General features: G+C 44.5%; 1 long non-coding RNA gene across 1 annotated transcript; it reads right to left on the reverse strand.

Moving 5' to 3' along the window:
* Window positions 1–8,758: 8,758 nt before the first annotated feature.
* On the reverse strand, window positions 8,759–60,490 carry LOC136645599 (uncharacterized). Its single transcript, XR_010794149.1, has 4 exons — window positions 60,288–60,490; window positions 19,277–19,445; window positions 11,029–11,068; window positions 8,759–9,634 (listed from the first exon to the last, which is right to left on the reverse strand). It is a non-coding gene; the product is annotated as an uncharacterized lncRNA (long non-coding RNA).
* Window positions 60,491–68,027: the final 7,537 nt, after the last annotated feature.

Here is a 68,027-nt window from a genome sequence, read left to right on the forward strand (position 1 = left end):
CTTGAGGAGCCGCAAATGTGCACCCTCCCAGGCTAAGGCCCAAGGGACTTAGGCCTCCAGTGATTTAAAAACAGCCTTGCTGACCTTTGTGATGTTAAGACAGAGTCATTAAGAGGACAAAGCAGCTGAGAAGTTGAGCTGAGCTATTCCATCTGCTGAGGGTGGGAGGATGGAGGCCAGAATGTGCGACCAGATCAAGAAAGAAACACCTGAATGTTGTGGTTTCTTGAAAGACAGAAACCTTCTTTCAAATTGTAAAAATCCCTACTGGGATTTAATTTGCCTGCCTATGTAAACCGCCTTGAATAAAGTCTAAGGAGAAATCTGAGGACCAAGAAAGGCGGTATAGAAATACCTGTATTATTATTATTAAATCCAACAATCAGTCTCTCTCCAGGCCCTTAGAAAGGATTATCTTTCTTTCACATATTCAGGGGGAAGGAAGGGGGGTCACTTGGAGAGAGAATGGTTGATGGATTGTCAGCTGGCTACTCTCTCTCTAACTATTGTAAAGGACTGTTTTCCTTTAATTTAAAGGGCCCTTCTTATCATGTTGGGATAAAAAATCTCTACAACAGTAAGAAAAGCATTTTAAAGGGGTGCATTTTTCCCCTTCTCCAGGGATCACCATATTTTGTCTCATTTGCAGTGGCCATTCATGTTGAGTCAAATCCGTGTATAAAAAAATCCACGTATAACAAGGTTGGACCTGTCCTGTACAAGTATTTTCAGACTGTCACATGAACGTATGATGGTTAGATATGCATGATACTCACTCCATTCATTTGTTCATTCAAACATCTAAAATGTGCTCTTATTAATGAGATGTGAATTACTTCTTCCCTTCTTTACTGCATTTTTAAAGGCACTCCATTTCTGACTGTCCTGTAAGCAGGAAGTAGAAGACTGTCATTTCCTCTACATGTTGTACCATTAGCCTTCAGGTTTGCCAATTAGAAGCAGCGGAGTCCTAAGTTCTGAAGTTTTCAGAGACCAATCTTCCACTTTTCTCTTGGCTCACACCAACAATTCCTAAAGCACTTTTCAGAAAAATTTGTCTGTGAATTTCTGCAGCGTTACATTTGTTATTCATCTATGTCTAATACAGATGTCAATCGTAGCCCAGAAATAAATTATTATAGGCGATCACAGTGGAAGAATATGTCTATGATTAAAGAAACTTCCTCTCCAAGCAATATAGCAAGCAATACAAGAGCATTTTCTATATCTTGTCCTTCTCTGCACCCATAACAAATAAATGGTATTACATAATGCTAAACAAAAGACATTTACAAACAAAAATGATTTCCTTTGATTTTTCAGAAAAGAATACACAATATAGCATGGCTGGTCCAGCCATGAAGCACCCTGATGTGGCTTGCGTCAGTTACAGGGGGCGAGTGGGAAGCAGGTTTGGGATGCCCTTGTCCCCGAGTCTGTCATTGTCTCCCTTCAGCCTACCACAGATATGAGATGCCTTGATCTGCTCCTCATTCATCAAAAGTGAGCGAGAATCAGATCATCCACTTCCCTCCCTGTGCTCCATTCTCACCTGAGTTTAAAGCAACATTCTCACATGCCTCTTTAAACCTGAAACTCTGTGCAGGAAGGAGTGTGTTATTATCTCCCTCCCCTTATTCCATACACAAATGGTGTTTTCAGTTTAAAGAGATGCATTCCCTTTAAATTTAAAACCTGGTGTGAGGATGGAACAAGGAGGGATTTAGCAAAGTGATCTTTCCTTGCATGGTGTTTAAAGTTTAAAGGGAATGCATCCCTTTAAACTTTAAGCACCATGCAAGGATGAAATGTGGTGAGGAGGTAGGCAGCTTCTTTTGGGAGAGGGTGCACCCATGCCTGCCTTAGACAAAAGTGGTAGTGGACGGCAAGGGATGGTGTTTTTCCAGTTCTGCTTCCAGAATCTCAGTTACATGGCCTTCTATATTTGATATTGATCGGAGGGCTCTGTAAATTTCACAGAGCTCTATAAAGGGCACAATCCTTACTTTGTCTTCAGCTGTAAAGCACATTCATGACTACTCTGGAGGAGACCGGGCCAATGCTAGGCTGTGCACCAGCTGCCCTGCACCAGATCCAGACTGTGGGCTGGTAAGTAAGTGTTGGCCAAGGCAGTCTGGCGCAGGGGGTGAGAGAGAGTAGTGTGAGGGTGGAACAGGGGCAATTTTGGGTGGGGGAGGGTGGGCCATGGGCATTCTAGGTCCAGGGGGGACCAACGTCAGCAACTTAGGCCAGAACCTAACCCCCCTCTTGGACAATTTCACTGGCGCAGATCCGAGTAGCCCATGGGGTGGCTGGCACACAATAAGGGTTAAGGCGATAAATATCCCCTAACTCTGAGTTGCACCGCAGCCACCTCCTAATCTGCAATAGATATGGAGCAGGCCAGTTGGCCAACCCAACTGGCCAACCCAAGCAGGCCAGTTGCCCAGGCACATGTTTGTTTATTTGAGAGTCAATGGAAATTTACTCTCTTGGGGTTTGTTCTACTATCATTTTCCACTTAAAAATGCATTCAGATGTTCAAAGAATGAAGTTGTTTATCCATGGGAAATCTCAATGGGGTCCCATCCCTATCTGTGTCATTCATTTTGTGTTGGTATTGAGACCTACTTCTGAAGACACATGCATAGCACACTGCCGTGTGAATTCCCTATCAAATATGACTTGAACGAAATAGAAAAGACTGATATCATGATGGGGTCAAGGTAAGGAACTCTGTGTGGAAAAACAAACCATGAATGATAGTATCTTTGAAGAACTGCAATCAGATAGCCATAAAAGCCATGCAAAAACATAAAAACCTCGTGATGGAAGTAATGTTTGTTGGCTTGATCCAACATAGCACGATATGTGTTTCTGTATCCTTGATAAGCACCTTAAATTCACATGCTGAGATGAACTTAGAAAGAGGCTAGGGACAGACCATGGGGTGACATTGCTAGAAAGGAGACGGGATGAAAAAAATGTCTAGTAGCCTTTGGGAAATAAAATCTTGTTCAGAATTTTGCTGCATGGAAAGAAGTCAATGGAAAAAGAAGTATGAAAAAATACAGGAAAATTGAATTCAAGATGGATTGCCCTACTGGTCTGTGGTGGGAAAAATAACAAAGGTTTGTAGTGACAAGTTTATCATGGAGCAAGCTTTGGGAGAGTAGCAATGCCTACTTTGGATGATGAAATTGATTTTGTGGGTATTTGTCAGACGCTTTGACGGAAGCTCTTTTTCCACTCCATTTGGCTTTTAATGACTATCCCACTGCTTGCCTACGTGGGAGTTTCAGAGCTAAAGACCCACTCATCTGGAATCATAAGGGCATCCTGAGGTGATGGAGAGTGTACTTGACCTTTCAGAGAGGGCTCATACTGCTGACTTCTCTTTTTCCACCAGACTAATAGAATCTCCAGTGCAGTTATGACAATCTACACAGCATGTGGCAGGATGAGTAGTAAGTGCAGGGGGGGGGGGGAAACCACCATATTTATTATGTTTATTGGCCTTGACTTTTAAATGATTCCTCTTTCAGAGAAGCCGCAAAGAGTTTCATAAGGCAACTTCCTCAACGTGGAAACCACATCAATGGACACATGGGTTGAATTAATAAGGAGGGGTGCAAGAGATCTCTGACCCACCCCAGTGTGCGTATTAAAGTACTTTCACACAGCTGAACTTACAGCTTCAACAACCCAATATGTTGCATTTAGATTCCACCTTTCTTCCATCATGGAGCCCAAGCTTGTGCACATGGGATTGCCAAGTGGTCACCAATCCAGGACTGATCAGGCCCAGGTCTTTTTAGCTTCAGCAAGGTGGCTGTATCACATACCTATAGACTATAGTCCTGGCCCAGAGCAATTGTGAGGTTACAGGCTGGTTGACAAAGAGGAGAAGCAGGTCTGAATACAACATATCCCAGTGGCCGAGCCCCATTGGCTCCCATTGATCTGCATTATTGCTTGCTCAATTGAAAGAACACAGAGAAAATTATCCTATATGTGCAGCTCATTCCTTTCATCACCTCCAGCATGTAGGTGCCACCTTGGATGCTTCAGGATGCATTAGACACAAAGTCAGGATACCATGGAACACCCAGAGTTGAGACATTCACTGGAAAATGATTTGAATAATATTGCAAGGAACTTATGCACATTCTGGAGAAACAGCGAGTGTAGAAACAACCATCTTATTTCCTTCCCATCCCAAGAGGGTTTGTATACCACTGTTTGGTGGGCTTACCACCATTTGGAACCAGTAGTTCAATCCTTGATTTCCCCCCCCCCCTTCAATCTATAGGCTTTCCCCCCTATTTTTTTCCTTTGCTACATACAGTATAGGATAAAATGAATCCTGATTAAGCAATTTGCCCCTTTAGGTTTATCTTCCTTAAATGAGGGGAGGGAATTCATACATTGCAGTCCCTGTGCAGAGTTGGCCTGTTTCTGTGTAGTGCTTTTCTACTGGGGGTCATAAAGTTTGTACATTTGAGGTATGTTGTAAGGAGATGCTAGCTGCAAACCTGTTTTCACTCAATATTGATGCTTGCAAACTTGTGTCTGAATTCAGTACATCCAAACTATGCAAGGCCAAAAATACATCACCTCAGACAGTGGTTCCCAAACATTTTAGTACTGGGACTCACTTGTAAAAATAACACTCTATCGAGATTCACCTGGTTTTTGAGACTAAATAATAATAATAGTAATAAAAGTTTCAGTTTATCAGCCACTCAATCCTCTGTTTTTATCCTTTTTACAATGATGGAGGGACTGCATCCAGAGCATTTGTTGAGCCATTCTGGTGGCCTTGTGTTGTCCTTCCCCTGATCTTTGATAAGAGCCAAGGCACAGTCACCTACTTGCAAGTAAATCCACACTTGTGCCCCAGTTTCTCTTTCCATAGGGCTCAATAATTTTCCCTTCAGGTACCAACTTGCCAGTTTTGCAACCCAGCAAAAATCGGGTTGTGACCACTGGTGGTTCCTGACCCGCAGTTTGGGAACCACTGATCTAGTATGTTGAAGAGTTCTAGAAAAGCCCACAAATACTGTGTTGCAAGAAATAACAGATGACATAGTAGGAGTGACACATCACATACCATGGTAGATTTACACAGCGAAGCATGACATCAAAATTACTGCAAAGAACAGTCATCAAACAGGATGGGAATTACATACATAACCCTTGAAAAATCAATGGGAAGAAGCTTCATGGTTCAGAGTTTTCATTTGGAAATGATTGTCTCGTCACCACTGGGGCACCAAACTGCTTCTTCGTTCAGCCTTCATTCAGTAGTTAATTTACCAGGTCCAAGGGATGAAGAAGCTGATTTGACATCAGAGACAACCTGTCAGTGAAGCTACCTGAGGTGGTCCCTTCAAGTGGTGAAATGGCAAGGGGGAGAAAAACACACCTCTATCTGTCCACCCAGGTCCAGCCCACCAATGAAACTAACTGAAAGGTTGATGTCAAGCAAACTTCAGGGGGAAGCAGCAAATTGGTCTGCTGCGCATCCAACCACTTCATTTAGCTGTCTGATCCTCTTCCTGCTCCCTTTCAGCAAGCAGAAAGAAGAATGGGCCAGTGACAGTCTACCTCTTCCTCCAGTACTGCTGGGCAATGGAGGGAAAAAAGGTGCCTCTGCCATCTGCCGCCACCCCCTTGCAGGGCACATGATCCACTCTTTCTGTTTATATTGGATGGGTGCAGAGGAAGAAAGCCACATTGAAGCTCCACGTAAGGAGACCACATCTCTGTAACCTGCACTCCTTGCCTACACCCAGCAAGGAGGAGAAGAGCAAGATGGCAACAACACAAGGAGAAGCTGCATAACTGGATGAAAAGTGGAAGTGGGTTGCAATCATGTTACAGAGCCATTCTGAGGCTCAGAGAGGCCCACAAAGGGTCCACAGACTTCCCGCATCCTCTGGAGAGCTGGCACGACCCTTGGTGAGTTTTAAAAAAATGCCCTTTTTTGAAGCAGTGGCACAATCCTGGAGGTGTTGTTGCCACCTCCGCCCCACTTCCACACCAACTTATGGCAGGCCTAACTCTCTGGGAGAGTTTGGGAACCTCTGACTAAGGTAAAGCAGCATTTGGCATGCTACCTCAGGCACTAAAATGTCTTGTACTGACCCTGTTTGAGGTGGCCTAGAACCTTCTCCTCAACTGTATCTGAGCTACTAAGCAATTGCAATGTTCTTAATTCTCTTTACATGGGGCATACAAAACTATAGGCCTTGCTTGAAAGATTGTGGTAGCAGTAAGCAGGGGCAGGGAGTCAAGAAGGGAGGACATCTGAAAGTGGGGGAAAGAATAGGGATGCTAGTATGGTATGCATAGAAGGAGAAGAAAGGGACAGTCTGTGAAGATACTAGGATGAAACTGGTAGAGGGAAAAAAAAAGATAGAATATGAATGGCAGGAGCTATGGAGAGTAATTTACAGCGCAGTCCTAACCAATGTTCCAATGCTGATGCAGCTGCAATGCAGCCCCAAGGTCAGGCCAACAAATAGCCCAACAAATGGCCTCCATGACTCCCCCCCCTCCCCCCCAGAATCTAGCACATCAGATAGAAAGTTGAAAGCACATAAACTGGAAAATTGGTTAGGATTGGGCTGGTTCCCAGAGACACGGAGAAGGAATGCTGAAAGGATGAAAGATGTTGGCCAGGTCACATAGAGAAGAGAAACAAACCTATAATGTCTTTGTAGCTCATTCAGATGCCTCAGGAAGGCTTTCAATCAATGAAAGACAAAATTCCTTTTTTAACTTCAGAGGTGTATATAGAAACATGGGGTTGGCTGTGCAGAACATTGCTGGTGATGTGCTGGACAGAGGCTTCTTGTCACTGCGGTGATGCAAGGAAGAGGCCGAGGGGCATGGCAATGATAGAATTTAATGCAATGTCCTGGAGACACTAAGATGGCTTACTGTAGTATCAGAGTGATAATACTGTTGCTACAGACACATATGCAGCTATCTAGTCCCATATGACAGATGATGTTTAAAATCTTCCTTAGGGCTATTTTCTCAAGGAACATTTACATCAGTTTTTGACTTTCCCATGGTGATGTCACTTGAAGGGTTGGAAAGTTTGTCAACATTTCTAGACTCTGAGAAATACTACACCTGCCATTTCCTAGTGTGAGAAAGACCATCTTCCAAAACGAGAGCTTATGCTATACAAAGATAGCAATTACCAGGGAATAAGTTGCATCTTTAAGACTGCAGAGGAATAATGAATCCAGCATATCATTCAACTTCAGTGGTCACATTTCTAAGGGCTGCCATTCAAACTAAAAATGTATTTTGACCTATGTTACATTCCACATTAACCAGATGGAAAGGTTGTTAAAATCCTACCTTAGGATTTTACCAAATCCTAATACCTAATACCAAATCAGATCATTGGTCCATTTCTAGGTCCATGTTGTCAACACATTCTGCCATAATGACAATAGTAAAATTAAAGTAGAAATTACTGAAAGAGCTGCAGCACTAAAACAGCCTCAGCATAAAAAGAAGGCAAAAGAGTATGACATAATCTCTGTCGGTTTACTGACCAATCAGTACAGTCTGGAACACAAAGAAGGAAAGCACCATTATTAGAGAGCCTGAGGGACATTATCCTCATGTATACTGTGACAGATATTTTGCCCATTAATAAAATTCCTCTTGTTTGTTAGCATATGATTTTCAGGATACAGGAAAAGCTTCATAAGCATATCATTACTCCACTGATTCCCAACCTGTAGTCTGTGGACCACAGACTGGTCCACAGGTTGCAGGAAAAAAAAGAGATAATCTTCAATCACTTCCACCTGAGTATCAGCTGAGGCTGTGAGCAGTCCATTCTCTGCCCTCTCTGGTAGTCTGTAGGGGAGTGCTCACTAATGAGACACTTTCCCATACTCCACCAGAGAGGGTGAAGAATGGACCACCTACAGCCATAATCAGCAATGAAAGCAGCAACCCACAAATCTTCTCTACAATAACCAATCCAATAAATATCTAATAAATCTTCTCTAATTATTACAAATTTAATTGTAATTTTTGTGCACAAGGGGGTTGGGATGGATGGTTGCATGTGGTTCATGGCGATTCCAAATTTTGCCTCAGTGTTCTGTGGGCTACTAAATATTGGGAACCACTGATTTACACAGTACATTCAGCATGAAACACCAAGATGTGACTCTTCACTAACAGCTTACTTCTGAACAATGTCTGAACTTGCCCTTGCAGTTGGCATTGCTGAGAAAGATGCAGGAAGGGACTGCTTCCTAGCCTGTATATCCATGGAAATGGATTTACTAAGTACAGTATGTATTTGTCCACAGTTCAGTACACAGCCCCAGTGATGACTCAGGGACTGACTCTGAACAATAAGCAGTGAGGATCAACATGTTAGTTGCCGGAAATGCTCTTTTCTTTCCATTTTAGTCAATAGCGCATTCATGGCATTGCCTCTCCAGCACACCTGCTGGGGATTATTCTCCCTTCTTCATCCTAGTCACCTCATTAAAAGTGATTAGAACACTTGCAGCAGGTAAGCATATCCCCCCCCCCTTTGTGAGCCTGAAGCTGTGGAATGAGAATATGTGCCAGAACTTAATGGTACAAGTCAGAAATCTAATACAGCGGCAACCCTAGACAAGTCATGTGCATGGGCGAGGAAGAAAATACAGAGACACCCAAATACTTGTTGCAGGAAACTTTGTAGAATTATGCCAGGAGACTGACATTTGGAACAAATAAACTTTATTTAACACTGTGTAATCTTTCCATCTTTTTCAAAGATCCTCACCCCTAGATGAGAGCTTTGTAGCCAAAAATTTAATTTATTTAGGAATTTTTATACTGCCATTCTCAAGATTTCTCCAGACACAAGGTGGTTTGCATTGGCAGGCTGCTCATAGCCTTTTTCAAATGTGGTTTTTACATTATTGTTCTATATACAATTCATAGAACCCTCAGTTTCTCCAGATGCCTCCCTTTCAACACGTGGTCATTATCCCGGCTATGATCACCATAAAGCGAGCGCCTGTGCTAGCTCAGCACTGGCCGGTGCTGTGCTAGCACCGGGCAGGTGCCCAGCCTCCACCACTTGGTGGTTGCACGGACCACTGAACAGTGGAGAGGAAAGCAGGAGTGGGGGGGGGAGACAGGCAGAAGGCATTCCAGGGAGGGGGGAGGCAGGTGGAGGGCAGGGAGAGGACGGGGAGGAGGCGTGATGGGGAGGTGGGAGGCAGGGAGACAGCGAGACAGCAGGGGAAGGTGTGCTGGGGGGAAGGAGGGGGGAGGGAGGGAGGCGGGACATGTAGAGCTCAGCACCTGACATGAAGGCTCTTACCTCACCGCTGACCTTCTGGTCGGTGTTGAATTGAGTAGCCCCATTGGGGGGCTACTCCCTTTACTGGGGAGAAAGGGACAAAAGTCCCTTTCTTCTGAGGTGCAGTCCGCAGCTGCGGTGGGCTTGCAGGATGCCGTGGCAGCCGTTTTTGGTGCCACTGCAGCCACGTGCCCTGGGAGCTCAGGATTGGACTCCAAATCTAGCTTCCACTGAAGGCAAATGACAAATGTTTGGATAGCAGCATCAAACTCTGCTTCAGTCTCACACCTTTAAAAAAAACAAACAACACAATTATTAATAAACTTTTTACATAGTCAAAAAATTACATTAAGACTGCAATTCTATACCCATTTACCTGGGAGTAAGCCCCACTGAAATAAATGGGACTTACTTCTGAGTAAGCATGCATACGATTGTGCTGTAAAGCATTAGTGGTACAAAAAATACCCCTGCTATGATAAAATTGCAAAAAAATGTTGATTTCTATCTTCCCATGAGAAAATAAGCATGACATACAAAACAAAATAAAGCGGAAGGAATAATCATAGTACAGTATTGTATTTTCTTTCCACTGCTTTCTAGAACCTGTTGGGACCTAAGATATGTGCTTATCAATTCAGAAATTTAAACACTGGCACCGTCACCATGTACTCTTGTGGTGTAGCATCTTTGAGCAGATTTTCTAAACAGGCTAGTCAGGGAAACCATATTTCTAAAAATATGTTGGGTTTTTTGGTGACCCAACATGGGCCTGTGATGTACTGCAAAAAAAGTCCAAAAATATCTTCAACCCAAACTGCAACTACTATTACATGATCCTCAGTACAAAAGGTTAGATATGCTAACCAAGGGTATTTATTTAAGGAACATTATGTACATTCAAAGCTCATACATTCAGGGCCAGTCCAGTCATGAGACTGTCTGACACAAACTGATGAAGTCTGAGGGACAAACTGATGAAGGGTGCCCTACAGCCCCACATCTGCCTGCCATCCCCTCTCCAGCTCATTACCCACCAAGCTGCATTAATGGGCTCTTGCTTGCTTGCTGAGAGAGAGCAGGAAAAGGATTGGGGTAGAGGCAGCCCATCTCTTCCTCCTGCACCAGGGCTGTGAGCAATCACAGTGACAGAACTCCAAGAAGAGGCAGACAGTGATTCTGTTTCGATTGCCTGCTTTCACTAGTATTTGAATGTATCTAAGGCCCAATGCTACCTAGTTTTCCAGAACTGATGCATCCCTGCCAATGGGGAATGCACTGCATCCTATGGTGGTGGTGGGCAGTCACAGATGCCTCCTCAATATAAGGGAAAATTTGCCCCCTTATCTCAGGGCTGCATTGCATTGCATCAGTGCTTGAGGACTGAATAGGATTGAGCCCGTTAAGTGAACCCTCAGTTATGTTTCACTTAGTAGCTGGTTATATTGAATCTGCTTGTCTATGGTGTCTATAATGAGTTCATACCTACTGTGTTGATTACTCAACAGAATGCAAATCTATTAATTCAGCATTGCATGTGCATCTCCTTTGACTTGCTTATAAGATTTCAAGCAAATATCTTAAAATGAATGATAAGATCTCTCTGCTCTGCCGTCTTCTCCATCTTGCCTGCCCAAGAAAAAGAAAGTTGAGCCCCCCCCCACACAGAACCTCCTTCTTACCTTCAGAACTTTGTTCCATCATCACTTGCTCCACCTGTTTCTGTTGAAACAAAAAGAATGATAGGAGCATGTTGAGAGTACACCTAGCATGCTCCATCCATCCATCCTGTCTGTTTCCAGGGCTGATGAAGATAAAGAGACAATGGGCCTGAAAGTAAGAAAGGGGACTCTGTTCTCCCTAACCTTGCCCACCCATCTGCTTCCCTAAGCAGCTAGGCAGGTGAGGAAGAAGAGGCAGCAACTGAATTGGTAGTGGTGGGGCATACATGCACTAATGCATGCATGAGTTGTTTGCTTTCTAAAGGGAGTGGTTCAAATTAGCAGGGATGGTGGTTTTGACTCTGTTCAGGTGGTACAACTACTATGGCTACTCCTGAATATATATTTAAATTTTGATTAACAAATTAAGTACGTATCCCCCATTCTGGCTGATACTGGTTTCAATCAATGTAAGAGAATTTCCTTTTAACCTAATTTTGCCTGGCCCACAGGTGTACACATTTGGTCCCTCTTGCATATATGCAATGTTGTGCAGAAATGGCTTAATGAAATTCCTGGTTTCTGGAAATTTTCGATGCCTCCAGTCTAAGCCACAGGGATAAACTGGGTATATTGTTGAGGATTAACAGATCAAAAGAGGCTACAGAAGAGCCATTGTGTTCTGAAATTAGAATTATGTTCTATGAAGCTTCCGTGTTCTGGAAGAACTGGCGTCTTTAGAACATTCTTAAGGGACTTCTGGCTCCTTAATATTGTCCAAGATTGATCAAGCGTTAGATCTTTGCTTTTTCTTCATCCTGCTTTCTGATTCTGACTGTAAGCCAATGGTCCCACATCCTGTTCCAACTGTCACCCTCAGACAGACCAGCTGACTCACTTCATAATTGCCCTTTGCTTATTCAAATGCATTCTGTCAGATCAGGGATGAGTGATACAGGATGTCACTTCCTCATGGATGCTTTTCCGCCTTGTGTTATGCTAATTATCTTGTGCCATTCAGTGTTCTTCACAAGAGAACAGCAGTGACACATGTCAGTGACACTATCATGTCAGCTGGTCTCCTCCTAAAATACTGAAGCATGTTGATTTAGGGAGCCCAACATGTTTATTCATGGGAAGCTCACTTCATCCATATCTTTGAAGTAATAACCCAAGCAGACACCAGTCAGAGGGCAAACTGTCCCTTCAGCATTCCTTCTGCACTGCTAAGGATATGCCTTCTCTGTTGTTGTGTTTCCCAGAGACCTGTTACTGTCACTTTTGATACCTGTATGGTAAACCATCTCTGAAACAGAAGCAGCGGTCCTTTGAATGACGGTAGATTTTGCAAAAGGTGACTAAGCTGACAGATTTATTGGGTTTCATAGGAAGTGGAAAGAAAAACAAACATTTGGATTGTTTATGCTTGGTAAAAGTTTTCCATGGTGACTTGGGCGCCTGGCTGCTCCTTTCTCCTGTGCCCTTGTTGTTGAGAGTTGCTGTGGCATATGGGAAGATGGAAGTGAGAATGGACTGCTGCACCTGTGTCCCTTCCCTGATCCCACAGTAGGTGAATCCAGCATTCTATGGAATCCTAGAGAATAACTAATATGTTGTGGCATAATCATTTTTATATAAGATTCCTCTTCATCAGATGGACCAGCAGTTTTCAACCACGGTGCCATGGCAAGTTGGTGTGCCGCAAGTGGTCTGCAGGTTTGTCACAGGTGTTTGGAGAGAAGGTAATTTATTAGTAGGGCCATTCAGGGAATCTGAGGGGGGCAGAACCAGTATCATTCCTTAGTCAGCTGTTGTTTGGATTGGGTGTGTTATTCTGTGCAAGCTTTCACTCATGCATTTTGTTTGTTATTTCTATATATTAATTCTCATTTTTAAAACAGTGAAATACATCATTACAAAACTGATGGCATGCCTTGACAATTTTAGCACCTTGTCAGTTTGCTGTGAAAGGAAAAAATTTGAAAATAGCTGAGATGGACAGTAGACTCTCTAGTCCAGGAGTACCCAAATTCTGGCCTGGGGACCATTTGCTGCACTTGGGGACCTCCAATACAACTCGCAAGGAGCTTCCAGTCTCCAATGAGTCTCTGGCCTGCCAGACACTCGCTGGAGCCCATGCTAGCCCTATGCGACTACTGTCAACATGAGGGCCAACTGTTGGACCTTTCGCATGAGCTGCGGGTTGAGGTCTCCCTCCACTATTTGTTGTTTCACGTCTGTGACGCAGCAGCAGCAGTGACGGAAAGGCTGGCCTTGCTTTGCACAAGGCCTTTTAAAGGCCTTAAGCTATCACAAGAACTTCATTCATTCATATAACTTCCATCTCTAATATATTTATGTAAATTTATGTAAATTTATTCAAATTTTAAATGTAAATTAATTATTTTTTTCCTGTCCCCAATACAGTGTCAGAGAGATAATGTGGCTTTCCTACCAAAAAGTTTGGACACCCCTGCTCTAGTCTATGAAAGTTTACAGGGTTGGCCAAAAACCTTCCAAATGCCACCACCTCCCCATTGTGCAGTGCCTTCCTGTACCAAATGCCACTCTCCTTTACTTGATGGTATGCCAGTCATAATCTCTGCCACTTCTCCTCCTAATCCCTAGATCTGAAAAGGAAGATGGAAACAGGGCCGAACAGCCTTTGATGTGTTGACACTCTAGCCCAGTGTTTCTCAAACTGTGGGTCAAGAGCCAATTTCAGGTGGGTCCCCATTATTTCAATATTTTATTTTTAGTATACTAGACTTGATGCTGCCATGGTATGTGACTGCATTTGGGGAAATATTACAGACCTGTACTTTTAACAAGCTACTATGTACATTCTTTTAACAATGATAGTAAATGGGACTTACTCCTGGGTAAGTGCAGGTAGAATTGCAGCCTAGAAAGTTAAAAATGTTCCTGCTTGAGGATGTCACTTCTGGTCATGACATCACTTCCGGTGGGTCCTGACAGATTCTCATTCTAAAAAGTGGGTCCCAGTGCTAAATGTGTAAGAACCACTGTTCTAGCCCACACCTGTCCACACATTCTCTTCCACTTTGTCTTCCTCTTTTAAAATCCAGGGTCCAGGAGGAGGAGGAGGAGGAGGAGGAGCAGAAGTGGATGGCAGGTTCCCTTTGCCAATTTGCTGCCTAAAATAGCCACCCTATTTGGTCTAATGGAGCATATATCTAAATTGGCTTATATAGTACTACAATGCATTTGTTACATCTCTAGTGTGCTGCAGGCCTCTTTTGTTGTTTTTGCGACAACTTGTTAAAACCCCTCTAGAATTTGTTGGTGTCAACCCAGTCAACTATTTATAAAGTGAAAAGGATGTAAGCATAAAGCAAAGCCCTCATCCTCTTTTCCAACAACCAGCACACTAAACTACATTGATATACTGTACTTCAAGTCACTGTTTCTGCTGCACTAACTCAGTTTGTTTCTGTGTGTGAGAAGTGGAGGGAAAACTGTGAAGTGTATATCAATGTTAAGTACTCATTTCTGTACTGCAGCTTCCCAGAGTTCCTTGGGGGAAGCTGTTGCACAATCTAGTTTAAGCCTTTAGTGTAGCAATACGCATTTATTTCAGGCAGTAGAATCACGGAGACATCCCAATAGGCTGTGTTAAACTGCAGTGCCTGGTGATCTTTTGATCAGCAGTGCCTGGTGTCAATTGCCCTTTTGGAGAAAGTTCTACACGCCAAAATAGATTCTGCAGCTCTACTCATGTGTGCATTATGACATTTTTCATTTTTAAACTGCAACTCTGTGCTTTTTGTTTTGTTTTTAAGAAATAAGACTTGATTGCATTTATCCTTCACCACTGGGTAGAAGAAAATAATGACAATTAACCAACCGTCCTGATCTTTAGAAGCCTGTCTGCTGGGAACAACATGGGCGCTTCTTATAAAACTAGCATAGAAACATGGAACTTGCTATTATACTCTGTCTCTGTGGCTGCAATCCTAACCACACTTTCCTGAGAGTAAGCCCCATTGAACAAAATAGGACTTACTTCTGAGTAGACCTGGTTAGGATTGTGTCCTAAGTGTGTGTGTGACAGCTATAGGGTATAAGGTTACATCATGTGTGCCTCTGAAGGGGAAGGAGGAACTTCTGCTCCTGCTGTTTTGCTCACTCAGTTGTGACCCCTTTCAGTCTTTTTTACATTCTCCTCTTTTCCAGGCCATCTATTGTTCCTTGTCTAGCAATCAACATTCTCCCACCCCAGGTCAAGAAAGAGGCCTGGCCTGCCCCTCATTTGAAAAACATGGGAATAAAACTTCATCCGTAGTGTCTCTGTGTTCCTGAGCTCTGCTGGTGCAGCTTGTTCACACTTTCCCTGCACAACTCAGCAGACACGGATGCAAGGTTCATTTTTTTTTTTTTTGAGTAGGAGACAAGCAGAAGGGGAGGAGGAGGCGAAAATCAGAGGCAGAACACTTCTTTCTCTGAGTGCACAGAAAGGAGCTGTCGTCCGCTATTTTTAGGTATTTGTTAAAGTTCACGTCATCCAACTTCTTTTAACAGCATCTTGTGGTGCTGATGGAGGCAGGCTTTTTGTTTTGTCAGTCTTTGGCACCATATGGACAGCTCATATTTTTAACTAGAAAATATTATGTGGTTTTATGCTGCAGACGTCTTCCTTTTATGTTATTTATTTAGTTTTGCACTGGTTTTATTTTACCATCAAAGCCACGACCAACATGATTCTGAGCCTAGAAAGATTTTTCATATCTATATAAAATATACATATAGGAAATATTAGGATTAGAACATGATTTTTTTTTTTTTTACAGTGGAACTCCTTTGTCCCATAACCTCTATTCAGATTTTAAGCGTTGGCAAATATTCCCTTGAGGTTCTTCTGGTGTAACATTCCAAATGGTGATCTTTGGGATAATAAATGCAAGGTAGTCAACTTGGGAAAATATTTCACAGCCTTGATATTGTTACTGAAAAATCCTATACCATGTAAACACTCACCATGCTTTGGATGGTTTGCGAATAAAAAGTAGGGCTGTGTACAGCAGATGACCTGAATGCATGGATAGTTTCATGGGTGTGGAGTTCTAATTAGAATTTGGACAGGCCCTTTCAGTGGTGTCGCTGGGGCGGGGGGCGGGCTGCACCAGGTGATATGCTTGGGAAGGTGACACCACTGCTATTCAAAAATTTAAAAAACTTGGTATTTTCAAATAATACCATCATGTTATACATCATTTAATGTGTAATTTCATGAGGAATGCAATGAAACAAACTGCATTGAACTATCTCTATTTTATCAAAAGTTATAACCAAAAAAATCAGCAGGGCGGGGCAATAGTGCATCACCATGCCACCGCCCGGGGCATTGCCCCACCTACTAAATGGGAGGGGGTCCATCATGGGGTGATGTGCTGGGCTCCCACACTGGGTGATGCAAACCCTAGTGATGGCACTGCCTGTAGGGGAAACAGAATCACAGCTGATGGCCATGTCCCTGGTATGAGTGCACAATCATGTGAGGTACCTATGTGTGTACAGTAAGAAGTGCCGTCCAGCTCCCCCTCCCATTCAATAAAGCCTTGAAGGGGCTATGTAGGCTGAAAAGGACTTATGGTTGAGTCCAGCAATAATCAAGTGGGAGGGAAGGTTATCATCACAAAGAACAAACAATCTTGGAGCATGAGGATGTTAAACTACAAGCTGTTAAAGCTACCAGCCAGTCTATCTCCTAAAACTCACTGCCACCAGAATTAGCACATAATCTGTTTGCCTTTATATGCTGGATACCTGTGACCATGCCAGAGGACTCATAGGAAGGACTCACAGCTTAGTGGAAGAGCTTCTGCTTTGTAGGTAGAAAGTCTCAAGTTCAATCCCCAGCATCTCTAGCATAAGGCCACTTCCTATGTTTCTAATTCTGCCAGATGGGGATGCAAGTTATCATTCTTCCATAGCCAGTACCAGAGTCTGCATTTGAACCTGTTTGCATATTATACAATAGTGACTCTGAAAAAATGATTCGTTTTACAATTGAAGCTGCCAGGTATTGTATAACTTAAGGAATTCTTCAACCTTAAGGTAGGCCTTAAGGTAGGCCTAGAGTTATATATTGTTTATCCAGTTCAAACAAATGCTCCAACACTGTGCTTGATGTCTCCTGACAGTGAGCACCTCTTGGAAAGCAGGGTTAACTATCTCATTTGCATATACTGAGATTATTCTACTTCAACCAATATAAAAAGAGCCCAGTACCATCACTTCCCACCCACAGCAGTGCAGCTATGCCAAAAAAGGAGTGGGCTATATCCAGTGGGGGGTGGGCGGATTGGGAGACTTCTGAGTAAGGCTTTGGGAGGTCTCCTTGGACCTGTGTCAATTCTTTAGCTGGTGCAAGTTGCAGGAAACGAAGTGGGCAGTGAGGCTGCCTAAGGAGGGAATAGAAACTGGTGTGCGCCACTGTCTCATCCAAAATATTCTGTCTCCCTTCCAGTGCCTACTTTCTGGCTAATAAACACCTCCCCTTCTCCAGAAACAGCAGCTGCAGTGTGCACAGGAACTACAAAACACCCTTATCAGTTTGAGACCAGTTAACAAAATTTATTTCTACACAAACACTCCCTGGCAATTCCTCTTGTCCAGAGGCTTTTCCTTCCAAGATTCTGCCTGACAGATCTGCGTTGGACCCATCCAAGCGTGGGGGCGCAGTGGGGATGCTGCTGGATTGTCACTGGACTGGGAAGTTTCTATTGGACTGTGCTTTAAAGCTGCTTCGGACTTGTCCTAATCTAAGTGAAGTTTCGGGACGTCCCCTTCCATTCTCCGTGTTCCTCCAGCAGTGTCCTGGCATTTCCCTCCTCTGTGTCCTGTGCTCCTTTTGGGGCTGCTTTTTGTTCTTGCAGGTCCCCTGTTATCCAAATGAGGCTCACATGTGAACCACCTCTTCAATCCATGCAGAGTCCCATCATCATAGTAAGGCACAACTGAGCTACACTTCAGTCCTTGTTCATCAAAGTCTCCATTGGCCTTAACTGGTTACAGCTGTGAACACTAGCCCTGTCCTTCCCAGAGCTGTCAACCAGCTATCAAAACATGGGAAATACTGTCAACACCACATCATCTGGCTTGTGATCTCTTGATCTTCCATTACAGCCATTGCAGCCAGATCCACCACCTCCTGCTGCAGCCTCTGTTTCACCCCCTGCCCTTGCTGCTGCATTACCTGGTCCGGCGGCCACAATGGGAACCACTGACAGATGGGGCGCGCTGCTGCCTCTTGTGGCAATGCTTCCAAAATGGCTGCCAACTGAGTGCTGTGCACTCCTTTGACACTGATTTTATGACAGTGGAACTTGCTTCCATTGTCGCAAAAGGCTCCTATTTTGAACATAAGAACAGCCCCACTGGATCAGGCCATAGGCCCATCTAGTTCAGCTTCCTGTATCTCACAGTGGCCCACCAAATGCCCCAGGGAATACACCTGGTAACTAGAGACCTCATCCTGGTGCCCTCCCTTGCATCTGGAATTCTGACATAGCCCATTTCTAAAATCAGGAGGTTGCGCATACACATCATGGCTTGTAACCCGTAATGGATTTTTCCTCCAGAAACTTGTCCAATCCCCTTTTAAAGGTGTACAGACCAGATGCCATCACCACATCCTGTGGCAAGGAGTTCCACAGACTGACCACACGCTGAGTAAATAAATATTTTCTTTTGTCTGTTCTAACTCTCCCAGCACTCAATTTTAGTGGATGTCCCCTGGTTCTGCTGTCATGTGAGAGTGTAAAGAGCATCTCTCTATCCACTCTGTCCATCCCCTGCATAATTTTGTATGTCTCAATCATGTCCCCCCTCAGGCGCCTCTTTTCCAGGCTGAAGAGGCCCAAATGCCATAGCCTTTTCTCATAAGGAAGGTGCCCCAGCCCCGTAATCATCTTAGTCGCTCTCTTTTGCACCTTTTCCATTTCCACTATGTCTTTTTTGATATGCGGCGACCAGAACTGGACACAATACTCCAGGTGTGGCCTTACCATAGATTTGTACAACAGCATTATAATACTAGCCGTTTTGTTCTCAATACCCTTCCTAATGATCCCAAGCATAGAATTGGCCTTCTTCACTGCCGCCGCACATTGGGTCGACACTTTCATTGACCTGTCCACCACCACCCCAAGATCTCTCTCCTGCTCTGTCACAGACAGCTCAGAACCCATCAGCCTATATGTGAAGTTTTGATTTTTTGCCCCAATGTGCATGACTCTACACTTACTGACATTGAAGCGCATCTGCCATTTTGCTGCCCATTCTGCCAGTCTGGAGAGATCCTTCTGGAGCTCCTCACAAGTTCTTCATCATCTTGGATAGGGTTGAACTGTTAAAATAGCTTCCATCAACCAAGACCATCTTTATCTCCTTTATCACTCTCTAGGGAAGGTGAGCTGTATGAAGGAAAAACGATCTTTTAAGCCAGTTGTTGTGTTGTGCAAAGAAATGATTAAAATAATGACTGACAGTTCTAATTCACCATTTCTGATAAGAGCTACAAAAAATGTTTAACGCTGCTCTTGGTGTATAGAGGGTAGCAGTGAATTCAACAGAAGGTGATTTAGATTGCTTTTTAAAAACATGAATGTATGGACTTAAAAGCCTGTTGTCAATAAGCTCTGGCAATGCAGTAAGTTGGGTGTTACAAAGCAGGTAACTACAGATGACCAGATGCCTGCATGATGGAAGCCCCCAAATGGGTCATTTTAAAGTGATGACAATGCATCATGTGGTCATCTGTTTCCATACTCAGTTTGACACATTGGCTTGAATGACTAAAGGCTCATATCCTAAAGTACTTTTTCAAAGGAATCCAATTTCATGGAGCTCTTTTGAGTGACAAAGGATCAGGTGACATCTTCTACTCCAGGTTCCTCCACTTCCAAATCACAGCATTATTTTTACTGAATAATATTGAAAATATTTAGATTCATCATTGATTCAATTATTGCAGACTTATTAATACACACACACACCGAACCTTGTATATATTTAGAGTGAGGTTCCATCAATGTGCTAATGACATCCAGCTCTATCTCTCCTTTCCTACAGATTCCAGGGTGGCTGTTGAGGTCCTGGAGCGCTGCCTGGAGGCAGTGGGAATCTGTATGAGGGTTAACAAGCTGAAATTAAATTTGGACAAGACAGAGGTTCTCCTGGTTTGAAAATCCAAGATGCAGGTGCAAGAGCATTGTTCTGCACTGAAAGGGGTTGCACTCCCTTTGATAGAGCAGGTCTGCAGCTTGGAGGTCAGTTTGGATTTGCAGCTGCTCCTGGATTCCCAGGTGGTGGCTGTGAGCAGGGGGGGGCCTTTGCTCAGCTTTGGCTGGTGCACCAGCTGCAGCCATACTTGGATTGTGCAGACTTGGCCACAGTGATCCATGGCACAGTGACATTGAGGTTAGATTATTGTAATGCGCTCTATGTGGGGCTGTCCTTGAAGACAGTTCAGAAATTGCAATTAGTGCAGAATGTGGTGGCCCATGTAGTCACAGGAGGTAGGTGGTTTGACTCGGAGGCCACTTCTCCAATGGCTGCACTGGCTGCCAATTCATTTTCAGGCCCAAATCAAGGTACTGGTTTTGACCTTTAAAGCTCTATACAGCTTGGGGCCAGGGTATCTGAGAAACCACCTACTTCCTTATAATCCAGCTCGTTCACTCAAGTCATCGAAGAAGCCCTTTTACAAGTGCCACTGACGGGGGGGTACGAGGGGCAGCAGTAAGTAACAGGGCCTTCTCAGCAGTGGCACCAACTTTATGAAACTCCCTCTCGAGTTATGAACTGCTCCCTCCGTAGAGACTTTCCAGCAAGGCCTGAAGACTTTTCAAACAAGCCTTCTGAGTCTTGGCCTTTTAAACAACATCTGGCTTTTACAGGCTTGTGTTTTAAGATAGCTGCTGTTGCTCTTATGTTCTATTCTATTAATGTTTTATTTTGCTATTTTAAGATTTTTTTAATTGTTATGAGTTTTAATCTAGAATTTGTGTTTTAAGTGTGATTTTATGCTTTTTGTATTATTTGTTTTTTGTAAGCCACCTTGGGTCCGTTTGGGGAGAAAAGCAGAGTAAAATACTGTAGACAGGCAGACAGGCAGCAATACCCTAATCCACTTAATACCAATTCTATCCACTTGATTTTCATTGCTTTGCTCTTTCAGCCACTTTGCTCTTTCTATAACCCCATTTCAAATTTCATCCATGTGCTTTCCTCTTTCATCCAACCTTCCACAAAGTTTGTCAATGTTCTTTTGTTTGTTTTTCTTTTATTTCTGTTAGTTTGGTTTTTCACGCATTCATATATGTTATATAATTAGTAGTTATTTGCATCTTTTGCTGGCCAAAATAAATTTGCAAGCTAAATAAGGCTACGCTTTGACATTCATCCATTTTTGACTTTCATCCATACTCCGGTCCCTAACCAGATGAAAGTGCATGGTACTGCCATATCTTGTTATTTACATCTTTGTTTTCTTCTTGGTATCAGATCACTGAGCAGCCCAGTTTATCATCTGCTAAGACTTTTTCACAGCCTTACAGTCTCTTCCCCCTTTTTTTGTATTTTACTGGTGTATTTGATTATTCATGAATCACTTAACATTTGCTTCCTGACTGCATTTCAGATTGTTGAGCTTAGCCATATAATTGGGCATAGTTTTGAACCGATACCATCAGGGTTGCTTATTTGAACTACAATGGATAATTTTTAAAGGTCTTTTGAATTCTACTTACATAAAAAAAATCCTTTAATAGTGATGATTTAATCATAATATTCTGAGCCAACTCATTCATTTAAAACTTCATTTAAACTGCAGGCTTCCATGGAACTAAGATTTTGTTAAACCATTGAAGCATTGCAATCTTATGGCAACTGTTGATGAGCCAGTACTGTGGCAATGATCCATTACCCATGTGCAGTGAGCTATCTGGGCAAGGAAATACATAACAAGCTGCCTTATACGAAGTCAGATCATCAATCCACCCAATTCAGTATTGTCTACACTCACTGGCAACAGTTCTCCAAGTTTTCATTCAAGAAATCTTCCCAGCCCAACTTGGAGATACCAAGGACTGAACTTGGGGCCTTATGCATGCCAGTTATGAACTCAACCACTGAGCCATAGCCCTTGTCATCATGCCTTCCTCCTTCAGTCCTCTAAGGGTGCTCTGTCCAAGGAGAGGAGGCTTTGCCCAGTTCCTGCACTTGGTGGAAATTTCTACATGACCCCAACAGCCGCCTCCTCCTCTCTTCAGCACTGCGCCTGCTGCCACTGGTCTGTGTCCACCATTTACATTAAAAGAGAGTCGGGGGGGGGGGGCTGCCAGCTGGCATACGCTCATTAGACATTGGAATGACATCATTGTTATTTGTGCCCAATGACTATTTGAAGGGCACATGTCTGATGCCCTACCAACATCCATATTGTGTATTCTTCAGAGGTGGAGGGTGAGGAGGTCCCATTCAGTAAGGGGGTGTGTGTGTATGCAGAGAAGATCCTCCTTTATAATATTGTTGTAGAGAATCTGAAACTGGCCATTGGCTGGGGCAAGAAGTTGAGTTCCATGGCACAGCACAGTTCGTTGTTCATCACAGTGAGTGAGCCTGTCACCAGCCTTGGGCACCACCTCATGACAGTCATATGTGCCTTAAGTAGCTGAATGACGCTGTAGGAAATGTATCTAGAAGGCACTTGATACAGGCCTGGTCTGCAATGTTGAAATGACCAAGGTCTTTGGGGCAGGTAGAGATGCCCGTCCATGCAGTCTTCCAGTAGGATCTTATTCTGGGCCAGGGCCTGGGCACAGTGGTAGGTTCATTGTGGGTCTTTGGGCAGGTGTTTGGAACCAGGGTAGATGAGACTGTGGCCTGCCCTAACCATGTCTTGCAATCTACAGAGCTGCTGGAGGAGCCAACGGGCACCAATATCACTGATGAGAAGATGGGAGTTCACCCCCCCCCCCGGCTCATCACCAGAAGGTTCTTCTCCACAGCCAGTCACCAACCAGGCAGAAAGTCTAGCTTCCAGAAATTCTGTGACCTCTGGAAGTGGGACCTTAGCCACACTGGCGTGACCAGGAGTGAGTGAGCATGTTAAGGTTGTGAATAGTCTCTGGGGGGAGGGGAATTCTTGCCAAGGCTGGCACCTTCATTGTGTGCCTATGCTGTGTTTCCATTCCCCAAAGGTTCCTCACCAGCCATGGATCCAGGAAGGGTGGCGATACTCTGTCAGCAGAGTCTCTTGAGACCTGGTTGGTAGAACTCCCTCACATCCTTGTGCCTGGCTCCCCCGTTGTCCCTGCTAAGCAACCAACTCTGCAGCTGCCTTTGCAACCAGCTGTTCCACTTCTGCAGCCACTGACCAAATAACCAATGCCTGAGGCCCCTGCTGCTGTGCGCCTGAACCTGCTACTCCGTCGTTGTGCCACTGCCCTGGGATCTATATTCCCTCTGAGGGGTTCATGCTCTTTGACTGCATAGCATTGTGACAGTTTCGCAACACTATTTCCATAGCTTGGTGATTATGTCAAGTGTAATAAATGCAAGTGCTACAAACAACACTAGAGCTATAAACATGACAGATTAAGTTTTAGGAAAGTTGGATTTAGATTAAGTTTTAGGAAAGTTGGATTCGGTTACAATCCAAGATTCCATACTTTAAGATGTAGATGATTCTCTGTGATGGTTAATAATAAAGCACTGTCCTTACAGGACAAGATGAGAACCTGGAAGTGTATCTGTTTAGGTATATCCTTGTCAGGAAGTTGTAGAAAAGAGAGGTGGGCAGAAAAACGAGCAAAACCTGTCCAGCAGCAGAACCTATTGTCAGCTCATTTGAAGGGAAGGAACATTTTCTTTTGTCTCATTCTGCAAAGATGACTAGTGAGGACACAGTTATGTCAGGGACATGATTGTTGCTGTGGTGAAATTATATAGATTAACAGGTCACAGCAAGCATTAGTCATCTGATATGACACTGAGCAAATAATCACACAGGGTTGTTTTTAGACTATTGTTGATTGAACAGAAACGACTGGAGTTTGCAGGTGAAACTTAGTGCAGAACTGAGCAGAACATCGATCCATCTTTCAAAGTCATCAAAACCCAGCCCTAAATAACAAAGTTTAAAAATATTTAGTCCACATAACGAGAATGTTGCAAAAGCAAGGATGTTGCAAACGGGGCATGCAGGCAACATAGCTGTACTCCTCACGTAAATTAACCTTCACCCTGCTCAATCATAGCCACAGAAAACTCTCAAGGTCACTTTTGACATATTTATTTACCTGCATTTCAGGAATGAATGTACAGAAGTTGTCAGAAAAATGGGCCCACCTCAAACAAAGCTCCTGTCTCTGGAGTTCTTGCATCATGGGATCAAATCTGACTTCTTCATGTTTCCGAACAAGCACATCTACAGCTCAATTTTATTCCGCAGTGGTGCAGTGAGGCTGCACAGCCCATACCGTATCCAGTGCTGAAAGTGAGCAGGCCAGAAATCTCCTTGGGGTAAGGGAACATTTGTTCCCTTACCCTATGTTGAGCCCCAATCTGCCCAATGGCGCTACTCGGGTCTTCACCATCAAAATTGCTGGCATAAGTCAGAGATGTCCCATGTAGGGCTTTTAGGCCTGGGACAGAGGCTAGGATATAGCAGAGGCCTCCTCTGCCATCCCTGCCACCCTCCTGGGCCTGATGGATACAACATGCAACAACAGGTACAAAGGAGAGAGTCTGTTAGACCTGCCCATCCATAAGGCCAACTGGTCATCTAAAGCAGTAGTTTGGTGGGAGAGGGATCCATCTCTGTCTGCTTACTTGCCTTCACTGCTCCTCCTCCTCTTTCCACTCCTTGGACTGCAAAAGGAAGGAGGGGACAGAGAGGAGGAGAAAATGTGAAGGGGAGGAGAGATAGAACATTAGAAAGTGGAAGGAGCAGAGGCTGGCACGTCATCAGGTGAGGGGATAGCATTTGGCATGCTGCCTTAGATGTTAGGAGGTCTTGGGCTGGCTCTTCACTCTGTAAGTGGTACTGTATATTGTCACTTCCTCATTTTTTTTTTTAAATCTGATTTTAGAACTTATGTTTAGCTTTCTCCAAGGAACATTTCTGAAATGCTAGCTAGTACTGCTGATTATCCTCAAGACTTGACTGATAGTACCTATTTAAATCCATTTGTACATAGATAATGTTCTTGAAAGGAGGGAGATGGCAAAGCAGAAGACTGTGGCACATACACTGCTTATGATTTTTTTAAACTCACATTACCTCAAGGCATAATAGCCTCTTTATATCTAATCTTGTGTAAATTTTTTAAGGCGTCTACAAAAGACTGGCTGATATGAGTCATCTGAAAGACTTGTCATTATCACTAGGAAGGAGCAAGCTGTGAATCTGTCATGGGAGAGGAATGGGGGGGGACACCTTCTCAGCCATAGGTAAATAAGGAAACAGAGACTAATTAGCTAAACATGAGAGTTGCTTAGGAAACCGTCTTTATGACAGCGTTACATCTTTTGCTCTGAATAATTGTCTTTAAGATGCATTTCCACATGGTTTGCTTGTACACTTTGGGTGTACAGCATTCAACGGTGCTTCTTCTATTAGGTGTCTGTGTGGGAGGGAAACAGCTCCCTTTCACAAACTGCAGGTTTTTTCATGGTCTATTTTGAGTGCCTTTTTTCTTTCTCCAGTTGATCCATTTTTAACTCACCATGCATCACTGATTAAACATCACATATTTACCAGACACCTGGAGAGGAGACCAGAGTTGAAAATTCAGAGGAATACACCAAGGTTGGTCACGATTTACACATTTGTAGAGCCCAACCTATTTAACCCATTTCTGCCCAACCCACAGGACATATGATCCCTGTTGCATATATGCAACATTGGGCAAAATTGGCTTAAATCAGGGTTACAGGAATTAATAAAAAGCTGGATATAATACTTTTGAAGGCTCAAAGCAATATGTGTACATTATGCCAATAAACTGACAACCCCACAAGGAAGGTCAGTATTATTATCCCAAGATTGGAGCTGAGGCCTACGAATGATGGCTTCCCCAAGGCCACCTTATTTTATTTATGTATTTATTTATTTTTATTCTTACTTCCCCTTTAACCTATAGATCCCTATATCCCAACATCACTATAGATGTTGGCCAGCGACATAAAAAACGAAATCATAAAGCAATTAAATGCAATCAAACGCAATCAAACCATAAAGAGGCCATGAAACTTGATCAGAGATAGAAAAGACCACAAAGCAGCAGATATTGAGAAGAGGCCTGGTGGTGCAAAACCACTAAAGTCTTGGAAGAACAGATATACAGTGACTTTAATGCCTTCTTAAAGGCTAGAAGGATCATGGGCAAGTGTTAGAGGGTGGCCAGGTTGGGCACTGGCCAAAGGCCCAGGACATCAGAAGGCCCACCTGGCCAGGCCAACTCTTGAAGCATATACAGCAGTGGTTTTAATAGTACAGTGCAATTTACCCTAACCTAAAGGAACTAGGGGTTGATTCATTTAGTTCTGTGCATTAGAAAAGTGGAATTCACAAGTGTAGTGACATTGCGGAAGATATTACCGAGGAGATAGGGTGTGGTGTCCACAGTGCCCCTTGCTCTAAGTGAATGCAGGATTAAGGCCCAGGTGGTAGCTGGAGGTGTGCTGCACAGCTGCAGCCACTAGAGGCTAAAGGAGATCCCTCAGGATATAAGGAGCACCTGAGATAGAAAGGATTGTGGGTTGTAGGAGGAGTGAATGTGGAGAGGAGAGACTAACTGACTGATTGAACTGACTGACAAACTGATCTTGGACTGACTGACTTGGCTTACTGACTTTGGATTCTGACTTGGCACCTTTGACTGATTGGACTGACTGACTGACAAACTGACCCTGGACTGTGACGTGGCTTGCTGACTTTGGACTCTGACTTTTGCGTGCTGTACTGGTGAGTCAACCCAGGAAAACTAATCAGCCTTAAGCGGGCACAAGGCCCAGTGGGGAGGAGCTGTGACAAGACAACTTGGTACCAGGAGTGGGGTGTGAACCCAGGGCGTATAGTTTCCTGCAGCACGCCTAGTGTGACAACCAGGGAAAACAGGCTGAATGGATACCTGGTGGATGTGGGATACAATGGACCTTATGGTAAGAGACATGAGTGTCCCTGATGCCTTCTGGAAGGCATGGATGGTCTTCAGTTTAGGGTGGGCTTTGGTCAAGATGGTCTGGTGTATGGGAGGAGTAGTCAAGCGTGGTATCCTTTCAGTAAGGAAATTGAGCTTGTCATATACCGAGAATGCGGAGATACGCTCCCTGAAAGCAGAAAATGCCAAATTAAAAAAGATGATCCTAGTGGAAAGAGAAAAAAACTCAGCCTATGCAGAGGCCTTAGCAAGGGCCCACAAAGCTGCTAGGGTAGCAGAAAGTGTTGGTGAGGTCCTAACGGAGCGCTTGATCGAGCTAAGGGCTAAACCTCAGCCTGGAGCAAAAGGGTGGGAAGACAGTGAGAGCCCTGTGAATCCCTCCTCAGAAGGAGATACGCCCAGGACCTCGGTAGGGCAGGGTATGGAAAAAACTAGGAGGGTAGCACAACCTGTGCTACGGGCACGCCCCTTGATTACCAACAAGGCCAAGGGTCCCGTAGGCGCTCCTGCACAAACAGTGAGGACCGTGCGGGACTATACTTCACAGGAATTGGTGGAGATAGGTCGGGATATGAGGCAACGCCCTACTGAGCAGCTGAGTAGCTGGTTGCTCCGTTTATATGATCAAGGGGCAGGTGCCATCCACTTAAGCCCAGAGGAATTAAAAGCATTAGGGGCCCTTTCACGGGACATTGTAATTAACAGCTATTTGCGGGGGGCTCAGGGTCCACCTACCTCTTTGATCGCCTGGGTTGGATTGGCGATAAAGGCGAGATATCCCTCACCCTTGGATTGGGAGGAGAACCTGCCAGGTTGGCGCACCATAGACGAGGCAATGGGGCAGCTGCGCACAATGGCCATGCAAATAGGCATGTATGTGCCAGGCTTCGTAGGGCCGGATTCTCAGCCCTTCTCACCTGGGATGAGGGCACGACTGGTAAGGGGGGCCCCGCCACACCTAAAAGGTGCCATAGTGGCCATGTTAGGACCAGCCCAGGGACATGATGTTGGGGATGTAGTTCTCCTGTTAGGGCAACTACAAGATATGCCCGAAGAAAGCCTCTCCCGGCCAAGGGCCCGAAATGTACAAAATGAGAGGCACCCCTCCGAGTATGAAGGGAGGGCGACCACTGGGAGAAGTCATAAGGGGAAGGTGTCGCCCCATCCTGAGCAAGTAGTTCCCCGGTGGAAACTATGGGCTGATCTATTGAAACAAGGAGTCCCCAAGGACCAGATAGATGGTCTTTCTACCATGGAGCTACGTAAGCTCTGGAGAGACAAGTGCACCAAGGGGAAGAAAAAGCCCCAAGTGAGGCAGGCAAGTCCCACAGACCTCGTGGTGGAAGTGCACCATGAGGATGAGATTTCTCCGGCTTCCTCTGAGGAGGATCTCACAACATCTGGGTGGGATGTAGCCCAACCCCAGGAATAGGGAGGTGGGCGGGCTCCAGTGGTAAGGCCCATGAAAACAGCGATCCCTGGAGACCCACGCCCTCACATCCCCCTAACTATATACTGGGCCAAAGGGAATGTGCAGACAGTCCTGGCCTTAATGGATACAGGGTCAGAAGTGACCCTATTGCATGGTGACCCAAAGAAACATGCAGGGCCTATCAGATATGTCAATGTCTATGGCGATGGAGAAGAGGTGACAACTGAAACGCAGGTGCGTTTAGCAATAGGGAAGTCTGCACCATTCATAGCCACGGTTCTAATTTCACAGGTCCCGGAGTATATAATAGGCATGGACCTATTAAGGGGGAAAGAGTTTCAAATTCCCCAAGGGCGATACGCCTTTGGACTGAGGGCAGTACTGGTGGGGAAGGCTAAATGGACCCCTTTGCACATTCCCTCGCCAGACAGACCAGTGTTTGTGAAACAGTATCGCCTACCAGGCGGTCACAAAGAAATAACTGAGACTATAAAAGGCCTGTTAGAAGCTGGGATAGTTAGGCCAGCAGTCTCACCATTTAACTCCCCAGTCTGGCCAGTTAAAAAACCAGATGGTAGTTGGCGGATGACCGTTGACTACCGCCAACTAAACAAACTAGCACCACCACTGGCTGCAGTGGTTCCTGATATGGTGACCCTGCTGGAGCACATAGAGAAAAACGCTGGAGCCTGGCATGCCGTAATAGATCTCGCTAATGCGTTCTTTAGCATCCCCATCAGTAAAGAATCACAGGACCAGTTTGCATTCAGTTGGGAGGGAGCACAATATACTTTCCAGGTCTTGCCCCAAGGGTATCTGCATAGCCCTACATTGTGCCATGGGCTGGTGGCACGAGACCTGGGGCAGTTAACCTTGAACCCTACTTTGTTCCTAGCCCATTACATAGATGACATTATGATTTCAGGCCCTACAGAACAGGATGTGCAGGAGGGATTAGTTGCCCTGGTAGCCCACATGAAGGCTCGTGGGTGGGAGATTAACCCTGCCAAAATACAGGGACCAGCCCAACAAGTCCAATTCTTAGGGGTGGTGTGGTCAGGGCCAGTACGACATATCCCTGAGAAAGTACTGAACGTGATAGCAGCCTTGCCTCCTCCTTCCTCAAAGAAGGAAGCCCAACGCATAGTAGGATTAATGGGATTCTGGAGGCAGCATATCCCCCACTTGGCCCAGATACTTCGACCCATTTACCGGGTGACTAGAAAGAAGGCGGAATTTGAGTGGGGAGAACAGCAGCAAGCCGCCCTGGCTGCCGCCAAAGCCGCAGTGGCTACAGCCATGCCGCTTGGTCCATTTGTGAAAGGGCTTCCATTTGAACTGCAGGTGTCTGCCAACCAAGAGGTAGCAATGTGGAGCCTATGGCAGAAGGGGCAGGAAGGGAAAAAGGTGCCCCTGGGCTTCTGGTCCAGAACACTATCTGGGGCAGCGGGAAATTACTCCCCCTTTGAGCGCCAGTTGCTGGCGTGCTACTGGGCTCTGGTGGAGACCGAGAGGCTTACGGGAGGGGACCCGGTGGTGATGCGACCCAGCATCCCCATTATGCATTGGATCATGGACGACTCTGCCAGTCCAAAGATAGGCCGGGCCCAACAGTCCTCCATAATAAAGTGGAAGTGGTACATTTCAGAAAGGGCACGCCCCGGTCCTCAGGGGGTAAGTGCTCTCCAGGAGCAAGTGTTGGCTCTGACACCAGTGGGGGAGGAGGTAGAGATGGTGAAGGCAGAGCCACTGGGGGAGTCCCCCGTAAAAGAGGCCCCACCTTATGACCAGGTGGAGGAGGATACCACATGGTTCACAGATGGCTCGGCAAGATATAGTGGGGGGAATCGAGTTTGGCAGGCTGCAGCACTCAATCCCAGGCAACAAACCACATTAACACGGGCTGGGACAGGAAAGTCCAGCCAGTATGCTGAACTTATGGCAGTCCTAATGGTAATGGAGCACGCTATAGAGCAACGAGATCAAACAGCATACATATATACAGATTCCTGGGCTGTATATAAAGGTCTGACAGTGTGGTTCCCCAGGTGGAAAAGGGATGACTTCACTCTTTATCAGCGCCCATTGTGGGGACGGGAGTTGTGGTTACGAATTGATCAGTGTCTACAGCATTTGATTGTACGTGCTCGACATGTAGATGGGCACTCTACTGGGACTACAGAGGCAGAGTACAATCAAGCAGTTGATCGGCTGGCCCGTGTCCGAACTACCACACCGGCCCAAAATCAGGATGATGAACTATTAGTCATAGCTCAATGGGCCCATGAAAAGTCAGGCCACCTGGGGGCAAAGGGCACGAGAGAATGGGCACTGCAGCGGGGCATTCCCTGCTCAGCTGACGCTGCCCACACAGTGGCAGCAGCATGCGATATATGTGCAAGAATTAAGGACATCCCTCTCACTAAAATTCCCAGAGGCCACCTTCACCGAGGAAAGGGACCAGGGCAAGTCTGGCAGGTGGACTACATAGGCCCGCTGCCCCAGTCAGGGAGATGGCAGTACCTGCTGACCATGGTGGACACATATTCGGGGTACCTATTAGTACACCCTGGGGCTAGAGCCACCCAACAGACCACAATTAGAGGGTTGGAATCACTAATAAGGCGATACGGGGTGCCAGCACAGGTGCAGAGTGATAATGGCAGTCACTTTTCAGGGGCTGCTGTGCAGGACTGGGCAAATGAATGGGGAATCCAATGGGTTTTCCACATCCCTCACCATCCCCAGGCAGCTGGCCTCATAGAAAGAATGAATGGGCTGCTCAAACAAAAGATCAGACAGTTGACCCCTGACCATACTCTGAAAAAGTGGAGCACAGTATTGGACCAGGCAGAGTTTGAACTTAACAGCAGGCCCATTGTAGGAGGGCAAACACCCCTGCAGCGCATGGTGGGTTTGGTGGTTCCCACCCCCATACCAAGTTTGAGAGTCTGGAAGACGCAGAAACACGGCATTCTGCCCATACGGGCAACCCCGGATAGTGCTGGAATAGACTTGGCCACGCCAAAGGAAATAATTGTGTCAGCAGGAGAGCAGATCACTATCCCCTTGGGGATTGGGGTGACAGTACCCCCAGGAACATATGGGAGGATTGCACCCCGATCGGGCCTTGCACTCCAAGGGATACAGGTGTTAGGAGGGGTGGTAGACCCTGACTACCAGGGGGAGGTAAAAGTCATTCTCCATAATGGGAGTAAAAGTGACATCACCTGCCAGGCGGGGCAACGAATTGCGCAGTTGATCTGTGAAAAATATAGTAGGCCAGCCATTCAAGAGGTGGATGGCCCTGGGAAGCCCACGGCCAGGGGGAACCAAGGATTTGGCTCCACTGACAAGGAGCTGTGTGACGGTCAAAAAGTCTGGATCATATATCCCCACCAGCCAAACAGGGCTGGGGAAATTATCAGCCGAGGGCCAGGGGCCACATATTGGGTGCTAATAGCAGGAGCAGAGTCCCCTGTCTGCTTAGATATAGGAAAGCTTAAGCGTAGGGAATAAGGACTCCTATACACTACCAAGAAAGGAAACAGCAGACAATCGATCAAGGGGGGCCACTGTGACACCAAGGGGTGGAGTGTAGTGACATTGCGGAAGATATTACCGAGGAGATAGGGTGTGGTGTCCACAGTGCCCCTTGCTCTAAGTGAATGCAGGATTAAGGCCCAGGTGGTAGCTGGAGGTGTGCTGCACAGCTGCAGCCACTAGAGGCTAAAGGAGATCCCTCAGGATATAAGGAGCACCTGAGATAGAAAGGATTGTGGGTTGTAGGAGGAGTGAATGTGGAGAGGAGAGACTAACTGACTGATTGAACTGACTGACAAACTGATCTTGGACTGACTGACTTGGCTTACTGACTTTGGATTCTAACTTGGCACCTTTGACTGATTGGACTGACTGACTGACAAACTGACCCTGGACTGTGACGTGGCTTGCTGACTTTGGACTCTGACTTTTGCGTGCTGTACTGGTGAGTCAACCCAGGAAAACTAATCAGCCTTAAGCGGGCACAAGGCCCAGTGGGGAGGAGCTGTGACAAGACAACAAGTGACAACCAATCCATTGGGGAAAACCAGATGAGGTAGTGACCACAAAATATCACTTCCCTCATATTCAGAATGCTAATACTTTCTGAGTAATAAAAGGAGCTAAGGAATTTTCCCAAAGACAAAGTACTGGTATCTCTCATTCATGTTTCTGTTTTAGGTCAAATAAACAGGCAAACACTAATTTGGGTAGCATAAACTGCACTCTTTCTATATTCTCTCCATAAATTATAATTAATTGCTCAGCAGCTTACAGCTTTTGAAGCTATGAACTGTGTACATTTTCAGGTATGTTATTTCCCCCACCCTTGTGTACAGGGGCCCAATTGGTTGCCATAAACCTTACTCATAGCCCAATCCTATGCATGTCTACTCAGATGTTAAAAAGTAAATAAATCATTTTCTCCTGTCTGTTTCTAGAGCTCCCTGGGACCAGGGTGAACAGATAGAGTGCCCATACCTTTCACCACTGTTTAGAAGAGGGCATTTTGGCAGGTGCAGCTCAACATGGAAGGGTTGAAAAAGCAATACCTGCCAAAATCCCTTCACCTATACATTGGTTAAAGGTATAGGCACTCTATCCTCCATTGTATCTGGTCACCCTGCCTGGGACAGAAACTTGTTCTCACTTCTGTCATAAAGCATCTTACATACACATTGTTTATAATAATAATAATAATAATAACAATAATAGCAGCAGCAGCAGCACTGGTGTTGGTTAGGACTCCTGAACTTGTTACTTCTATTGTAGATTAGCCACTTTTGTTCTGTTTAGACTTGATCTGATCAAACATACCTACTTTTAGTAAACTTGTTGTGGGAAAGTCATTCTGCTGAACAGAATTCGCTGAGGAGGTTCGCCTCTTAGTGCTGAAAGGAAATACCCTCCACCTGATTACTCAGAAACAGTTAGGTTTCCAACCGCACAAAGGAAGTGATATTTTGAGTTCAGCAGGGCAGTTGCAACAAGTATTCTCAGATTCCCTCCTCACTTCCTCCTTTTCATCCTGTGCCTCACCCCACAGCTTCCACTTCAGTGTTACAGGCAAATTCTCAGCACATTCTCCTTCCTGTCCCCGCATTTTATTTATTTACTATGTAACAGAAATAGTTGTGTATTCCTTTCATGTTGCCCCTTGCCTCCTTCCCCTTCCTCTGTTGTCTCCTCATACCAGATACAGTAGATATTTAGCAGATACAGTAGATATCTACAGGGAGCAGATAGAATTGACACCTCCCTTTCTGTTATTATTTAAAGGACAGAGAAGTGTTACCCTATCTGAGGTCCACAAAAATTCTCTGCCATCAGTGATTCATTCCATATTGATGTACAAGCATTACCCAAGCCCAATGCCCTCTACTGGGCATTTGGCATGCTACCTCCTGTCTTGGGCCAGCCCTGGAGCCATTCCTCTTTGGCCTAACAGCATTCTGACCTCAAGCCACAAAAACTACTTCTGGCAAGAAATTTGAAAATTTACTCATATGCCCTTCTAGTAAAAAACATTTGTCAACATTAAGAGGCAGGTCCAAACAGCAATAATATAATGCTATTCCTTAGTCATATAAAGTTAGACAACCTATCATAGATTGTTGGTTTGAAAACAAAACCACTCAGTGTGGTCCAAATGATTTGGGAACATGTCCCAGCCTGGTAATTCATGTGCTGCGCATGAGTTACTCCACTCCCATAATGTTTACATTTTAATAGTACTGAAGCTTAATAAACTGCTTGGAAAGTACTTTGCAGAGTATGGACATTGGTATTTGCAAGATAGTCCATTTTGCATTGTGCAAGTTGGCACCTAGAAGGGAAAGGGTCATAGGTCAGTGGTAAAGCACATGTTCTGCATGCAGAAGGGCATAGGTTCAGTCCTTGGCAGCATCTCCAGGTTAACGCAGAGATGACCCATACCTGAAACCTTAGATAGCTGCCATGCAGTGTAGACAATACGGAGCTAGGTTGATCAATGTTCTGACTTGGAATAGGTACCTTCATGTAGAACACTGTACAAAACCATCTGTTTTGGCAGCTAGATACAGAGATCTTTGCTTCAGTACAAGAACTATGGGTGTGGGCCAGTATAAGTTTGATGCAAAGTTGCAAATTTTAAAGAAACTAAATACATCAAAAATCTATCCAAGTTTCAAATTGCCCAGTGGCCCACCTGATCACACAGAAACATAGAGGGATAAAACTTTGGACATTGATAAAAGGGAGCAATTATTGTCAATGGGAATCTCTGGCAGGTACAGAACGATTTGCTGTACAGTACTTTACTGTATTCAAGGTGGCAGTAGAAAACCTAGTCCTGATAATGGCATCAGCTCACTGAGTAAGAGAGACTTATTTATTTCTAAATCTCCCTTCACCCTGTTCTTTTTTCATTCTACTTCCCTCTTGCTTTTTAACATCCACCCACAGCTTTCTGAGTGGTTCATTACACATAATCAGCCTGTTATGTGAGTACCTCTTGGGGGCTAACAAGCAGTTGCTTGTGTTCATTCTTCTTGTTTCTCTTTATGAAACTATACCCATACCTGTGCCCCACTGCAGCAAAATTTAATATTTTTCCTTTCTTATAACCTCTCCTTGAGAACCGGTAGCATCCTGGAGAAAAGAGACTTGGAAATAATGAAAAAAAACAACATTAGGCAATACAGGTGGGACCTCAGTATCAACTGATTCAGCATCCACTGATTTGACTCACCGCTAATACCAGGGTCCACCTGTAAATGGCTTGTCACAAGAAAAAAGCACCAAAATCCCATTTCCTACCTTCATGCTGTTAAACGGCACCAGTTGCAAGCTTCTCAGGGTTAAAGATACCTTTAAAGACCCGCTTCTGGGTTTCTTGTGCCTCCATTGTTGCCCCGGAATGCATTGGTATAGATGCTATACTGTATTCAGCCACTAGGTGGGGGTGAATAATGGAATCTAATGGAATAATTTCATTCCATTATTCATCCCATCTAGTGCCTGAATGCATTATAGCTTCTATACCAGTGACCTTTCAGAGACCGAGTGCCCAAACTGCAACCCAAAACCCACTTATTTATCGCAAAGTGCCAACACGGCAATTTAGCCAGAATACTGAGGTTTTAGTTTAGAAAAAACAACTCATACATTAACAACTTTTACCTACTATTACCTGTAACCTGTAATGAACTTTTCCTCTAGAAATTTGTCTAATCCCTTCTAAAGGCATCTAGGCAAGTTGTCATCACTGCTTCCTGTGGCAAAGAGTTCCACAGACTAATTACATGCTGGGTAAAGAAATATTGGCAGGGAAGGGGTGGTTGCAAGACCTTGCCACTGCTCATTTTCTCAAACAAGAAAATATTTTTTTAAAGCCCCACCCACAGAAGTGGGCTCTAAGGCTGCAATCCCAGCCACTCTTTCCTAGGAGTAAGCCTCATTGACTCTAATAGGGCTTACTTCTGAGTAGACACACACAGGAGTGGACTCCAAGGCTGCAATGCCAGCCACCCTTTCTTGGGAGTAAGCCTCATCCACTGTAATGGAACTTACTTCTGAATAGACACGCACACTATAATGGGGCTTACTTCTGAGTAGACATGCACAGGAGCAGGCTCCAAGGCTGCAATGCCAGGCACTCTTTCCTGGGAGCAAGCCTCATTCACTGTAATGGGGCTTACTTCTAAGTAGACACACACAGGAGCAGGCTGAAATGCCAGCCACCCTTTCCTGGGAGTAAGCCTCATCCACTGTAATGGGGCTTACTTCTGAGTAGACAAGCACACTGTAATGGGGCTTACTTCTGAGTAGACATGCACAGGAGTGGCTTCAAAGCTGCAATCCTAGCCATGCTTTCCTGGGAATAAGCCCCATTGACTATAATGGGACTGACTCCTGAGTAGACATGCATAGGATTGGGCTCTTAAACTAGGAGCAACCCCCCCCTTTTGACTAGGGCTGCAATCCTACCCTCACTTTCCTGGGAGTAAGCCCCACTAACTACAATGGACTTACTTCTGAGTAGACATGCAATCCTACTGAGTAGACAGTAGGATTGGGCTCTCAGGCTGCAATCCTAGCCACGCTTACCTGGGAGCAAGCCCCATTGACTCTAATGGGACTTCCTTCTGAGTAGACATGCATAGGCTTGGGCTCTGAGGCTGCAATCTCAGCCATGCTTTCCTGGGAGCAAGCCCCAATGACTTTAATGAGACTTACTTCAGGACCAGCACCACGTGCAGGGCTGGCGCCCCAAAACCTGCAGCAGCAGCTTTGCTGTGCCCACCCACATGCCGCGCCTTCACACTGCTTTCGAGCCACCCGCCTTACCCCAGATGGGAGTGAGGAAGCGCTCCCATTGGGCTACAGGGGGTGATGTGAGAAACATCTCCTCACAGAGCCTCTCAGCCTTGCTCCTCTGGGGGGACATGGCTAGATGGGGCACCTTGGGAGCATACCTAGGTCTTTGGCGTCAGCCCCCCATCTCCCTCTTCCCTCTGCTGTCCGTTCCTTCCCCCTCTTGGCCTCACCCCTCCCTCCTTTGCCCCGGCTGCTGCCTCCGAGCAGGAGGAGGCTGGCTTTGTGGCTGCAGGGGCTCCTCAGCCTTCCATGGCAGAGGCCAGAAGCTGCTGGCACCTCCCAGGGGCAACGAGCAGAGGCTCACGCCTGGCAGCTGGAGCGAAGGTGCGAGTGCCCACAGAGAAGGTTCTGCATGCCCTCTGTGGTACGTGTGCCATAGGTTAGCCACCACTGGGCTAGGCAGACAAAGAATCAAAATGTCACTAGTTTATTAAAAGTTCAAAAGAATAGGAAAGATAATAAACAAAATGGGATGGGTAGGTAGAGAAAGTACAAACAGGCTGATGGGAAATGCCTTGGTTTGGTTAGAAAGCACAAGCAAGATCAAATGGACACAGTAATAATAACCAGCAGATGGAGCTGGGACGCTACTAGTACACAAGAACAAAGCCCACAACCCCTTCCAATATCTTGCATTACTAAACTGCTGAGGTTTACAAACTAGCTTGGAATGGAAAAAGAAAAAAGAACAAAAAAAATTAATTCCCTGATGCTCTAGCTAAGCTTACAGTCCCCATCACTAGCTACTTATATTGTCCTAGAAATCTTAGTCCCTGCCCTTGCTGGAGAGTAAATGGGTGTGGCTCCTGCAAATCACCATCAACTATTGCAGCCAGAACCTAGCAGAACACACACCTGAGCATCCCTGTGTTGGGTCTTTAAAAAATCTAGGTTTGATTATATCATCAAGCAACCTGATTGGAGGAGTGGAATCACTGGAGAACAGGTGTAGTTGTGTGGTTGAAAAAGTCTTTATAAATTATGAACTCTGTGGTTCAAATCTTAACTTGGCTGGTCACTTTAAGCAATTTACTATCACTCACCCCCCATCATCAATCTGCACTAAGTGGATAATAATTAAAGGCTTGGTATAAAGAGTACAACATTATCTGTGTTATTCTGTATAAATGTACATTATTATTAGAACAGGTGACAGCAGTACCAAGCAGTTCCTTGTCAGGCATACCAGCAACTAGACTTGTTAGTTTGCCATAAATGGCCCTCTTTCTCTAACCTTTTTTCTTGTTCCAGTGATGAACTAGCAACTAAGGTTAATCTTAGGTTATTTTGGGGTGCTGCTGGGTTCCTCTGCTTTCTCTCTGGGCTCTGCCCTCATTCCACATTCTCCTCCCCCCCCCCCAAAAAAAAAAATAACCTGGAGACTTTGGCAAAGTTACCTGTTGGCTTGAATTGAACTCACTCAGCTGGTTTAAATGCAAGCAGCCTGAGTCAGCTGGTGGTGTATTTTGCTGTAAGAGAGTGGGGCTTTGCATACAGGACAGAAGGAAAAAGAGATATAGAATTCAAATTCACATGATCTTTACTTTGATTCACACTTCTCCTTACTTTGAGCTCACTGTACTCCACATTGCATCAAAATCTGTTGTGAATTGTTGTTTCTCAGGAGTGCTCAAGGACTCCTTGTGGACTAGTACAAGGACTAGAGATAGTTCTTAAGTGCTTTGTAGAGACAAATCCTTAATAGTGTTATAGATCCCAAACTAATTTGCTCAGCAGGTTGATGCCAGAGAAAGTTGGTCATCATCTTGAATCAAACAAAAATTATCAGGTACATATTATTTTCAGTATCATATATGCCTCAGTCTTTAAACATGATAAAGTACAATTGTTAAGTTTTTCATGTAACACACTAAAAAGATGTCAGTGATTTTTCCCCCTGAAAGCTTCCGTATATATGCCCAGCTTGTGAAATGGTGACAGAACATAAGATGCCTATCTTACTTCAGCCCCGAGTATCTGAAGGGATTGATAGCACAATCCTATGCATGTCTGCTCAAAAGTAATTCCCATTGTGTTCAGTGGGGCTTACCCCCAGGAAAGTGTAGGATTGCAGCCTAAGAGAACCAAGTAAATACGAGTACAATCTTGCAACAGGAAATAATGAGATCAGCTGAATGGTATCGTAAGTTGTTATTGCTTGATCAGAACCTTATGAGTGTGTGCTCATAGGAGTCTGTCTAATTAGGTGGAAGCTTGGAAGCAGCATAGGCTTCTGCTGTATCATAGTACAGGATGGTTCTAATGGTTTTCTTGTCTTCTATCATACAACTCTGAGAATTGCGAAATATGCGGAGACCAGTGGGGGAATAAAAAGAGAAATGTGCATGCTAGGGTAAGTCATGACGGTATTCAGGGGTTGTTATGGTTGGGTACAGGTCAAGAGTTCATGCCCCTCAAAAGCACACTTGGCTGGACCAAGCCCTGAACAGTGTGCCATTGGAGGTGAGTGGGGCCACCACATGCACCCAGTACAGGACTTTGCCCTGAGTTCTCCAGCAACCTGGCATCACCACTGGAGGTGTCAGTAACAAGGATAGTTTGCACAGTCTAACAGCCCAAGCCTAATCAACTTTCCAGTGCCAATGCAGCTGCAATGCAGCCCCAAGGTAAGGAAACAAACATTCCTTGCCTTGAGGAGGCCTCTGTGACAGTCCCCCACCACAGGATGCAGCACACACCCCATTGGCTTGGCTGAATCAGTGCTGGAAAGTTAGTTATCATTGAAGTAAAATTACTTTTTTCAGTGTGGGTGTGGTGATGTCTGTGCATTAGATACACCACACAATATGATCTTTCTGAGGGGAGGCTTGGCTGGGGATGTTTGCTTCCAACATGTGTACAACACAGAATTGCAATAAAGGAAGGCTTAAGGTATAGATAAGGGTCTCCAAACCCCGGCCCAGGGGCCAGATGTGGCCCGCGGCAAGCCTCTGTCTGGCCCGCGGCAAGCCTCTTGTCCCCTGAAAGCCCCTGGCCCACTTTGCCGAACATGACTGGAACTATGCTCTGGTCGCATCTGGAGGGTGTTCTATGGGCCAGACAGGTTGAATGAATGAGCCCATTCATTCATTTATTCACACATCTAAGTTCCATCTCTAATTTATTTATATAAATTTTATATTTAAATTTTGTTACATACAACATACAACAAACCTTTATTAGGCATATAATTAAATTTTGTTTTTCGGCCCTCAAAACTGTGCCAGACATTTGATGCAGCCCTCTGGCCAAAAAGTTTGGAGACCCCTGGTATAGATGCATGCTCTCTCCCTCCCCTGCTAAGAAGCTACTTGATAGCAAGATATTTTACTGGCAGCACTGAGATGCCTTGTTTGTGGCTGTACCTAGGTTTTCGGACTCAAGAAGACTCTCCTGAGATCTTGATATTCCCTTTGACCTCTACATTTTTTCATTTGGTGAACCTCTTTCTCTATCCCCCTGCATCCTTCACCAGGTGCCCGCCGCCCCATTCACTCCCTTAACAGTTAATTAATGTCATAGGACCATTTACTGTACTTCACTGGTCAATGGGAGAAGGAGTTGAAGCATGTTTAAATCAAATACAGTCCCACAATCTGTTGACTCAGAAGTTGTTAGTTCATCACAATAGCACTCCTATGTGTAATATATAATTGGGTGTTATATTTAAGCTATACTCTCTGCTCTGTAAGCGCTTGCAAATTCTTAGAACACTTCACAAAATGTATCAAGAGCTAATTAATGGTGGTTGTTCATATGTCATTTTTAATCTGGAGTGCCTGTGTTTCCTGGTATAATGACTACCTTAATGACTCTTTAGATTACCCAGGATGTATTTTAAATCTTATTCTGTTATTGGGAGCCAGTAACATTTGCATATTGATAGCTAGCTTACATCTTTCAAGCCATGATGGGTAAGTGCAATTTCCTGATTTTAGAAGTAGGCTTTTAGTTGATTTTAGATGTAGACTACCTCAGAATGCCAGATGCAAGGGAGTGGCACCAGGATGCAGGTCTCTTGTTGTCTTGTGTGCTCCCTGAGGCATCTGGTGGGCCACTGTGAGATACAGGAAGCTGGACTAAATGGGCCTTTGGTCTGACCCAGCAGGGCTCTTCTTATATTCTTGGGGGGGGGGGGCCCTCAGGGAAACATGCAATATGACTTTTCTTCATTTCTGGAAATAGGTTTGGGCAAAACCTGGGCAATAATTTGAATAACTTGATTTCTCAATGTGCCAAAAATCCTTGATCTCTCATGAGCACATAGGTACAGTATATACTTCTTGCATGTGATGTTTTGGTACAGGTTACATTCTCAACCTCTGTTCTCACTGGAGCAAGAAACTAGTGACAAGAGGATGAATTTCCTATAGCACTCTTATTCTTTTTAGACAAAATCCAGTTGAAATGAATTATTCCCACATTCTGTTGATTCCATGGAAAAGAATAAATAGAGCTTATTTCTCCTTTTATACTGTATTATTACTATAATAATGAATATTTATGTATTTTCAACAAAAAAGTTCATAAAACAGGTTACAGAATAGAATAATTTTTTTAAAATGTTTCCTTGTCCCAAAAGGGCAGAGAGAGAGAGAGAGATCATATTTAGTCAAAAGACCTTTGGCAACTGTCCAAATATAACTTACCAGCCCCCTCCCCCCATGTGCTGTTGGTACTTATATTCAAAGGTTATTTCTAGGGTGAGAAGAACAGAACTGTAAGGAACTTGAATATGGAGATGGTGAAGTGTGATTGAGCTTGCTTTGTAGACTGTAGCTGTGTAGGTGTCATGGGTACCACGGCTACTAGGCTAGTGCTTGTATTGTCTCTGGTTTTCAGCAACATAGACCCTCTCATGGTCAGGCCACTTTGAAAACTGTTGTACATGTTTTAATTTTATTTTCCTATCACTGCTTGCGATACCATGTACATAGAAAACTAGGTAAGACTGGGTAAGTCTGTGTGACTCAGTACTGTCCACATGAACATGAATGAATTTCATGAATGGTTTCAGACAGGTTTTGCAGACATATTTTTTCCCCCAGATCTACTGGAGATCCCAGGGGTTGAACCTATGACCTTCTCCACACAAAACATGTGCTCAACTACTGAGCTACAGTGAATCACTGAGCCCTTCAAGATGCATCTGAACTGGCAACCATGCAATTAGGGGTATGACTGTGTATGTCCTGCTCCCCTCCTGGTGTGCCTTCCTCCTTCTCCTAGTTGTGGAGATTCTCCTAATCCAGGGGTGCCCAAACCCCGGCCCTGGGGCCACTTGCGGCCCTCAAGGACTCCCAATGTGGCCCTCAGGGAGACCCCAGCTTCCAATGAGCCTCTGGTCCTCCGGAAACTTGCTGGAGCCCACACTGGCCTGACGCAACTGCTCTCAGTGTGAGGGCGACAGTTTGACCTCTCGCATTAGCTGTGGGATGAGGGCTCCCTCCACTGCTTGCTGTTTCACGTCTGTGATGCAAAGAAAAGGCCAGCCTTGCTTTGTGCAAGGCCTTTTATAGGCCTTGAGCTATTGCAAGACCTTCATTCATTCATATAAGTTCCACCTCTAGTATATTAATTTATGTAAACATGTAAATTTATTCAAATTTTAATGTAAATTCTTTTTTTCCCCTGGTCCCCGACACAGTGTCAGAGAGATGATGTGGCCCTCCTGCTGAAAACTTTGGACACCCCTGTCCTAATGAAATAGTAAAATGGGAACAGATGCTGGGAGACAAGCAAAATGTATGTAATCCCATCTGTAATTATGCAACAGGCAGGGTCAGGCCAAACAGTATCATCTGGACTGGTTCATTAACAAGTTTCTGCCTTCAAAATGGTGGCTTTAATTTGCTCTCACTTGTTAATATGTATTTTGGAGGGAACCATGTCAAAGATGATCATGTATTTTAAAGGCTGGAAAACTTTTTTCTGTAGTGCTCACTATCCATTTGTCCTAAACAAACCAAACCACTATTAACTAACAAAGAACAAACTTACTCATCACAAAAGATGAGAGCACTTTGTCATCAAATAAGTCACTTGTCCATTACCATAGTTCACCATTTATCAGAGGTAGGGGCTGACGTGTTTGCCAAGGAGTGGGAGAGTAGTTTGGCTATTAGTGGGTGAATGAGCATATAGAAATGTGCTATATGTTGGACGGAGTGCATGTATCATCCAGGCCTTCGTGATGAACAATGACACCAATTTCTGCAAGGCATTAAAATCCTGTTAGCTGATGAATCATTTCTGCCTTCTGCAAAAATGTAACTTTTCACTCAAATGAACCTCCAGCTCAAAAACAGGAACCCAAAGATAACTGTAAACTCCCTCATTTGATACGCACCTTATTCATAATGCTAATTCCATTATCTGTGTTTTATGTCATCTTTAATCTTTCAGTGTTGTGATTAGTTCACCTTTAGCTGATGCCTATATATCAATATATAAAATTTTCAACTAGTTCTGATTGTTTGCATAAGATGAGCAGGAACTCCTGTAATTGCCTGCAGGACTCAAGCTATTTCATTGTGTCCCATTAGTAAACTGCTATATCATATTGGTCATGCCCCTCTTCCTATGTAGGTCATCTTCCTTTAATTGGGTAAAGACCTGCTTCCTCTTGCACACTGAAAGGTTGCAGGGGTGGAAGGTATGAGTAAGCAACATCTTGCAAAGCTCATTAGACAAGACAGAAGAGATTTAAAAAGTAAAACCACCATGGGCTGTTCAAAGGAAGGTACTTGATAAAAACAGGGACACTCAGCATAGAGTGACAGTGACATGAGGTTCACTTGTGGTGAGACAAGAACCCAGGAAAGTCGGTTTTTCCTCAGTATCCTTGTCTTGTCCCCCAAACAGTTTTCCTTATTTTCTCCTCATGTTGCCACACAAGGATCAAGGCTTCCCACAACATTAAATCTAAAAGGACTGAAGCTCTATCCTTGCCTTCTAAACTGAACTAAATGTATGTGGGGGAACTACCCACTAGCTCACCCTTGTGTATATGGCAGAAGTACTCCACAGAAAAAGTAATACACATATGCTCTTCCATGCTGTTAGAAACCCTGTACAAACCTGTGCACAGAGCCCCATTCAAACTTTTCTCTGAATGGATAAGTGGGGTCAATGGACTGGGTAAATGAGTGCAACCCTACCCCCCTCTCCATGCCTACAATGAAGGGGAAAATGGGCCTCTGGTCTGAGACCTAAATCCTTTTGCGACATAGTGTTGGGACAAAGGGACTCTACAGATCAGTTTGTTTAAATTTCACACTTCTGCTATGAACTCACTGGGCAATCTTTAGGCACAACACTCCTTCTCAACCCTGCCATCAGCAAAGGAGGAACAACAATAATATTCACTAACTTTACAAAGTTCTTGTAAGGATTACAACCTTTTTATGGTTACAGACCTCCCCAATGGATAGCCCAATATGGCCCCATACCCCCTTCAGACTGTCAACATCATCATCATCACCAGTCCTATGAAGTGCCAGTATGGCTGGGAGCATATCTCAGCTGCTTTTAAATGTTGAACCTGAAGCTTCTGGAGAAACAGAAGAGTCCAAAAATAGGGGGGAAAACAGGGGATTCATCTCAGTGAGGCAAAAGGCCAGGCAGGAAATGGCAAGCACCCTACTGAGTTAAGAAGAGTGCCCTTAACTCCTCTAGAGGGGAAGGGACGTGCAAGCACTGTTAGTGTATACATCTGTTGTGGCATGGGACCAGTCATGCAAAAAAGCATCATCCAATCCAGCTCAGTGACACAAACATACCCTGCCGCAAACCGCAATGCCAACTCTGTTCCATTATCTACTCAGGCGTTGTCATTGCAGGACCCAATAATGTCAGCTGCATTAACAAGTTCATTCAATTGTTGATCCTCCAACATGATATATGCCATTATCTGCCAACAGTGCTGCTGTCTACACAGGACAAACAGATCAACCACAATGCAAAAGAATAAATCGACACAATCTCAAATCAGCAGTGGCAGCATCCAGAAAACATTGGGGGAATGTTTCAGCAAGCCTGGACATTCTCCTGCTGATCTGAAGGTGACAATTCTTCAACAAAAAACTCTTCAGTGAGAGATTAGACTTAGAATCAGCTGAATCAGAATTTATAATGAGACTCAGCACTGCCTTGACAAGTGATGGAATAGGTCTCAACTGAAGTCCTATCCTCTTCAGTTGAAGAGGAAATGAATTTTCACCATATTACAGTGTTAATTGGTTTAGTATTGCTAGGATGGTATCACCTACTGTGATAGGCATTATGTTTATTATGTATACTTTAAAGTTTATAACCTGCCCAGGCCTGGTGTAATTGACCTTACTGCTTTCAAAAACACTTTTTCCTTTTTTTTCACTATACCCCTTGTATGTTTATAACTGCCACCTGGGAGGTTTTCATTTCATGCATCTGATTAAATGGACTGCAGTCCGTAAAAACTTATGCTGAAGTAAACACATCAATGTGCCTCAAAACTCTTTGTATCTTTTCATATGACTGGCATCCAGGGACTCCTTGTGAAGTTGCAAGGGATATGGAACACAGCAGTGAAAAAAGAAAGAGTGGTGTGTGGGCCACTGTTACTTCAGTGAAGCGGAGATGCCAGAGAGATGCATATCAGATACATATCTTCATGTGCCACAAGTCTAGCATTTTCAAAATGTGTTCTTGTGTGACTACCATCTCTGGGACCTTACAAGACCTAACAGGGGAAGCCATTTTTGTTTCTCATGTTTCTGTCTCATTCACATCTAAGACAGGGTGGGGAATATTTCACCACAAAAGGCATAATGATATCCTCATTCCCCTCCCAGTCTTGCTCCTTCATCCTTTGCTTCAGACTCTCTTCTCTGAGAATGCTATAAACCAGGTGTGGCCAAACTGTGGCTCACAAGCCACACATATGTGTGACTTGTGGAAATATGTTGGCTGAGCTCCTCTTTGCATCACAATTAATATAAAAGGTTAAATAAATAAATACTGTTATTAATAATAATAAATAATTTTTTTAAATCACACCTCTATGCACAGGACTGTGCTCTTCTCTATAGAAGTTTCAGACTGAAACTTCTACCATTAGCCAAGTTGGCCCCTTTGATGATGGAGTTCAAATACCAAACAAAAACCATTTTTTCTAGCATACCTGATTTCTCAGCTCTGCCCCTACTGCAATTGCTTTATCTGATAGCTCTGCTTTCTATTTTGTTTTTGAAATGTTGCAGTTATGGTTTTCTACTATCTCAGTGGTTCCTAAACCTTTTTGCACAGGGACCCACTTTTTAAAATGACACTCTGTTGGGATCCATTTAGTTTTGAGACTTAAAAAAAAAAAAAAAAAGTTTCACCTTTCCAGCAGCTCAAGCCTCTGTTTTTATCCTTTTTAGTATGGTGAAGGGACTGCCTTCTGGAGAGTTTATTTTGTTCTAAGTTCATTGGTTCAAGGCTATTCTGGTGGCCTTGTTTCCCTTCATCTGGCCTTTGATAAGAGCCAAGGCATTGTTGCCTACTCATGAGTAAATGTGCATGTGCTGCCCCACCTCAGTTTCCACAGAACTCTCTACATTTTCCTTGTCAGTTCTGGGACACACCGAAAATTGGGTTGTGACCCACTGGTGGGTCCTGCACTATCTTGTTTATAAAGCCTTGGATGCCTTTTGAATATGACAGACAAGTAGGATTTAAATATTTAAATAAATATCCACCTGGAGGGGGATCCAGTCTTATCTGCACAAATTTCTGTCAAGAGCTTCAACTGATGTACCACAACTGGGTACCACAAAGGTCATGAAACATGGTTCTTTTGATGCACAGAGCAGAGGCAGAGATGCCTTTGTCAACTTGCTATAACTGCCCACACAGTTCTGAGCTCCCCATCTACCAGTTGTGGAAAGAGTGAGAAAATACAGCCATCCACTTCTGTGGTCCGTTTGATTGGCCGCAGTCCATGTTGGATCACATTTTCTTAAATTGTTGAGCTCCTTTTGTCTTGTTTGTTCAGTTGCAACGTAAGAGATGAGTTGGGAGACCTCAGTATCATTAACAGAATTATTTTAGTGCTGAGGCAAGATAAAAGCTGGGAGACTCAAGAAGAACTAATCTCTGCCTGGCAACCCACACTTTAATCACATGCCGATTACTTTGTTAGTCATCTCTCTTTATCAATGCTCTCAGCCCACTCTGGCTCCTTTTGCAGTAAACTTTAATTAACCATAGAAACATTGTGGAGGAGATACTTAAACCAGGAACGGAGAGGGTGGTGATTGTGGCAGGGAGACAAAGGGGCTTGAGGTTCTTGGGTGTGTTTAGGGGTGGGGGAGAACTCTGTAGCAAGTGTTTTTCTTTTAATGCTTTGCACAAGCCGCAATGGAGGATTTTGTTGTCTTTTTCTCAGCAGCATCTATCTTACTGGATATTCATTACTCTATCCATTGGAACCTATTTGAAATTAAAAAGAACAACAAGGTGTACAAAAGTGAGTCATACAGTGGACAACTCAATAAAATTACCACTCTTTATCTTCTGTTATGTATGTTTTTAGTCTAAAGGGACGGTTTTCAGTTCAAAACCAAAAAGCAATGACATAATGCACTACACTGTTTTGCACTGACTCCCACGTAAACATCTAAAATCTTTCTATATGCAGGGTTTTCTATATGCTGATTTTTAAAAAATGTGTATAATCGAATGAAATCAGAAACTCCATCTCTGAATCTGTCCTGTTTAATCAAAATACCATCCTCTGCAGCCAACTAGAAACTGTAGCTAAGTGGGGCTGGAACAAAAAATATAGGGTCTGGACCCTCTGTAATTCAAATCATTGTGAGCTTAGGGAGACAGCATTGCACTGTTTTCTTTCTTTCTTTCTTTCTTTCTTTCTTTCTTTCTTTCTTTCTTTCTTTCTTTCTTTCTTTCTTTCTTTCTTTCTTGTTAAACAGCTGAATGAGAGCTTTTCTCTTGTTCTTAATTTCTATAGTATCATCAATATATATGGCACTTTACATAGAGTAAAAAGGCAGGATTCTGCGCCAAGGGGCTTACAATTTAGAGGTTGACCATAGAAATGAGGGGAGAGGGGATGGAGGTGGCATAGCAGGGGAAACAAACGTGGTTGATTCAGACCTGAACCCTAACCTTTCCCTCCCCTGCTGATGCATTGCCAATGTGATTGGGGCCCAAATTAAATCTGTTGTCGACATCTAGATTGTAAGTCTCTTGGTGCAGGATTCTGTTTTTTCACTCTATGTAAAGTGAAATCTTGGGAGAGAGCAGTCCTGGAGGTCTCCTCTGGGTAAGGAACACCCCTTACCCATGAATAAGCCTCCAGTGCCAGAACAGGTCTACTTGGACCTGTGCTAGCAGTTTTGCTGGTGCAAGTCCAAGTGAACCCCGGAAGGTGGATCAAGGCCAGGAAGGGGGATAGGAAATTGGTGCTGCTGCCACTGATAACACCCTCTTCCAGCCTTCGTTCCAACCCTGGTTGCACTCCCTCTCCTCCATGTTCCACCTCTCTCTGCTTCCATCCTGTCCCCTGCCCTGACTTACTGGCACCAGGGGACATGATGGATCCGCTGGTGGGCCACTGCTTGTGGTGGCAATCTGACTGCTCTGGGCAACGCCTTGCATTTTATGGCAGCCATCTATAAACATACGCCCTGAAATGCTTGTTCTGGTGGCATAAGGCCCATATGGGATTGGACAATCAGTTACACAAACTGAGTTTGACAGAGGTAAAGTGCGCAGCCTCTGAAGGGGAAAATGCAAGTTTTAAAGTTGACAAAATTCATGTATACACAGCAAGTGCTATGCTGTTTTGTGCATGGCTAATTCTGTGCAAGAGCCAGTGTGGTGTAGTGGTTACTGTGTCTCCTAGATCCAGGGAGAGCTGGGCTCAATTCCCACTCAGTCATGAAACTTTCTGGGAAACTCTAGGACTGACAGTCTCAGCCTAAACTACTTCACAGTAATTATGAGGATGTGTGTGTCTGTACCCATGCATACCGCCCTGAGTTCCTGAGAGAAGGGATGGGATAAACATGCAATAAATACTTTATGTGTTCGTTGGACAACCAGATTCTATACAACAGAATGAGCTATGTGGAAAAAGTATTCCAACCCTTATATTCTGAATGCTGAGGAAAGACTATCACCCTGCCACTGAAGTGCCACCATAAGAGAAGATGATTGTACTGCACATAATGTGTGAGGAAGGCATGTTCTTTTCATGCATCAGGAACCAATTGTGTGAAAGGTCAGCTGGTTTTTGAAGTTAATATTTGTTTTTCAAGTATATTTTTTCTGTTGTGCTTGCAATATACAATTTTGCACCCAAGGTGGGAGGGGGATGTATTTAAATAGCATTTAATCACAGAATTAGTGCAGACCAAAGCAAATAAAGGGCAGCTACAAGGAAAACTGGTACCTTTTGTAAGCATTTTGTGTATACCCCATCACGAACAAATGCACTTACCATGGGAGCCAGCCCATCTGTGTGTAGACTTAGCATGTCAGTAGTGCACATGTCCAGTCACAGCACACAAGTGAAGTGATTATATGGGCAAGCTCTTTTCCTTTGGCTATTGTCCAGTGTGTTTTGACCCTTAGATATGTCTGTGAAAACTGCACAGATAAATTCATCTTTGCATTTGGAGGAAACAGACTAGCGAAGTCTGTACTATGCTCTCTGAGCAGAATGAAAACAAGACAGGATAAGAAAAATTCTGCCTCTCCCAGGATTGATCAAGCAAAAATACAAGCTGTTGTATCAAACAACCCTCCAACCACCTTGGCAGCATTGACAATGTCTAGCTCCTGGGCCTTTTTCGGCTCTTCCTCTAGAGCTTACAACTGCTTCTGCCTGTGGGTTTCTCCCTCTTGGCCAGCTCCAGAGTTCTGGGGTTTCTGGATCCACCCACCCGCATCATGAGAATCAGACACCTTTATATGTCCTCTTAGCAATGCAATGTAGGAGATGCTTATCAATGAGCAGGTCCCTATGCAGCTGGGAGAATATCTAAATGGCCCAACCACATGGATGGATAAGACTGTGCAAGTCTTTCTCATGAAATTGACTAGAACAATTCAGACTTCATGAAAAACATCCATAAGACCGATCACCCAGCCACACAGTTGGGTGGTTTCACTAGATAAGCAGCTGGATAACATTTAAATTGGATAACATTGAAAGGGCAACTGAGATTCATCATGGTTAGAAATCTAGGCACCATATACTATACATCAAACCCTCTCCTCTGTACTATGTGGCTATTTTATTGTGTGATTTTCTGATATGAAATTTCTCTACAAGATGCCCCATCATCTGAGTGAAAGAAAGAAAGAATTCTTATTGCATTGTGGTTGCATTTTCTTGATTTGCAACTATTTATTTTTTTAAATACCAATAATTTCTGGAACACCCAGCAACCTAATTACCAACAGCTTTTCATTTGTACTATCATTAAATTCACAGCTGCAGTTTAAAGTGGCAGGCTGCTATCTCACACCACCAAATGAAAACATGCAGGAAAAACCTCCCAGTTAATGGGAGCCCATGAAATCACAAAGAGAAGGACAGACAATTCAGTAAAACAGATAATGCAACTTTTCTAAGACAGTCATCACTTGTCAGAACATTATTTAATATAGCGCTCATCATTACTGGTTATCGGAAAGGCAATTCAATTGTGAGATCCAGAATTGGGTGGTATTTGGAAAGTTCTAATTCATACTTTTGCCCCTGGCATTTCTTCTTGTCTAAAACAAGGCAAGACTGTCAAGAGGTGAACAGTTCTGGAACATCAGTCAATTTATTTTTATAAATGACCTGGAAGAAGGGGTGCTGTGTATGCTGATCACAGTGGCCTTGAACCATTTTCATGACATAGCACCCCAAAATAAATACATAAAGTACATGACTGGGGGACACACTGCCAGTCTTACCCCTGCCAGATCCAACAGCCCCCACCCACCCTATTTCTCCCTATCTTTTGTGTCTTCACAACAACACTTTGAGGTAGCAGCCTGAGCAAGTCTGGCCTTAGGAGCTGCAGGGCAAGACAGCGAGAAGAGACAGTGAAGCATTTCCACCTGGAGAACTGTTGTCAGTTTTAGATGTCTGACCCAGTTTAATGTACAGGTCATGCCTTGTTATCCACTGGGGTTCCAGAATGGAACCCCTAGTGGATTAAAAAAAAAAAAAAGTGGATACCAAATCAGTGGGGAAAAAATAGCTTTAAAGGCCCACTTCTAGGTTTCTTGCTCTATTGTCACCCCAAAATGACCAGCGGTCTCCAAACTCTGGCTCGGGGGCCAGATGTGGCCCACGGAGACCCTCTATCTGGCCCGTGGCCAGCCTCTGATCCCCTGAGAGCCTGTGGCCCAGTTGACCAAACACAACCAGAGTTTTGCTTGTAGGGTGGGGGAATGGGGGTCCATTTGAGTGTGTGCCTTATTTCTTGGGCTGTGTTGTTGCTTGGAGGGATCCTGGGCATTTGAGCCCATTCATTCATTCATTCATTCATTCATTCATTCATCTAAGTTCCAGCTCTAATGTATTCATTTAAATTTTATATTTAATATTTTTTTCCAGCCCTCAACATTGTGCCAGATATTTGATGCGGCCCTTCAGCCGAAAAGTTTAGAGACCCCTGGTATAGACACTATACCACATTCAGCCACCAGAGGGGGTGAATAATGGAATCTAATGGAATGAAATTATTATTTAACAGTGCAAAGGTAGAAAATTGGATTTTGGTCCTTTTTTTCCTTGTTACAAGGCATTTAAAGGTGCACCCCATTATCAGTGGTGAGTCAAATCAATGGATACCAAATCAGTGCATACCAAAGTATCAACTGATTTGGTATCCACTGACACCAAAGTATCCACTGATTTCTTTGTTCTTATGCTTGGAATGAATGATTCAGACAATACAATTGGCATTAAAAGCATCACCAGCATGGGAAGGGGAAAAATATATCAGTCATCTAGTCAGGTCCTGCTTTGGAAATCAGCTCTGCATGAAGTAAGACCTGGTGTTGCTAGAAGCTGGGTTCTTCATTGCCTCCAGGTTGTGGAATGATCTTCCACTTCAGGCACAAAGTTCTCCCATATGGTTGGCTTTTGAAACGTGTTTCAAAACATGCCAAAGTTTTTGGTGTTTGCGCTGTTTTCACGTCTCTTGAGTTGCAGTAATTCTAATTTTTTAAAATGTACGTAAGCCATTGTGAGCCTTGGAAAGGCAGCTAATCAGTCAATCATGAACAGCACATGTTGGAATGCTGGGCTGCCTTCTGCTGGGTTGGTTCCTTGGTTCATCTAACTTGGTCTTATCTGTGTTGGCTTGGAGGAGGCTCTCTGTTGTTTTGGGTGGGACACTTTCCTGGTCCTGCCTGTGGATGTTGGGGATTGAGCCCGGAACCTTTTACAAACAGGACATTGAGCTGTGCTCCCCTTCCCATGAGTAGTGGACCTTAATTTATCCTATTCACAGTCATCATGGAAAACACTTCCCTTCTCTGAGACTGCAAGCATGCAGTTTCACACAGCAAAAAAGGCTAGATTCCAGCCCTTGTGCCCAGGACCTCTAATTCAAACTCTAGCTTTCTCCCAACAATGACTTTGCTACATCTCAATGGTTGTATGTCTTGGTCCCTAAAACCACACAGCAAGGAAAGAAGGGAGCTTCATATCCATCTGAGACCCTAAGCAGCACGCAAGTGCTTCCCAGAGTGGCACAGGGCTATTTCTCAAATCTATACAGCTGTGATTTCATCCCAACTGTGAAAACAGCTTGAAAAGAAAGTGACTCCATTTTGCAGTGTTTGTATAGCAGACGTTGTTGCTGGCTTTGATGAGTGTCAAATAAAATCGTTTTTTCCAGATCTGCATGCAGAATCCTAAAATCTATTTCATGTACCATCATAATAAGGTATTTTGAGAGAGGTTTTTCGTGTTTAGCGGTAAAGTGTTTTCAGCAACTTCCCTGCAGACACATTTGGAGCAATTGGGATGTTGGCTGAATAACAGCATAAAATATAAAAAGTGCATACATGCTGCAAACATAGTTATCTCAGACCGTTGGACAGAACTGAAGCTAGAAGAAAACTCTAGGAGCTCAAATAAACTTTACTTCTTTGGTCAGCATTAGAGGAACATGTACTTTATAAATCTTGCTCATTATTATAGCGGAGACAGTATGGGGATGAATAAAGGCAGCTGATTTTCTTTCTGGATCTCAAAACTGAGGCAGCAGTCCTATGCACACTTATTAGGTAATAGTTAAATCAAACTTTTATGGGTCTTACTTCCAAAGCTTCATATCTTCTTCCAGAATTGCCCAAGGAAGATTGTGGCTGAGAGCTGATCTACGCAGTGTGCAGAATAAGGTTGTAAATGGAAACAGGTGAATACTGAGTACTTCAGTCCAAAGGTGGCATGTGGATATCACTGTTTCGAGCATTTCCCAGCATTAAAAAACAAAAATAAAACCACTCTCCTTGCATGTAGTACACTAGTACATCAAAGAGAAGGATTTATCTTAGCCCACTCTCCAACTAGTTTATTACATATCAGGACCTTTTTACAAGAGTATGGCCCATACCAGCTAGCGCCAGTGGAACGGCCATGTGTGCTTTTGAAACATGCCATAAGGAATGTTGCAGCAGCATGGAGGCCTGTGCTGGCCTGCTGCTGCCACCACTCAAAAGCCTGTACCCGCTGGAGCAGGTAGTCTCTATTTTGGGCAGCGGGGGATGAGGAAGGTGTTACAAAGTTGGGAGAACAGGAAGGGGCAGTTCAAGCCTTGGAGAGGGCAGCAATGGTGGCCAAGGCCATTCTATTACCCCTCTTATCCCCCCCCCCAGGCCTGAGAGCCTGACATGGGGCGGGCTGGATTTGTGCCAGCAATATCATTGGTGCAGATCTGAGTAGCCCCATAGAGGCTTTACCTGGGGTAAGGGGATGAATGTAAGGAGGTTGCACAGGCCCTGCTTTATCACAGCATGGGACTATAGTTAGGATTGAACTGTCCGTGTTTAAAAAACAAAAGCCCCCACGCATAGGCAGTCTGCACAGAAACAGGCCAAATTCTACTACCTCAGAGCCTGGAAACATGGTGTTAAACTTTGCTGAGAATCTGAACACACCCTCCAGACAGATGTCACTTGAGGAAAGCTTAGAATTGTTCTCTTAATGTCATGCTCAGAGAGTAGGAAACATTGCTGGCTGATTGGCTTTTTCATCTCAGGGCCCAATCCTATCCAAATTTTCAGCACCAGTGCAGCCCCAAGGTAAGGCAACGAATGTTTCCATACCTTAAGAATGCCTCTGTGATTGTCTCCCCACCACAGGATACGCTGTCCCCAAGCCGTTTAGGGCTTTAAAAGTCAAAACCAGCACCTTGAATTGGGCCTGGAAACGAACCGGCAGCCAGTACAGCTGCTGGAGCAGCGGCATGACAGAGTCAAACTGCTGACCTCCAGCAACCACACGAGCTGCCGCATTCTGCACTAGCTGCAACTTCCAGACCATCTTCAAGGGCGGTCCCACATACAGCGTGTTGCAATAGTCTAATCTTGTTGTCACCATGGCATGAACCACCGTGGTCAGCTCTGTCTGAGGCAGGTGCGGCTGCAGCTGGCTCACCAACCGAAGCTGGGCAAAGGTGCTCCTGGCCACAGCTGATACCTGGGCATTCAGGAGCAGCTGTGAGTCCAGGAGAGCCCTCAAGCTGCAAGCCTGCTCTTTCAGGGGGAGTGCAACCCCATTCAAAGCAGGGCGATAGTCCAGCACCCGCATCGTGGATTTCTGCACCAGGAGGACCTCTGTCTTGTCTGAATTTCATTTCAGCTTGTTCACCTTCATCCAGATCCCAATTGCCTCCAGGCAGCGCTCCAGGACAGAAACAGCCACCCTGGAGTCTGGTGGAAAGGAGCGGTAGAGCTGAGTGTCATCAGCATACTGATGGCACCCAACTCCAATCCCCGGATGACCTCTCCCATATAGATATTAAATAACATGGGGGACAGAATAGAACACTGTGGCACCCCACACTCTGAAGGCCAAGGTGCCGAACAGGAGTCCCCCAGTACCACCATCTAGGATCTGTCAACCAAGAAGGAGCAGAACCACATGTCCCATCCAAATAAGCTGCTCAAAACAATAAAGGGAACACTTAAACAACACATCCAAGATCTGAATGAACGAAATATTCCTATTAATTGCTTGGTTCCTGACATAGTTGAATGTGCTGACAACAAAATCACACAACAATCATCAATGGAAATCACATTTATTAACCCATGGAGGTCTGGGTTTGGTGTCATACTCAAAATTGAAGTGGAAAAACACACTACAGGCTGATCCAACTTCGATGTAATGTCCATAAAGCAAGTCAAAATGAGGCTCAGTAGTGTGTGTGGCCTCCACATGCCTGTATGACCTCCCTACAATGCCTGGGCATGCTCCTGATGAGGTGGCAGATAGTCTCCTGAGGGATCGCCTCCCAGACCTGGACTAAAGCATCCGCCAACTCCTGGACAGTCTGTGGTGCAACGTGGCGCTGGTGGATGGAGCGAGACATGATGTCCCAGATGTGCTCCATTGGATTCAGGTCTGGGGAACGGGCGGGCCAGTCCATAGCATCAATGCCTTCATCTTGCAGGAACTGCTGACACACTCCAGCCACATGAGGTCTAGCATTGTCTTGCATTAGGAGGAACCCAGGGCAACCGTGCCAGCATATGGTTTCACAAGGAGTCTGAGGATCTCATTTTGATACCTAATGGCAGTCAGGCTACCTCTGGCGAGCACATGGAGGGCTGTGCGGCCCCCCAAAGAAATGCCACCCCCACACCATTACTGACCCACTGCCAAATCGGTCATGCTGGAGGATGTTGCAGGCAGCAGAACGTTCTCCCTGCCATCTCCAGACTGTCACGTCTGTCACATGTGCTCAATGTGAACCTGCTTTCATCTGTGAAGAGCACAGGTAGCCAGTGGCGAGGTTGCCAATCTTGGTGTTCTCTGGCAAATGCCAAACATCCTGCACGGTGTTGGGCTGTCAGCACAACCCCCACCTGTGGCCGTCAGGCCCTCATACCACCCTCATGGAGTCTGTTTCTGACCGTTTGAGCAGACACATGCACATTTGTGGCCTGCTGGAGGTCATTTTGCAGGGCTCTGGCAGTGCTCCTCCTGTTCCTCCTGGCACGAAGGCGGAGGTAGCGGTCCTGATGCTGGGTTGTTGCTCCTACGGCCTCCTCCATGTCTCCTGGTGTACTGGCCTGTCTCCTGGTAGCGCCTCCATGCTCTGGACACCACACTGACAGACACAGCAAACCTTCTTGCCACAGCTCGCATTGATGTGCCATCCTGGATGAGCTGCACTACCTGAGCCACTTGTGTGGGTTGCAGACTCCGCCTCATGCTACCACTAGAGTGACGGCACCGCCAGCATTCAAAGGTCACCCAAACATCAGCCAGAAAGCATAGGGACTGCAAAGTGGTCTGTGGTCACCACCTGCAGAACCACTCCTTTATTGGGGGTGTCTTGTTACTTGCCTATGATTTCCACCTGTTGTCTACTCCATTTGTGCAACAGCATGTGAACTTGATTGTCAATCGGTGTGGCTTCCTAGGTGGACAGTTTGATTTCACAGAAGTGTGATTGACTTGGAGTGACATTGTGTTGTTTAAGTGTTCCCTTTATTGTTTGGGTAGTGTATTCCAACTCCCTTCTAATGCCCACTTTTTGGCTAATTAACACCCTCCTTTTCCAAGAACAACAGCTGTGGTGTGCAAAGAAATGCAGAACTCCTTATTAGATGAGCAATTAACAAGAATTTATTGCTACAAACACACTCCTGGCAATTCCTCTTGTCCAGAGGCTTTCCCCTCCCCAAAATTCAACTTAGTGGGTAAAGGTCCAAAGCCTCCAGTCCAAGTCCAATCCAGTCTCCAAAGCACAGTCCAGTCTTCCCAGTTCAGTCTTCTGCAGCAGAGTCCCTCCTCTGTGTCCTCTCCAGCAGAATGTCTCCTCCAGCAGGGTCCTGGCAGTCCTGTGTCCTCCAGCAGAATCCTGGCAGTCCCCTTCTCCCATGTTTCTGGGTCAGGAAGTGTCTGGTCTGGGGTCCCTCTGGTCAGGTAGCAACTCCCTCTGGGTCAGGGTAGCTCTATCTCCTTCTGAAGCTGCCTTTTATCCTTGGATGTCTCATAATCCAAAATGCAGCTCACCTGTGAGCTACCTTGTTAGCCCCTTGTTAAGTCCAAATTAGGCTCAGGTGAACCATCTCTTGGTTCATGTCCATTCAAAGTCCCATCAAGGTCAAATGAAGCTCAGGTGTCCATTAGTCGCCATTGGCCTTGATTGATTACAGGTGTGGAGCCAGCCCTGCCCTTCCCAGGGCTGTCAACCAGCTGTTAAAACATGGAATCACTGTCAACATCACATCATCCACCTGATGATCTTCTGATCTTCCATTACATCACTGCAAAACAGTGCCTCCAATCCCCAACTCTGCCAACCATCCCAGAAGGACACCATGGTCGATGGTGTCAAAAGCCGCTGCAAGGTCCAAAAGGACCAGCATGGATGCACTCCCACCATCCAGCCCTCAGCGTAGGTCATCCACCAAGGCGGCCAAGGCTGTCTCCGTCCCAAAGCCCAGCCTGAAACCAGACTGAAAGGGATCCAGATAATCCGCTTCATCCAAGACTCTCTGGAGCTGAAACACCACCACCCACTCAACCACTTTGCCCAGAAATGGGAGGTTTGATACTGGCTGATAATTATCTAATATAGAAGGGTCCAGAGAGGGCTTTTTCAGGAGCGGGTGAACCACAGCCTCCTTTAAAGCCAGTGGCAACAGCCCCTCCCTCAAGGATGAATTCACTATGCTCTCTGTCTACTCGGCTAGTCCTTCTGGGCAGATGTAATCAGCCATGTTGGGCACGGGTCCAGTGGGCAGGCAGACGGCCTCACACTCCAAAGGATCCTGTCCACATCCTCAGGTTCCACAAGCTGAAAAGAATTCCACACACTGGGAATGACAGATGCCATGGGGACATCACCAGACATTGCCAATGTGGAGGCCAAGTCATGGCGAATCCAAGCAATTTTATCCAAGCATGGCGAATCGAAGCAATCCAAGCTGCCTTGGGTGCCCTTTGGGAAGAAAGGCGGAATACAAATCCAACACATAAATAAATCTGCAAAGTGCCTGGCAAATGTGTTACAGCGGACCTCTGTGTGCTCCTCCTGATCAACTGGTGGGGTCTGATGGAAGAGACCCCGCACACACGGAACAGTTCCGCTGGCCGGCTTTGGTCAGACGCGATAGTGGCAGAGAAAAAGGAATGCTTCGCTGCCACTATTGCCCTGTAATGTGCCCTGGCCTGTGACAGTCGGATCTGTCACGAGTCTTCCTCCATCATCGTTCAAGACACCTACCCTGGCGCTTCATCATTTGTAGCGCCTCAGTAAACCAAGGAGCCACTTTGACTCTGCTAGCTGGGAGGCGCCGCTCAGGAGCAATCTCATCCACAGCCCTAGCCATCTCCGTGTTCCAGAGATCAACCAGAGCCTCAGATGAGACAGTGGCCTTAGCAGCAGGAAAATCCCCCAGAGCCCTCAGGAAACCATTTGGATCCATCAGTCTTCGGGGGCGGACCATACAATAAGGTCCTCCGCCTCTGCGGAGACAGGAGGCCGCAACATCTAAACCTTACCAGGAAGTGATCTGTCCATGACGGAGTGATCTGATCAATATCTAACATATAGCCAGTAATCACAAGATGGTCAGCTGGTTAAACTAAATGGGAGATCTAGCATCTGTTAATGACATGGGCTTTGCCTCATTAAGATCTCCAGTGACTTAAAGCACCATCCTAGGCATGTCTACTCAGAGGTGTTCTAGTCAATGTATAAGATTGCAGCCTTTGGTTATACAGTATTAGGCAAATAATAATGAGTGATAATTATCATTAATAAATATAATTAATAATAAGGGAAATAACAAAATGTATGTGAATACATAATATTCCAAAGAAGGCTTCAAGGCTGGAAAACCAAACTTATGCATGTTTGCTGGGAAATAAAACCCACAATGATTAATGTACAACAGGTAAGCCTGCATAGGATTGCGCCATAGTTGTTTCATGCTTTTATATAAAGTGTATATCATCTCTATGGAGAACTCGTGCAAGGAAAGCGCCCTACAGGTAGACCACAGCTGCGATACAAGGACATCTGCAAGAGGGATCTGAAGGCCTTAGGAGTGGACCTCAACAGGTGGGAAACCTTGGCCTCTGAGCAGCCCGCTTGGAGGCAGGCTGTGCAGCATGGCCTTTCCCAGTTTGAAGAGACACTTGGCCAACTGACTGAGGCAAAGAGGCAAAGAAGGAAGGCCCATAGCCAGGGAGACAGACCAGGAACAGACTGCACTTGCTCCCAGTGTGGAAGGGATTGTCACTCCCGAATTGGCCTTTTCAGCCACACTAGACGCTGTTCCAGAACCACCATTCAGAGCACGATACCATAGTCTTTCGAGACTGAAGGTTGCCAACTAATATCATCCTGGCTGCCATATGGATTCAAACATTTTATAAACAAAATAAGTAAACTCAAACCAGAAGCAAAACATTATTTTAAACCTCAGTGTTGTTTATTTTAATACTGTTAATTAAAGTAGCCATGATCCTAAACAAGAAATTTAGTTTTGTATTCATTTTTGTGAGCTGCACCAGACCTAGATGAAATGTGTCTATTCAGTATTTTATTGCCAACTCAAAACTGTTGATATTTCTCACAAATTCCTGAGATTCAAACATTTTCCAAGCCACCTGGGCTACCCAATAAGTTTGCCAAAATTCTGCTGTGAGATCCTAGCTGCCATCTGTGTTTAAAATAAAATATTCATACTAGTATTTATAACATTCACTCTGGGAAGTCAAAAGTCAGAATGGGCGGGGGGAATTTTCATAGGACCTGCGTGCATCAACCTCACTGTTTTGCATAGCTCCAGGAGGACTGAAAGGTTGATAGATTAGGGGACACTATATTCTGGGATTCAATTAGCTTGAGAAAATTGAAAGTTTTTTTATTTATCGGTTTCTTAAGCGAAACGCTAGAGGTCTGAGAAGTTCCTGATAATGCATCACTGGGTGACTCACAGTGCACTGGATTAGTCATCGCAGCAAGCCGTTACTCCCCAAGTTTCCTCTAAACTGACAGATTTACCTGCTCTTGTTGAAGAATTATATGTTGCAGAAGTCATTCTTATCTGAAGTGGTATAGCTTCAAAACCTCCTGGCTATATAAATCCAGTGTCACGCCATATCACTTGCCTGGGGATTTTAGTGAACGACACTCTCCTGCCCAAGGATCATGCTACAACAGCAGGCACTAAGGAGGCCAGCATTTAGTGGTAGAAATGCAGAAAAGGACAGCTTGTATACTGGCAGAGACTGTGAATGCCACACTTGGAGCATGACAGGCATCATGACGGCTCGATGCTATTTTAGACACCAATCAGCAAACTACAAGATTCCCAGTGAATGCTCCCTGCAAAAATCAACCATATGTTCCCTTTCCATAAGACAGCCTAGGAGATGTTTGTGTATTTTACAAAGGTCTGTATTCTCGTCTTGTAAATCAGTGAAATATTCTCTATAATGCCGATTAGATTATATGGTTTGGCCAGGCACACAAGCCCTCTGCAAGCTGTCCTGTTGATCACTTGGCATAGTCTACTTGGTAGATACATTTACCAGGTTCTCATGACTGAAATAGTGCAGGTAAGCCTATTATGTAGGGCTACTTGTTAAACTCATCATTCCTTCTCACTTGCTCCCCGTATTCAACTCAATGTTTGGATTTTGAGCTTGAAACGTTACAGGGATGGACCCAAAGTTCTTGTTCTGTGGAGCAATAGCTTCCACAGCTCTCCTCATTTATGGAGCAAAAAACACTGGATCCATTATTTCTTATTTTATAAATCATTTTCATTAGCTAAAGGTTTGACAAAGGCTGTGTAGAGAGGCAAGATACTATTCCAGCTTACAGAGAAAGGAATTGGTGATACTGCAAGATAGTGACCTTCCACACAATCACTGAGATGGGACTTCAGTCCAGGTATCTAATCCACAGGATCCCAGAGGCTATGATACAAATTCTATCTGTATGAAATTAAGATTATGGCCTCAGTTAACAGAATTCATGGTTTCAAGATCTTGATTATCAGTAAACTAGATACTACTATAAAGTCAGGTAACAGCAATGGCCTTCCCTGGTATGCCCCATCTTTGGGCGACTGGCCTCTTTTGAGGCCTCTCATGTAGTCTTTTGAGTCTCTTATATGTTCCTCTTTCTCCATTCCCAATTATTTTGCCTGTTGGGGAATACATACGCACAGGATACATTTACGTAGCTGCACAAAGTGGCCAACGCTGGAATAAAAAAAAGGACAATACAAACTGTACGAGGGCAAAGCATACGGTTCCTTACATTCAACTGTCTTTATAAATACAAGAAAAGCAACTCGACCCATTCCCTGCATTTATTGTAAAACATCATGCACAATCTCTGACTCATTCCTGGGATTTGCTTGCTTTCAATTGAACATGACCTGTTTTAGCTTTCTTCCTTTTAGCTGTACAAATTGGTCATCAGCAGCACTGTGGGAAGTAACTCCTTTATTAGTCATATCTAGATATGCAATATTAATGCCCAAGGCAAAAATTGTCTTTTTTGATTACCCTGGTCTGCAGCGTAATTGTCCTATGGATCAGAAGGAACAAATATTTAGAGAATGATTTGAGGTCTTCCTTAAGCATTTTCCAATGGCTAATGCCTGTGTCTCAGGATCTAACAGGTCAACTCTGTCATTGCTGGAAAAGCTGCATCAGAGCAGATTCCCTGTGCCAGAAAAAAATGTTAGCATGCTGTAAATCTACAGTGGTCTCCACAAGTCAGAATGCATCTAATTGTGATGATGCCATAAAATGAGGGCCAGATCATATGAGGTTCATATGACCACAACAGCATAGTTAAGAAGAATATCTAGACCGGGTGATTGATTGTTCTTTCATCAATGTAATTTGCAGCTTAGCTCACATTTTCTGTTCTAGTGTTAGACCCTCTTCCAACATCTTAGTGGCAGCAATGTATGTATGGATGAAGCAATCAATGATTTCAGTCTAGTTCTCACTGAAGTGGTAAACCTGGGCTGTACCACATCAGAATGCAGGTGGGGTTCATACAGCTGAATTTGAGACGGGAAAAATTCACATAGAAAATTAGATGTTGGTGAGAAGGATCTAGCCTAGCTTCTCCTAAACATGTTGGTTTTCTGTGTCTAGTTGAGCATGTCCCCTGTCCCTGTGATCCACCTTTTGGAGGAACATTCCATCATGTGAACCTCTTCATACAGTCTGAAATGGTACAGTACAGCCCACGGACTCACCACCTCAGTGAGAATTATATCTTGTCCACAAATGCATCTCAGCCAAGATGTACTTACAGCATAACTCTATACACATTTACTCAGAAGTAAGTCCTGCAATGTTCAGTGGGGCTTTTTCCTGGGTAAGTGTGTGTAGGATTGCAGCCAAAAACTCAGAACTGGATTTATTTTTGAAAATCAGTTCCACAATGTGTAAAGCATTTAAGCTCTTTGCAGATACTATCAAAACATCTCCAGCAATGCATGTTCAGAAAGCAAAAAGAGCACACCAGCAAGCTCTTCCCCTGCACCAATGCACTCCAAAGCCCTTTCTTCCTTGCCAATCATGAGTTGCGACAAATGTTGTGCTCTGATCATGAGCACAATGCCATTGTGGGGCTTGCCAGCATGCTCTCAATCCCGCTGAGCACACACTGCTATACACAACCAGTTCATGACTGCACAGGGTGTACATCTTTAACAGGGTGAAGAACATTGGGTTAAAACGTTTTCTGCCTTCAAACAGGCAGTCTCTGCAGTCTGTTAACATCACCAGTATTTGCCCAGGCCTTCCGGTAGCTTTGAAGTTGGGTCTCATACCATATAAACCTGACAGGTAAACAGTATCCAGTGGTTTCCTAGTGTCTTCCTTTTTGAAACTTTTTGAAGGGCCTGTGGAATCTCTGTTTAAACCTGGGGAGTTTAAAAGGACCTAGCAATCAGGCAATGGGTAGAGTGCATTGCCCCATGGGTGACATTAACATTTGGCCAGGTCAGGCACAGGCTGAGAACCCACCTAACCAGGCCACCAGTCCTTGAAACAGTACAGGTGGCAGCATAGTGCCCAAAGTGCCATCAGAAGCAGGCAGGAGGCTCCATGGGGGCCCAGAGTAGGGCTTTGATCCAGGACCCCTAGCAAGCTGGGACCAGTACTCTATCATTCCTCTTTTAAACCCCTTTTAGATTGTGAGCCCTTTTGGGACAAGGAGCCATTTTTTCCTGTAAACCGCTTTGTGAACTTTTTGTTGAAAAGCGGTATATAAATATTATTATTATTATTATTATTATTATTATTAATACATGGCTGGAGCCAGGAATCCTCTCTCTTCAGGCTTTTATGTTCCTTGCCTCAACCCAAGACAACATTGACAGCTGTTCATCACAACTTCTGCTTACCAGTTGAGTTTCACTGTCTTCCTGTACACTATATCCTGCTATTTGAACGCTGTCTAAAAAAAGAGAAAGGTGGTATATAAATACTGATGTATGATGTATGTATATTTCCAGCCACCTGTGTGGAACTAAAATCAGGACTTCAGTGTAAAATACTTTTCCTGGCCTGGCTGTGATCCAATTGCTTTTCCAAATAAAACCCCAACTGCATTCTTCTTTTCCATCCCTGCTGCCTTTATTTGGAAGACTCCAACTTTATTTCAACTGGTCACACTTTAGATCATATGACAGAGAGAAGCACTGAAGGCAGCTGTCATGCATCCACTGAGTTGTAGTAGAAGTGGCTAGGAAACAAGGTAGTCAGTGGCAAGTACCTGCCAACAGGGGCAATGGAGGAGTTCAGATGAATGTGCCAAGGGATGGATAACTGCATCATTATTACTACAATGGCTTCCAGACTGTTTCATCTCAGCTCCCAGACAACTTACCAAAGAGTTACTGATTATCATCTATAACAGCACTCTAAAATAATACAACCTAACTTTTCATTCAGTACTTGCAATTGAGTCTGTGTCATTGTTGGTACTCTAGAGAAAGGTCTCAAAGGGATAGCGATAATACTTGTTAATATAGGAGATATTATACCCCAAGTCAACCATTCTCCACAAAAACAATAGGTTTCGATTTGGTTTGGCCAGATGTATAAAAGCTACACTCAAGGGACCTATGAGAACACAAAGCTGCTTTATCATTGAACACAGAAGTACTCAAATGGCACAGCTTGCTGGTAGAAGTTTTTTTCTTTTAAGGAGCAGAACTGCCATCTAGTGTTCAATGCAAATATTTACAGCAGGGGAAAATAGATAAGGCAGTAAGTTTTCAACTTACTGGTTGGTTTCACAACTGATGTTTAAACTGGTTTATGTCCGCCGTCCCCAAAGTCTCTAATCTGAATGTAAAACTTAAAATGTTTATTTCACTTAAAATGATCCCTCTTTCATTTTCTGACATACATTAATGACCTTCACAAGTGATTAATTCTAGTTTTCTTGTGTGAATGGCCAGAGCTGTGGCCAGGGAAGAAGTAATCACCCATCCTGCCAAACGGAACTGCTGTGGAGAAAGAGAAGCAGCACTTTACACCTTCATGGAGAAGCCCCACTCCCCCTGTACCTTTTATGAGCTGCTATGGTTTGCTGATGGCCATTTCAGGATGTGAGGAACACCAAATGAAGTCTGGTAGATTTATCTGGAGGACCCTTCAGGGAGGAGGATCAATTATTGGTAAATGTTTTAGCAATTTGTTATGACTTACTTTATAGATCCACATGGGGAAAGAAAGACTTCAACTTCTTCAAACAAATTATACACTTCTGATCTAGGAAATTAAACTGTTTAAGAATGACTCCTCTCAGGGTGTCACAGACAATTATGGTGCATTTGTGACACCCAGTGGTGGAGCTCAGCGCTGGCACTGAGGTATTTTAGGATTGGGCCCTAAAACAGGTAAATGTTTAAGAAATTTAGCAGAGTGCCCACAGTGCAGAAAATGCAAGACATCTTGCAATCCACATCGAATCAACATTGAACATGCAGAAATTCATTGGAAATGATGATGACAATGAAACTATGTTTCTTAGTTTTAAAAATTGCTTTAAGCCACCTTGACCACCTCTTCATGGATGGAAAAGTGGAGTACAAATGTTTCTAATAAAATAAACTTGGGCAAGGAATTGCAAATACTGGTGGTGATCTAACCACCAGAATAACAAGCATCTTTTCAATACTGAACCAGCATGCAAAAAACTTCACACCACACACCTCACCAACTATACTACTACTTGTGTGGTATTTCTAAAACCATTAAGCTCACTGCAATCTTTTTGTTTATACAATCACAATGACAAAATAGCTATCCAGGATTTCCTACTCTTTCAGTGTGCAACAATTATTCTAAATGCTAATTTACTGGGAAGATAAAAGAAAAGGTAAGTTACTTAGTTTAAACTGAAATCAAAATTAGGTTCAATCTGCAAGAATTCTTTGTTTCACAATACTTTCAAGATATTTGATCCTACCACCTGCCGCCTACTGCATGCGATCAGAATCCTGTGCCTTTAACAGGTGCATACTTGACAGAAATTCTACAGGAGCAGCTATCCATCACTGCTGCAACTCCTTGCTGGGAAACACATGGCAAGGGATTGGGGTATGCTAGAGAAGAGCAGTGTTTCTAGTCTCCATTATGACTCTTGTTTTAAAATTCAGATTATCCAGAAGCCTTGTTTCAGACATGTAGTTTTCAACTCTGACGTCCGCTTCCATCCCCAGCTGTGCTACTCATGATTTTTCTTCACAAAAGAAGGATAACAAATAGACAAAACAGTTTATTAACTGGTTACAAAGAAACAAGAAACACTAGACACTCACCTGCACTGACATTACCAAATAGCTAATGTACTGAGGTTTTACTGGATATGTTACGTGAAAATCCCCTTTTCCCTTCCAAGGTACACATACTACACGTGTACCTGTGTGTATACTGAGCATGCGCATCTAGGACAGCTGTAGGACACATCCGAGTCATTCTAGGTCAGACACAAGACTGTAAGAGAAAGCTCAGAGCACATGCTCTCTCTCTGACTTCCCTCCCACGGGAGTGGTCCTTCCTAGGGCTCTTTCCCATCCAACTGCTCCCCGAACAGGTAAATATATCTTGCGTCTAAACTCTCTCCCTTCTTCCCTATCTATTCCTCCCTTCTTCCCCATCTTTAGTTAGCAAACTGGGTTTAGCAGATTAAGGAACCCCTAAAATACTTCCCTACAACCTATCCGTTTTGATTCCTTTTCGGATGCACCCAAATACACAGCACATGCAGCCACCATAAGCTAGGTACACTAGACACAAGTACTAGAAATATATACTTATCAATTCTCCATGTGTATTATGTTTACCTTTGTGTGTTTTTGCAATAAAAATATAATCCTTTGATTGAAAGTTTCCTTTCTCCCAGTCTCCTCTTTAAGCTAGACAAGGGATCTCTTTGCTTTACGCTGTCTTGTTATCCAGTCTGCAATCCTAAGAGTTTCCAAAAGGCTAATATACTAATTCCCCTAAACAAAGCAGCCTTTTTGGTAACAGATAAGCACAAGATGTAACTTTCAAATATTTTCCTAGAAAGGGAACATCCCATGAACTTTACCTTGGTGGTTTCTGGAGGTCCCCAAACCTTTTGTTTGCAACTAACTATTATTAGTAATAAACATTGTAAATGTCACCACAATCAGAAGCAGCCACAAGCAAACACAGATGAGCAAGAGCCCTTAGAGAAGACAGTTGTCACCAAACATCTGAATGACAAAACAGGTACTATGCTTCCCTGAGCCTGTTGCTACCATCCATGCATAGGGATACTGTTCATGGAATGAAGGAAGGTCTCTGCCCCAAAGGACTTACAACTGATGTAAGGCAGACAACAGAGAGAAGTAGTACAAGGGAAGAACTTACAATTGTTTTACAGCTCAATCCTATCTGCCTAGCACCCAGAGGAACAGCAGTGTTGAAAGCACCACTGCTGTATCCTATGGGTGCTGAGGCAGAGTCTCCTCAGGGTAAGGGAGCATTTGCTCCCTTATCCCAGCTAGAACATAGCTGGTGGTAATGGGTCTCCTCTGATCAGCTCCCGCTATTGGGCAAATACAGGGCTGTGGAAGCCCGTGTTGGGCTTCCCAGCTATAGAGGGAGCACAGTGATAGAGCAGCAGAGACTCTGTCCCCCTCCTGGGCTGATCCCGCCCCAAAAAGCTGCTCCATCAGTTGGTGGTAATACTTACCACAGGCATTTCCGCTGGCTCATCGCCAGTGCTCCTTGCTGCCAGGATGCCACAAATGTGCTTTACAGCACATTCATGACTCCCAGAGACAGTGGTATGCACATACTAGCAGCAGTAAGGCCCATAGGATTAGACCAGGGGTGCTCAATAGGTGGATCACGAGGCAAAATGAGTAGATCGTAGAGTGCCGGACCCCCCCCCCTTCAGGTGCCTCTGGGAGGAAACGCCGGGAGTAAGGCCCATTGTACTCAATGGGGCTTACTCCCAGGTAAGTGTGGCTAGGATTGCAGCCTCACAGCCTAATCCTAGGCATGTCTACTCAGGAGTAAGTCCTGTTATACTCAGTGGGGCTCAAGGTACACCAACATACATTGTACACATAAATGTTATATGTTATGATGGCGCGAACATTGTAAAAAAAACTCTGGTAGATCTCCGGGCCTTGCTGGGTTTCAAAGTAGCTCTCGAGCCAAAAAAGTGTGAGCACCCCTGGATTAGACCCTTAGCTACACATGCATAAACTTACAGAGT

Source organism: Tiliqua scincoides, chromosome 3 (assembly GCF_035046505.1).
Source record: "Tiliqua scincoides isolate rTilSci1 chromosome 3, rTilSci1.hap2, whole genome shotgun sequence".
NCBI lineage: Eukaryota > Metazoa > Chordata > Lepidosauria > Squamata > Scincidae > Tiliqua > Tiliqua scincoides.